General features: G+C 38.9%; 1 pseudogene; it reads left to right on the top strand.

Annotated features, from left to right (window-relative positions):
• The first annotated feature begins 4,575 nt into the window (after positions 1 to 4,575).
• On the top strand, positions 4,576 to 55,111 carry LOC138097643 (interferon-inducible protein AIM2-like; annotated as a pseudogene).
• The last annotated feature ends 16,978 nt before the right edge of the window (positions 55,112 to 72,089 follow it).

Genomic DNA, 72,089 nt, shown 5'->3' on the forward strand with positions numbered 1-72,089 from the left:
ACAACCCACTCCAGTGTTCTTGCCTGGAGAATCCCAGGGACGGCGAGCCTGGTGGGCTGCCATCTATGGGGTCACACAGAGTTGGACACGATTGAAGCGACTTAGCAGCAGCAGCCACAGCAGCAGCAGCAGAGTACATCATGAGAAACGCTGGGCTGGAAGAAGCACAAGCTGGAATCAAGATTGCCCGGAGAAATATCAATAACCTCAGATATGCAGATGACACCACTCTTATGGCAGAAAGTGAAGAGGAACTAAAAAGCTTCTTGATGAACATGAAAGAGGAGAGTGAAAAAGTTGGCTTAAAGCTCAACATTCAGAAAACTAAGATCATGGCATCTGGTCCCATCACTTCATGGGAAATAATTGGGGAAAGTGTGGAAACAGTGTTAGACTTTATTTTTGGGGGCTTCAAAATCACTGCAGATGGTGATTGCAGCCATGTGATTAAAAGATGCTTACTCCTTGGAAGAAATGTTATGACCAACCTAGATAGCATATTCAAAAGCAGAGACATTGTTTTGCCAACAAAGGTTCATCTAGTCAAGGCTATGGTTTTTCCAATGGTCATGTATGGATGTGAGAGTTGGACTGTGAAGAAAGCTGAGCACTGAAGAACTGATGCTTTAGAACTGTGGTTTTGGAGAAGACTCTTGAGAGTCCCTTGGATCCAGCCAGTCCCTTCTCAAGGAGATCAGTCCTGGGTGTTCATTGGAAGGACTAATGCTGAAGCTGAAACTCCAGTACTCTGGCCACCTCATGCGAAGAGTTGACTCATTGGAAAATACTCTGATGCTGGGAGGGGTTGGGGGCAGGAGGAGAAGGGGATGACAGAGGATGAGATGGCCTGATGCTATCACCGACTCGATGGACATGAGTTTGTGTGAACTCCGGGAGTTGGTGATGGACAGGGAGGCCTGATGTGCTGCGATTCATAGGGTCGCAAAGTGTTGAACACGAATGAATGACTGAACTGAACTGAATAGAAAGTGATAATTACAAAGCAAGTAAACCTACAAAAAGATCTCTTGGGCAGGAAAAACTCCCAACAATTACAAATGTCTTTAAAATAGGAATGCTCCTGGAAGCTTGAGGAATTGTGAGGAGGCCAGTGTGGCTGCAGTCAAATGAGGGTGCAATGCTGGAAGATAAGGTCAATGCAGCAATAATTTTCTTGTATGACTACACTGGCCATTTACAGCAGGATTTGTTCTACTTGGTCACTCCTTGTGCCATGCCGTGCTTCAACAGCACTCATGTTTATAGGAGATAAAGTGTGGAAGCTAGCTAGGGTCCGGAAGATGGTAAACTGAATGAATTGCCAGGAGACAGCAAGGAGGTATTTCTGGAAAATAAATTTTAACTTAAAGTCAGGAGTAGAATATTATGGTGGGTAGGAAAGAAGTTAGATAAAGAATTCAGGAAAAAAAATAAAATGCAGTGACAAGCAGTTATGTGAAAATTTAGGATGAAAGTTATATCTGAGCTGGGCGAGGGTTGCAATGGTTACACATGAAAGCCAAGCTGGAACCCTCGCACAAAACTGGAAATTCAATTAAATTATAAGTTGGAATTCTTTTTTCTCCAACTTGAAGGTTTCTTCCATTGTGTCTTTCTTCTCTCCCATTCTGCAAACTGCACCTCAAATTTATCTTCTTTTACCTTTTCTTTTTCCCAAACTAATATTATCAATCCCGGACAATTCTGGCATCAGAAAATGCATCTGTGACTTAACAATAACCTCCCTGTTTTAAGTGGAATAAAGAGACCCAGTGTTGGAGCGGGAAAGGAGAGCAAACCTCTTTGAAAACATCCAGTTTGATATAGCTAACTTCTGTACACAACTGGAAATGGCACCATTAAGCTCATCTGCTTAGCACAGCACAGGGAAAGTCCATGCATTGATGCCATTACTGATCATCGTAACTATTGTTCTCTGAACCTCACAATAGTGGACAACACATATTTTCCCACTTCTCAGCTTTAATATCTGATATTTTCATTCTGTATTTGATCATTTCATCTGAGACAGATCATTCTCCAGGTGAGCTTCTCTGATGATGCATCCTAGAATAAGATTCCTTTACTCTGCTTTATTTCAGGATTTCCTCTTTTTACTCTCAAGATTTTCTCAGATATTATTTTACTCTAAACTTGGAGATGAGATGCTTTGCTCTTGAAAAACACTGATCTCCCCACCTTAAATGTCTAACTTAGAGATTCTTCCATTATTAAAATGTATTATTTTCTAAGATTTACTCAGCCAAAGGGCAGAGTGAATTGGAATTTAAATTTCACTTTTTTTTTTGACATATTTTTTTTTCCTTGATATATATTGACTTATTGAGTTGAGGGAAATTTAAAGTATTGGAGTAATGGTGTTTGGATCGAGAATTTCCTTTTCTTTGAGTTTCAAATTGGACCTTATGAATTTTGGGCCCATGGGAAGAAGCTCTTATGCACACAAATTAATGTTCTTGCTTTCTTAAAATGTTTAAGCTACACCTCATGAGTGTCAGAAAGAAAAAAGACAGGGATTATTTACATGCAAGTGGTAGAAAGTTGGTGGAGGAATTGCTTACTCACTTACTGGCCATGACAAAGGAAGACCGCTTTTCAGGTTTCTAAAGCCAAAAACAAATGTAAGCCCTTCACTCTAGTCTTAGGATCACCAACTACTATAGTAAAGAATAGGATCACTTTGGGAACAGAGATATAGCTCCTCCAGGGGATCAAAATATGGCAAGTTATTGCTTCCTAGTGTTAGGATAGTGATTTAGGGCTTGTATGATGTTGTAGTTTCAGAATGCATTGATATATCCAGAATAAAAATACAACCATGGTGTAATTTATTATTGTATTCTCCAGTGTAAACATTTTTATAGTTAAAAATGACTATTAGCAGAAATGCATTCAAATAAATTTCATAACTGATTTTGCTACGACTTACTTTACAATTTATACAAATGGAATTAGTTTAAATTCCCCTATATTTTATCATAGTTTACTTCTCAGGAAGCTGGATCATTTTCTTTGGAGATAAAAATATTTAAGTTTCTTAACTTGAATATATTTTGTAAATAAAACTTCTCAACATTTCTTCTTTTTCAAATCATCTTATGAGATATCTGAGTTGACCACATGATTTTTTCTTGGCTTTCATCTATGCTATTCCAGGCTTAGAAAGCCCAGTTAGAGAATACACATTGAAAAGATAAGTGTAAATGATGAATATAAATGATGGCATAAGTACATGATGCTACAATGATAGGGACTGATTATGTCTTGCATTGTAGTTTTCTCTGCTCTCTGAAGTTAGAAGACGTAGGTTTTAGAGATGGCCTCAAGGTGGCAGTGATTACATGTAATTGTTCCAAGTAACCCAAAGCCCTGTGATTTTTTTGCGTGAGCCAGGAATCTAAAGGTGTTGGTGAACATAGGTTGAAAATATTTAGGAATGTCTTTTATTTTTTCTGTCAACTGAATAATTTATTCCTCTCTGTCCAGGATAGCACCAAATTTCCCCTACTGCAATCATTTTTCCATTTGCTATTGTAATGATACTAGAATTTTATTATCCTGACTAGGCAAAAATGATCCAATAAGGAATAAAATTTCAGAAAAATTACCAGTACAGAATGACTGGTAGCTCTGAGCTCCTTGTAAGAAGTCAGTTAGGTTCCTGTTTTATTTTAAATTCCATCCTAGATTATTCTTAGGTATATTTTGTATGTAGCAAATTTGTTTGTGCTCCATGCCACCCCTAGCTATTCTGGTGGGAAACCAGTTTTTGTTTTGTTTCCTTGTAGGTTTCATCTTTCATCTTTTGTTGAAGGTTCTTTCTGTGTAACCAGAAATGTCTGCACATTTACTACTGTGTAATGTTCTTCTCACAACCCCTTCTCATTTGAAGTAGAACAGAGTAGATGGAACTATACTCAATATCTTGTAATAACCTACCATGGAAAAGAATCTGAAGTACATATATATATTTGAATCAATTTGCTGTACACTTGAAAGTAACAGGATATTGTAAATTAAATATACTTCAATAATAAAAACAAAAACAAAGAATGCCTGTTCTTTCCTTCCTCTCTTCCCCAAATAATTGAAAAAGAACATCTTAAGAAATGATATTTTAGAAATCAAGACTAGAAGTTGACTTTTCATGATGAAATATAATTTGGCCTTTGACCTGGGGCATCCAAGCCAGATGGTACAGCTGCACTGTGGTGGCGTTCTTGAGGGCCAGGTTGTCATCCACCCATCCATCCCCTTATCTATTCAGCAAACATCTCTTGAGTTCCTAATAGGTAATAGGAACTGTTTTAGGTTCTGGTGATAAAACAGGGAGTTAAAAACAAATCCAAGTTCTATAGAGATTTTATGCTAATGAGAGAGGTGCATCTTTTTTTTTGACCACAAATTAATGAATTAATAATCTGAGGTAAAACGTCCAGCTGAAAGGAAGATAGTCTTTGGAGAGCATGTGTCAAGGAAGCCTAACAACAGCCAGGGGTTAGAGTGGGAGCTGTGGCTTCTCTTGAGATATGACTTTTGTGCTAAACTCTGAAAATGAACAGGAATGGAATGTGTCTTCAGTCAGAGGAAACACAGTGTGAAAAACACCTGTGGCCGGAGTTTGACTTTCTTAAGGGTTTGAGAGACAGTGGGGGTGGCTGTGGCACAGAGAATCTCCGAAGGTTGGTATGATGCCTTGTAAGGCCTGTAGAACATGATTAGAATACTTTGTTTCCTGAAAAATCAGAAGTGATTGAACAAAAGGTTTTGAACCATAGAGTGATAACAGAGCTCATTTTAAACTTATCCTTCTAGGTATTGTTTGGCAAAAAATGAGTAACCAATTTGACTTTGGGGAGAACAACTATTGCCATAAGCCTGGAAGAGATACTAGTAACTTTGATTTGGAAATGTAGGAAGATATACTGAATTGAGAGAGATTTGATAAGTATTAAGACTTGGTGATAATTAGAAATGAAATGTTGGTGAGTAGGCTTTGTCAGGGAGTATATTTTAGTTTTATCCAAATAAGTTACCAGGTGAAATATACATATATATATAAGTATATATATATACATATATATATACAGATGGTAACAAATACATATATATATATATATACCTTATACATTAAATATATATAGGTATATATATGTATATATTATATTAATTTTTATTGTAGTATATAAAAAATAAAGAAGGTACACAGATTTAAGACTACAATTCAACAAATTATCAAAAAAGTAAATGTAACATGATATACTGTCTTATTTATTTATTTATTTTAACTTATTTAATTTATTTTTTTTACTTTACAATATTGTATTGGTTTTGCCATACATCAACATGAATCCACCACGGGTGTACATGTGTTCCCCATCCTGCACCTCTGAAGTCCCTTTTTTGCTCCAAGGCACACTTAAAGATTGCCATTATCTTGAATTCTAACAGCAGAGACTAATTGTACCTGTTTTTCAATATAAAAATAATTTTACAGTTTAATCTATTTTGTGTCTTTTTTCAAATGACGTTAGTAGCTTGTAGCAGTTGTTTGTTCATTTTAATTTCTGTACAACATTTCGTGTTTTAGTTTTATACATATAATATATGAGAGAGTCTACTGCTGATTGTTATTTGGGGACATTATGAATACTGCTGCTATAATCGCATGTTCATTACAAATATAATAAACATTATATACATGTCTTTTCATTTATATGTATGTAAACATATGGGCTTCCCTGGTATCTCAGCTGGTAAAGAATCTATCTGCAATACAGGAGACCCCAATTCGATTCCTGGGTTGGGACGATCTCCTGGAGAAGGGATAGGCTTCCTAGTCCAGTATTCTTGGGCTTCCCTGGATGGTAACAAATCTGACTGTAATGTGGGAGACCTGGTCCAGTCCCTGGGTTGGGAAGATCCTCTGGAGGAGGACATGGCAACCCACTCCGGTATTCTTGCCTGGAGATCTCCATGGACAGAGGAGCCTGGAGGGATACAATCCTTGGGGCTGTAAAGAGTTGGACTCAGCTGAGAGAATAAGCACAGCACAACATATGCAATCATAGATGTGTGTGTATATATATATATATATATATATATATATATATATATATATATATATATATATATATATATATATATAATACTGTATATGTGTGTAAATCTTTCACTTAACTGTATACCTATGAATGGAATTAATGGAAATAAGTTTAGTATATATTGAATTTTAGCAAACAGTGCCCAACTATTTTCCACAGTGATGTAGTAGTTTGAAATTTTTACTTAGATCACAGTTTTTAAAAAATCTTCTTATAAAATATTTGTCATTTTAAAGAGTATTTTAATATGAATTTCTCTGACAAATTTTGAGGTTGAGCACAATTTATATTTATATGGTTACTAACCATTTGTATATCTTATTTGTCAAGTGACAATTCATTATTTGCCTACTTATCTTGTGGTGTGTCTACCTTTTAAATACGTGTGTATGAGAGTGATTTATATTCTGGACACCAGTACTTTATTTTATATATACATATATATATATATATATATATATACACACATACACACACATATAAAATATTAAAAAGTGAACCCCTTGGATACACTATTATCTCAGTCAATACATGGAAATCCATCTGTTTTCTTACTTTGTGGCTTGCTTTTCACACTCTTAATATTCCCTTTTGGGGAACTGGATGAATTGATGCCATGGTATGTTGTAAACACAGCTATCACACCTTGCATTGCAACCATGCAGATGCTCATCAGGTGGTGGAAATTGTTTCTTAACCTCTGAAACTGTATGTCGGCATGCGATTTGCTTTAGCCAATAGGGCATTAGGAAACATGAAAGGAGTGAAAACCACTTGTACACTGGAGCTTGCCTTGTCTTATTCCTGGGAACCCTTTTGTCTTCATGTGAACAAACCTTGCTTACCCTTTAGGTGATGAGACACCACAAGGGCTGAGGCCCCAGTTATCATAGTCTTCTCAGTCTTTCAGTTGAGGTCCCATACGAGTGTGAGATGTCATATGATCATCGAACTTCTCTGAGCCAATCACGATTGCAGAAATTGCTTGGACAATCTACAGTATTATAAGAGATAATAAATGTTTGTTGTTCTAAGCTAAGTATGGAGTGGTTTATTGTACAGCAAAAATTAACTGATACACTTCCAGCCTTTTGTGGTATTATTCAATTCAGTTCAGTTGCTCAATCGTGTCTTGACTGCAATTCCATGACTGCAGAGTGCCAGGCCTCCCTTATCCATCACCAACACCCAGAGCTTGCTCAAACTCATGCCCATCGAGCTGGTGATGCCATCTAACCATCTCATTGTCTGTCGCCCCCTTCTCCTCCTGCCTTCAATCTTTCCCAGCATCAGGGTCTTTTCCAATGAGTCAGTTCTTTGCATCAGGTGGCCAAAGTATCAGGGCTTCAGCTTCAATATCAGTTCTTCCAATGACTGCTATTATTATTATTATTATTATTATTATTATTATTATATATTTTACCTCTACATGTTGTAATCACATAAAATGTCATCAATATCATCATCAGTGTCACTCTCCTCATCACTGTTGTGATATTAAACTGCCAGTACTCTTCATATTTACACATGTATTTGACTTTTTAAGTGTTCTTCATTATTTCATTAATTTTTTGCTTCTGTGTGATGTTTCTTTCTTATAGTCTGAATAATTCCCTTTGTTATATCCTACAGTAGGTTTCTGATTAATGTATTCTTGTAGATAAACATTTATATCTGACTTCCATTTTTGAAAATACTTTATATTGCTTTCTTATTCTTTCAGTACTTCAAAGATGTCCTTATAATACCTTCTAGAACATAATTTCTAATGAAACGTCAGCTATTGGGTTTATTACATTTCCTTTCAATGCAATGTGTTTTTTTTTGTTCTTAGATCTTTTAAGATTTTTCTCTTTGTTTTGTTTTCCATTAGTTTTTCTGTGATGTACTAAGTTTATGCTTTCTTTGTATATTTTCTGCTGATGGTTTACTAAGCTTCTTAAATCTATGCATTGATTCCCTTTAAGCTGTTGGCCAACTCTCAGCTACCATCTCCTCAAATTTCCTCTGCTCTGTTCTCTTCCACCTTGGAATTCCACAAACAGGACATGTTGAACACTTTCTACATATTTCTTTATGCTCTCTTCTGTTTTTTCATTCTATTTTTTTCTTCGTTTGATTGTGTTTTTGTGATTTCCATTGACCAGTTTTCTAGATAATCTTGTCATCTGCTGTATTCAGTCTTCTCTTCAATCTTTCCAACGTGTTGTTAAAAGCAGATATTGTATTTTCGTCTTTATAAGATACATTGGCTGCATGTACATACATCTTTATAACATACATTACCATCTTTTATAGATGGTGATTCTTTGTTGAAATGATCTATTGACATTTTCATCAGTATTATGTGCATCATTTCCTTTCTTTAGCATGACAATCTTAGTTATTTTTTTAATTTATTTTTTCCTAGTCATTTTATTTATTTATTTTTTACTTTACAATATTGTATTGGTTTTGCCATACATCAACATGAATCTGCCATGGGTATACGCATGTTCCCCATCCTGAACCTCCCTCCCACCTCCCTGCCCATATCTAATTCCCTAATCTTGTTGTAGGTGATTTTGCTTGTATTGCCTTCCTTGTACTTGATTATGACTCTTTAGGTTCTTGGTTCATTTTTTTTTTTTCTTGATGTTTTCTCATGCTTTTGAGTCCTATTCTTCTAAGTAAAATTTTCTAATTTTTGTATTTATTTTCTGTGACAGGATTTGTTCCTAATAAGTAAGCCCATCATTGTCAGAGGTAGAATGTATTCATGTGTCATTATATTCCTATACCTCTATATCTGAAGGATTTACTTACTGCTACAATATACTGATGCAGTTGTAGGATGTCTGTGTGTGTGTGTGTATAATCCCAGGGCAGGTTTTGACTGAAGATAATTTTACTTTATTCCTGAGGGGAAGTAATATTTATATGTTCAATCTTTTTGGGTTAATATGTGTTTGTTTACTTTTAACTAGTTGATAAGAAATACAAACAGATAAAAGGAACAAATCTAGTGAAAGAGAGAAGTCAAGCTGAAGTGATGCCTGATGTTTCTGCAGTTCCCAGAAGTCTCTCCTCACATTAGGTGTGATGGGCAAGTGGAGGAGCCTCAGCCCTTGTCAGAGAATCCTCCAGTCCCTGTCCTTGTCATGTCCCACACTGGAGTCTTCTGTTCTCTATCACACAACATGCAAGTAAAGAGAGCAAGGCTATAATATGAATGGTACATCTGGGTAACAAAAAGAGAAATTGCTTCAGATTCATTGGATTAAACATCTATTGAGCTCCTAATCTCTGCCAGGCTCTGGGCATCTTAACACATTGTTATAGGGTAGATTCTATAAGAAGAAAACTGAGATAGTGGTTTTCAGGCAATAACTGTGAGAGTGCTTTCAGGATTAGTACTTGTGAAGGAATGATGTAGGAAAAGAGCAAGAATTTCAGTTCCATTGCATCATGACAAAGACCCCAGCTACTCCACAGGGAGCTCAGAAGCTGGGAATGCCTTTCAGAGTTGTCATGATTTAGGTGCAGAAAGGAAGATCTTTAGGCACCTGTGTTAAGATGATGTAACCCTCCTCAGGCAAGAGTGATGAATGAAGAAGGTCTTGGCTTCTGGAATGATTATCTTTTCTATAAAGGAGCAGGCTTCTCAGGTGACTCAATAGTACAGTATTTCTCTCAGTTTACAAGGAGATAAGATTCATATGCAAGTGGTGCCTTCCAGTCATCAGTAATGAAAATACACATTATCCAACTATGGGTGAGTGGTATCAAAGAGAAATCTTTGAGTAGACTTGAGTGAATCTAACTGGCCACCTGATGTGAAGAACTGACTCATTGGAAAAGACCCTGATGCTGGAAAAGATTGAGGGCAGGAGGAGAAGGGGATGACAGAGAATGAGATGGTTGGATAGCAACACTGACTTGATGAATATGAGTTTGAGTAAGCTCCGGGAATTGGTGATGGACAGGGAAGCCTGGCATGCTGCAGTCCATGGGGTTGCAGATTTGGACCAACTGAGTAACTGAACTGACTGACTGAATCCGACATTTTCCTGAATTGGTTGGTTCAAATAGTCTGTGTTGCTGTCCATCAGTGTCCTCTAGTGAGTAGACATGTCCTGCACTCCAGGTCCTAGTAGAGATCCCATTCAGAAGTGCCTACAGTTTTCCTTGTATGCATCATTTTTTTTCCTCTATTTTTCTTTGACTCTAGACAACAAATACCTTTTCAAAAGCAGCATTGCTTCTAAAACAACCCACCTCCTCATATCTTATCTCAGTTAATTTGGAGAAGAACAACAAAAAAAAATTAGTATTACTCTTATCACCTAGAGAAAACCTAGTTGATATTGGTAACTATCTAATGTGTTTGTATGTGTGACTTGTTTCCCCAATAAGGAAAACATTGTATATTCTTTTTGGGGCCTTTACCTTTTTTGAATCAATTGTAACAGTTGACCTCACTATTCCTCTGAGGCAGTTTTAATATTTATATAGTGCTCTATTGTTTGACTATAACACATTTTACTTAATTAAATCTCTATCCATCTGAATGCAGAGTTCCAAAGAATAGCAAGGAGGATAAGAAAACCTTCCTCAGCGATTAATGCAAAGAAATAGAGGAAAACAATAGAATAGGAAAGACTAGAGATCTCTTCAAGAAAATTCGGGATACCAAGAGAACATTTCATTCAATGATGGGTAAAATACAGAACAGAAACTGGACCTAACAGAAGCAGAAGGTATTAAGAAGAGTGGCAAGAATAAACAGATGAACTGCAAAGAAAAAAAAATGGTCTTAATGATCCAGGTAACCACGATGGTGTGATCACTCACCTAGTGCCAGACATCCTGAAGTGTGAAGTCAAGTGGGCCTTAGGAGACATTACTATGAACAAAGCTAGTAGAGGTGATGGAATTCCAGCTGAGTCCTAAAATAAGATGCTATTAAAGTGCTGCACTTAGTATGGCAGCAAATTTGGAAAACTAAGCAGTGCAACAGGACTGGGAAAGGTGATTTTTCATGTCAATCCCAAAGAAGGGCAATGTTAAAGAATGTTCAAACTACCACACAATCACACTCATTTCACAAGCTAGCAAGGTAATGCTCAAAATCTTTGAAGCTAGGCTACAACAGTACATGAACTGAGAGCTTCCAGAAGTACAAGTTAGATTTAGAAAAGGCAGAGGAACCAAGAAATCAAACTGCCAACATTGTTTGGATCATAGAAGAAGCAAGAGAACTCCAGGAAAGCACCTGCTTCATTGACTACACTAAAGCCCTTGACTGTGTGGATCACAGCAAACTGGAAAATTCTAAAAGAGATAGGAATACCAGACTACCTTACCTGCTTTCTGAGAAACCTATATGCAAGTCAAGAAGCAACAATTAGAATCAGACAAAAGCAATGGGCTGATTCAAAATTTGGAAAGGAGAACATCAAGGCTATATATTGTCACTCTATTATTTAACTTATATGCAGAGTAAATCCTTCAAAATTCTGGGCTTCATGACTCACAGCTGGAATCACGATTGCTAGGAGAAATATCAATAACCTCAGATATGCATATGGTACTAGCTTAATGGCAGAAAATGAGGAGAAATTAAACAGCCTCTTGATGAAAGTGAAAGAGGAGCATGAAAAACTGGCTTAAAAACTCAGCACTCAAAAAACTAAAATCATGGCATCAGGTCCCATCACTTCATGCCAAATAGATGGGGAAATGATGGAAACAGTGACAGATTTTATTTTCTTCAGCTCCAAAATCACTATGGACAGACTGCAGCCATGCAATTAAAAGATGCTTGCTCCCAGGAAGAAAGGCTATGACAAACCTAGACAGCATATTAAAAAGCAGAGACATCACTTTGTCAACAAAGGTCCATATAGCCAAATCTATGGTTTTTCCAGTAGTCATGTACGGATGTGAAAGTTGGACCATAAAGAAGGCTGAGCATTGAAGAATTGATGCTGTTGAACTGTGGTGTTGGAGAAGACTCTTGAGACTCCCTTGGACAGGGAGGAGATCGACCAGTCCATCCTAAAGGAAATCAGTCCTGAATATTCATTGGAAGAACTGATGCTAAAGCTGAAGGTCCAATACTTTGCCCACATGATGTGAAGAACTGACTCACTGGAAAAGACCTTGATGTTGGGAAAGATTGAGGGCAAGAGAAGGGAATGACCGAGGATGAGACTGTTGGATGGCATCATCGATTCATTCAATGGACATGAGTTTGAGCGAACTGCAGGAGATAATGAAGGACAGGGAAGCCTGGTGTGCTGCAGTCCACGGAGTCACAAAGAGTCAGACACGACTGAGCGACTAAACAACAACAAGAAATTATTTCAATTTTTGTAATTATAAATAGCAAGATGTAATGCTTTTCTATAAACCTTAGTGGATAGCTTGTTATTTCTAAGGGCAAATTTATAAACATACGATTGATTCTTCTTTTTAATTCTCCCTATAACTCACTTATAGAATCTCTGACTTAGGTCATTCCCTTTGCTCATATTTAGCTTAATCTCTCATTTTATCAAGCAGAGGATCGTTTCTAAAAATTTGGGAAGGTCATGCAGATAATTGAGCTCCTCCACTTAACGACCATTCAGTTTAGTTCAATTGCTCAGCTGTGTCTGACTTTTTGTGACCCCATGGACTGCAGCATGCCAGGCTTGCCTGTCCACCACCAAATTCCAGAGCTTGCTCAAACTCATGTCCATTGAGTCAGTGATGCCATCCAATCATCTCATCCTCTGTCATCCCCTTTTCCTCCTGTCTTCAATCTTTCCCAGCATCAGGGTCTTTTCCAATGAGTCAGTTCTTTGCATCAGGTGGCCAAAGTATTGGAGTTTCAGCTTCAACATCAGTCCTTCCAGTGAACACCCAGGACTGATTTGCTTTGTTGTCCCAGGGAATCTCAAGAGACTTTTCCAACACCAACATGATTCTAGCTTGTGCTTCATTCAGTCCAGCATTTCACATGATAGAAATGCTGCATATAAGTTAAATGGAAATTCATATAAGTTAAATAAGCAAGGTGACAATATACAGCCTTGACGTACTCCTTCCCAATTTGAAACCAGTCCATTGTTCCATGTCCAGTTCTAACTGTTGCTTCTTGACCTGCATACAGATTTCTCAGAAGGCAGAAGGTGGTCTGGTATTCCCATCTCTTTAAGAATTTTTCACAGTTTGTTGTGATCCACTCAGTCAAAGTCTTTGGCATAGTTAATGAAGCAGAAGAAGATATTTTTCTGGAACCCTCTTGCTTTTTTGATGATAGAAGATGTTTTTCTGGAACTCTCTTGCTTTTATGATGATCCAACGGATTTTGGCAATTTGACCTCTGGTTAATCCAGCTTGAACATCTGGAAGTTCTTGGTTCACGTACTGTTGAAACCTAGCTTGGAGAATTTTGAGCATTACTTTGCTAGTGTGTGAGATGAGTGCAATCATGTGGTAATCTGAACATTCTTTGGCATTGCCTTTCTTTGGGATTGGAATGAAAACTGACCTTTTCCAGTCCTGTTGCCACTCTGAGTTTTCCAAATTTGCTGGCATTTGAGTGCAGCTCTTTAACAGCATCATATTTTAGGATTTGAAATGGCTCAGCTGGAATTCTATCACCTCCATTAGCTTTGCTCATAGTGATGCTTCCTAAGGCCCACTTGACTTTGCACTCCAGGATGTCTGGCTCTAGGTGAGTGATCACACCATTGTGCTTATCTGGGTCAATAAGATCTTTTTGGCATAGTTCTTCTGTGTATTCCTGCCACCTCTTCTTAATATTTTTTGCTTCTGTTAGGTCCATACCATTTCTGTCCTTTATTTTGCCCATCTTCGAATGAAATATTCCTGGTATCTCTATTTTTCTTGAAGAGATCTGTAGTCATTACCATTCTATTGTTTCTTATATTTCTTTGATCACTTAGGAAGGCTTTTTACCTCTCCTTGCTATTCTTTGGAACTCTGCATCCAGATGTGTATATCTTTCCTTTTCTCCTTTGCCTTTTGCTTATCTACCAGTGTAAAATGAATATTCAGAACAATATTTGGCAGAGGATTGAGAACATCTTGTGCTCTAATGGAGTCAGAAGAAGGAGATATGAGAGTCACTGTTTTGCCTTAATTTGTAATGTCTCAGAGGTCTGATGTGCTCTTTAAATACAGTAGAAAAATAAGGATGCAGATCAGGGAGTCGGCCTGCAAAGGGGATTATGCTATCTCTTCTGAACACAGGACATGAAATCTTCCCTAAAATGGCTCTTGTCAGTCTAGATCTCATATCTCTTTCTAACTCCTCTATGTCTCTTCCTTTGACTCCACCTATCTCTGGCTGGCTTTCTGAGGTTTATCATAAAGACTGAAGAAAAGTCTCCTTAACTGTATCTTTTTCACTCAATCTAATATCTTTCGTCTGTTTCCTTCAACCTTAGCAGAAATAGATGGTGGTGCATCAGGAATTCATCAGGCAAGAGTATTTCAGAAGGGCCCTATGGCAGTCATGGTACTGGAAGCAATGAAGGCCCAAGAAAGGGAAGCAGGAGATGCGTCATGCTGCAATGTCTACTGAGAGTGAATTCTTTTTTGTAAGAGTTTTCAATAAGAAGCTCAAGGATAAATTCACTCCAAGCAAAATAATTATGATATCAAAATATTATTGGCACAGTTGTTTCCTGGAAATGATGCTGAATTTCCCTGGTGTGTGACACTGAATTTGACCAGATCAGTGTCTCAAAGCATATTATCAGAAAAGATGGTAATATCCGAAAGGTCAGTAAACTTCAATTTCAGCCCCAGAGAACAACTTGTGAATGGGCTGTTTGTAGACTAGGTAGTTTTCTACATGTAATCTAAAATTGATTAGTAAGAATAACTTATTCTCAGCTATGAGCTTGGAGAGATTTTAGAAATTATTCATTTAAAATATTTTTAAATAGAAAAAATATACAAATGAACCCCCAAAACTAAAAGAGCTGTAGAGTGAACGTACTAAAACTGAAATACATTAGGAGTGTTTTTATTTTCAAGAAGATGTCATAATCCTGTTTTGAATTTCTTTTCTTTTTGTAGCTTCTGAAAAAGCACTTGCCTGAGTGCTAATTTGCTGCAGTCGTGTCTGACTCTTTGTGACCCCATGGACTGTAGCCCGCCAGGCTCCTCTGTCCATGGGATTCTCCAGGCAAGAATACTGGGGTGGGTTGCCATGCCCTCCTCCAGGGGATCTTCCTGACTCAGGGATCAAACCCACGCCTCTTATGTCTCCTGCATTGGCAGGTGGGTTCTTTATGACTAGCACCATCTGGGAAGCTCCCCAAAGTACTTCATACATAAATAATGTTTGCCTTCTAGGTAATTTCATATTTATATGTATGGTATGTATTCTAAATGAATATTGCTATAAATATAGAATTACTATAGTTGGTGAAAAATTGATTTGAAAGTAAGGCTAGATTAAGGAATATGAATAGAAGAAGAAAACAGATGACAGAGTTAGTATGAGGAGACTTATTAGAAGTGAGAAATAATAATGTATTTTGACTCTCAGCCTCAGGGAACTAGCCTTGTGTGACTGCTTCTGGTTGAGACTAACACCAAAAGCCCCAGAGAGAGAACCTGCTTACTCTGCTTCCAGGAGTTTAAGGCTAAGCATTACTGTTCTGAGTTTAGTGAAGAGGAACTGATAGTGAGAATCTGTCCTTCTGAAAAAGCTAAAATTAATCTTGGATAAGAAGGCCATGGTCTTTATCCTTGTTTTGAGCTTTCGATTTGGCCAACCATGCACATATGTATTTATTGAACTCATTAAATTAAACTTAAAATCCTATCAATCTTCTAGGTAATTGATCAGCGCTCTGCTTACTTTTTACTTGGACTTGACTGTGAATGATTTCTTGTCCTTTATTCCTGTAAGGGAAGATACATTTCTTTTCTTTCTTTCTAGATTTTTTTGGTTGCTTTAATAATTCACTTGACATAAAAAAGGTTAACAAGAGAAAAAAAAAAAATGTAATTCCGTATATATGGGAGCCTCCTGAAAAACATGGGACTCAAAGACAGCCAGGCAATTGAAGCTTATAGACCATCCTGAACTAAGGAGAAGGGGGTAGGGACCTGGGGCCTCAAAGTGGAGGAAAACAATTCATAGGAAGAAGACAAGAACAGATGTTTAGGAAACAGATGTTTGACTTGCCATGCAGATAAAGAAAAACCTTTCTGGAGAGGGTGGGGTGATTTGAGACAATAGCATTGAAACATACAAATTACCATATGTAAAATAGATAACAAGCAAGAGTTTGATGTATGGCACAGGGAACTAAAAGCCTGGGCTCTGTGACAACCTGGAAGGATGGGCTGGGGAGGCAGCTGGGCGGGGGGTGGGGAAGTCCAAGAGGAAGGAGATGCAGGTATTCCTGTGACCTATTCATGTTGATGTATGACAGAAACCATCAAAATATTGTAATTATCCTCCAATTAAAATAAATAAATTTAAACTGATAAACCTTTCTGACATAAACGTTTATATCTGGTAATAGCCCGCTTTCTGGTATAGGTCCCCTCAGTTCAGTTCAGTTCAGTTCAGTTGCTCAGTCGTGTTTGACTCTTTGCGACCCCATGAATCACAGCACGCCAGGCCTCCCTGTCCATCTCCAACTCACGGAGTTCACTCAGATGCACGTCCATCGAACCCGTGATGCCATCCAGACATCTCATCCTCTGTAGTCCCCTTCTCCTCCTGCCCCCAATCCCTCCCAGCATCAAAGTCTTTTCCAATGAATCAACTCTTCACATGAGGTGGCCAAAGTACTGGAGTTTCAGCTTTAGCATCATTCCCTCCAAAGAAATCCCAGGGCTGATCTCCTTCAGAATGGACTGGTTGGATCTCCTTGCAGTCCATGGGACTCTCAAGAGTCTTCACCAACATCACAGTTCAAAAGCATCAATTCTTCGGCTCTCAGCCTTCTTCACAGTCCAACTCTCACATCCATACATGACCACAGGAAAAACCATAGCCTTGACCAGACGGACCTTAGTCGACAAAGTAATGTTTTTGAATATACTATCTAGGCTGGTCATACTTTTCTTCCAAGGAGTAAGAGTCTTTTAATTTCCTGGCTGCAGTCACCATCTGCGGTGATTTTGGAGCCCCCAAAAAATAAAGTCTGACACTGTTTCCACTGTTTCCCCATCTATTTTCCATGAAGTGATGGGACTGGATGCCATGATCTTCGTTTTCTGAATGTTGAGCTTTAAGCCAACTTTTTCACTCTACTCTTTCACTTTCATCAAGAGGCTTTTGAGTTCCTCTTCACTTTCTGCCATAAGAGTGGTGTCATCTGCATATCTGAGATTATTGATATTTCTCCCGGCAATCTTGATTCCAATTTGTGTTTCTTCCAGTCCAGCATTTCTCATGATGTACTCTGCATAGAAGTTAAATAAGCATGGTGACAATATACAGCCTTGATACACTCCTTTTCTTATTTGGAACCAGTCTGTTGTTCCATGTCCAGTTCTAACTGTTGCTCCTGACTTGCATATAGGTTTCTCAAAAGGCAGGTCAGGTGGTCTGGTGTTCCCATCTCTTTCAGAATTTTCCACAGTTTAATATGATTCACACAGTCAAAGGCTTTGGCATAGTCAATAAAGCAGAAATAGATGTTTTTCTGGAACTCTCTTGCTTTTCCCATGATCCATCAGATGTTGGCAATTTGATCTCTGGTTCCTCTGCCTTTTCTAAAACCAGTTTGAACATCTGGAAGTTCACAGTTCACGTATTGCTGAAGCCTGGCTTGGAGAATTTTGAGCATTACTTTACTAGCATGTGAGATGAGTGTAATTGTGTGGTAGTCTGAGTATTCTTCGGCATTGCCTTTCTTTCCCGTCCTGTGGCCACTGCTGGGTTTTCCAAATTTGCTGGCATATTGGGTGTAGCACTTTCACAGCATCATCTTTCAGGATTTGAAACAGCCCAACTTGAATTCCACCACCTCCACTAGCTTTGTTCGTAGTAATGCTTTCTAAGGCCCACTTGACTTCACATTCCAGGATGTCTGGCTCTAGGTGAGTGATCATACCATCGTGATTATCTGGATCATAAAGATTTTTTTTGTACAGTTCTTCTGTGTATTCTTGCCATCTCTTCTTAATATCTTCTGCCTATGTTAGGTCCCCTACCTAAATATTATTTTGGTACTGTAAGGAAAGGTAAGAAATTTTTTGTGAGTCTGCTGAGCCTCAGTAGCCTTCAGTTCAAAATCCACAGGTCAAAGTTGAATATTTGGGGGTGACTTATTCTGCTTCCCATCACTCCTAACACTTATTTAGACTCTTTATGATTTGGTCTCATTTGCTCACGTCTCTCCTAGATTTGTTCCTTTAAGTGGTTGTCCTCCAACACTGGGATATATTTCCCTTGTCTATTCTGACTACTGGCCCTACTAATTACTGTTTCACAGGGCCAACCTACCGTCCTAAGGGAGGGGAGTTTGGCACTGCAAAGATGCATAAAAGAGGCAATAGGATTTAAGTAAAAACTGTCTTCTCTATCTGAATTTATGCTTTGCTGGAGCAGCCGTGAAGAGATACTCCACGTCCAAGGTAAGAGAAACCCAAGTAAGACTGTAGGTGTTGCGAGAGAGCATCAGAGGGCAGACACACTGAAACCATAATCACAGAAAACTAGCAAATTTGATCATATGGATCACAGCTTTGTTTAACGCAATGAAACTAAGCCATGGCATGTGGGGCCACCCAAGATGGAGAGGTCATGGTGGAGAGCTCTGACAGAATGTGGTCCACTGGAGAAGGGAGTGGCAAGCCACTTCAGTATTCTTGCCTTGAGAACCCATGAACAGTATGAAAAGGTAAAGAGATAGGACACTGAAAGAGGAACTCCCCAGGTCAGTAGGTGCTCAATATGCTACTGGAGATCAGTGGAGAAATAACTCCAGAAAGAATGAACGGATGGAGACAAAGAAAAAGCAATACCCAGCTGTGGATGTGACTGGTGATAGAAGCAAGGTCCAATGCTGTAAAGAGCAATATTGCATAGGAACCTGGAATGTTAAGTCCATGAATCAAGGCAAATTGGAAGTGGTCAAACAGGAGATGGCAAGAGTGAATGTCGACATTCTAGAAATCAGCAAACTAAAATGGACTGGAATGGGTGAATTTAATTCAGATGACCATTATATCTACTACTGTGGGCAGGAATCCCTTAGAAGATATGGAGTAGCCATCATGGTCTACAAAAGAGTCCAAAATGCAGTACTTGGATAAAATCCCAAAAATGACAGAATGATCTCTGTTCATTTCCAAGGCAAATCATTCAATATCACAATAATCCAAGCCTATGCCACAACCAATAACACTGAAGAAGCTGAAGTTGAATGGTTCTATGAAGACCTACAAGACCTTTTAGAATTAACACCGAAAAAAGATGTCTGGGACTGGGAGCTGACTGTGGCTCAGATCATGAACTCCTTATTGCCATATTCAGACTTAAATTGAACAAAGTAGGGAAAACCACTAGACCATTCAAGTATGACCTAAATCAAACTCCTTATTATTATACAGTGGAAGTGAGAAATAGATTTAAGGGACTAGATCTGATAGACAGAGTGCCTGATGAACTATGGATGGAGATTCATGACATTGTACAGGAGACAGGGATCAAGACCATCCCCATGAAAAAGAAATGCAAAAAAGCAAAATGGCTGTCTGGGGAGGCCTTACAAATAGCTGTGAAAAGAAGAGAAGTGAAAATCAAAGGCAAAAAGGAAAGATATAAGCATCTGAATGCAGAGTTCCAAAGAATAGCAAGGAGAGATAAGAAAGCCTTCCTCAGTGATCAATGCAAAGAAGTAGAGGAAAACAACATAATGGGAAAGACTAGAGATCACTTCAAGAAAATTAGAGATACCACGGGAACATTTCAGGCAAAGATGGGCTCAGTAAAGGACAGAAATGGTATGGACCTAACAGAAGCATAAGATATTAAGAAGAGTTGGCAAGAATACACAGAAGAACTGTACAAAAAAGATCTTCATGACCCAGATAATCACAATGGTGTGATCACTCACCTAGAGCCAGACATCCTGGAATATGAAGTCAAATGGGCCTTAGAAAGCATCACTATGAACAAAGCTAGTGGAGGTGATGGAATTTCAGTGGAGCTATTTCAAATCCTGAAAGATGATGCTGTGAAAGTGCTGCACTCAATATGCCAGCAAATTTGGAAAATTCAGCAGTGGCCACAGGACTGGAAAAGGTTTTTCATTTCAATCCAAAGAAAGGCAATGCCAGAGAATGCTCAGACTACCACACGATTGCATTCATCTCACACGCTAGTAAAGTAATGCTCAAAATTTTCTAAGTTAGGCTTCAGCAATACGTGAACTGTGAACGTTCAGATGTTCAAATTGGTTTTAGAAAAGGCAGAGGAATCAGAGATCAAATTGTCAACATCTGGATCATGGGAAAAGCAAGAGAGTTCCAGAAAAACATCTATTTCTGCTTTATTGACTATGCCAAGGCCTTTGACTGTGTGGATCATAATAAACTGTGGAAAATTCTGAAAGAGATGGGAATACCAGACCACCTGACCTGCCTCTTGAGAAACCTATATGCAGGTCAGGAAGCAACAGTTAGAACTGGACATGGAACAACAGACTGGTTCCTAATAGGAAAAGGAGTATGTCAAGGCTATATATTGCCACCCTGCTTATTGAACTTCTATGCAGAGTACACCATGAAAAACACTGGGCTGGAAGAAGCACAAACTGGAATCAAGATTGCCGGGAGAAATATAAATAACCTCACATATGCAGATGACACCACCCTTATGGCAGAAAGTGAAGAGGAACTAAAGAGCCTAAGGAACTAAGTGAAAGAGGAGAGTGAAAAAGTTGGCTTAAAGCTCAACATTTAGAAAACTAAGATCATGGCATCTGGTCCCATCACTTCATGGGAAATAGATGGGGAAACAGTGGTAACAGCGTCTGACTTTATTTATTTATTTGGCTCCAAAATCACTGCAGATGGTGATTGCAGCCATGAAATTAAAAGGCGCTTACTCCTTGGAAGGAAAGTTATGACCAACCTAGATAGCATATTGAAAAGCAGAGACATTACTTTGCCAACTAAGGCCCGTCTAGTCGAGGCTATGGTTTTTCCAGTGGTCATGTATGGATGTGAGAATTGGACTGTGAAGAAAGCTGAGAGCAGAAGAATTGATGCTTTTGAACTGTGGTGTTGGAGAAGATTCTTGAGAGTCCCTAGGGCTACAAAGAGATCCAAGCAGTCCATCCTAAAGGAGATCAGTACTGGATATTCATTGGAAGGACTGATGCTGAAGCTGAAACTCCAATACTTTGGCCACCTCATGTGAAGAGTTGACTCTGAAGAGTCAAGAGAAAGACCCTGTGAAGAGAAAAGACCCTGATGCTGGGAGGGATTGGGGGTTGAAGGATAAGGGGACAACAGAGCATCCTCTGTTGGGTGGATGGCATCACTGACTCGATGGACATGAGTTTGGGTAAACTCTGAGGGTTGGTAATGGACAGGGAGGCATGGTGTGCTGAGATTCATGGGGTTGAAAAGAGTTGGACACGAGTGAACAACTGAACTGAACTGAACTGAACTGAACATCTATTAACTATATATCTGCCCGTTTCAAGCCTGTTTTTTTTTTTTTTTTGGCCTTATATCTCTTTCTGGAGGCTGTTACTGACTTCTGATGTCTGATTGATGTGGCATTCCTTAATCAGATTACCAAAAGTTTCGTGTTGATTTTATCTTTGCACAGAGCAGAACAGAAGGATCATATGTTATGTGACCTAAATGACAGCACAAGAACGATAGAAGTATTGATGCTTGAAAAGAGAAGAAAATTCAGTGCAAGGAACGGGATAAACTTCAACTTACATTCTTAGAGCTATCAAAGACTGGAGAAAAACTATACCTGAAATCTAGAGTTCATAGTTTCACTAACAGAGAAGGCAATGGCATACCCCGCTCCAGTACTCTTGCCTGGAAAATCCCATGGACAGAGGAGCCTGGTAGGCTGCAGTCCATGGGGTCGCTAAAAGTCGGACACAACTGAGTGACTTCACTTTCACTTTTCACTTTCATGCATTGCAAAAGGAAATGACAACCCACTCCAGTGTTCTTGCCTGGAGAATCCCAGAGATGGAGGAGCCTGATGGGCTGCCGTCTATTGGGTCGCACAGAGTCGGACACAACTGAAGCGACTTAGCAGCAGCAGCAGCAGCAGCAGCAGTTTCGTTAAGGTGGGAACTTCAGGAACACAAGTCAACTCTCCAAAGTGGTAATGTTTCGTGTTTGTTTTCAGCAAAATGGACAGGTATTATTGTACAAATGTGGAAGACCCTGATATGTAGTACACCTACAGTTCAGAGAACTTAGGAGCCTCCTTGTTAGAAAATACACATCCTAGGCAGACAATTAAGAGGACATGGGCTTCATAAGGTTGAGACACATGCTGTGGTACCCATACAGCCCTACAAACAGTTCATTGGTAACACTGTAAGTCTAAAATAGGTGGTTTCCTCAAAGCTAGACAAATTCTTCTGAAAGACATATTTACAAGTAGACACAGCCCAGCTGTATCTTTAGGACATGATATATTGAGGATATCTCTCAGAGTCAATTTGGCCATTTTTGCATCCTGAATAGTCCAGGAAAATTGAATCAGGATAAACATGGAGGGCTGGAATCACTGATGACTTACAACCTTGTTTACTGATATGGCAGGAAATACTTCATTTCTCAATACCTTTAAAACATGAAAATGCAAGTCATAGATTGAGACATAATATTTGCTAGACACATAGCTAGTAAAGATTCTGTACCCAGAATTTATAAAGAATTTTCAGAACTCACTATTATGAGAAAAAAACAGCTGAGTTTTTAAGATAAGAAAAAAAAAAAATAGATACACAGGCAGTAAATATGCACATAAAACAATACTCAACCTGACTTATCTTTGAAAGTGAAAGTGAAGTCACTCAGTCGTGCCTGACTCTTTGTGACCCCATGGATAGTAGCCTGCCCCAAGCTCCTCCGTCCATGAGATTTTCAAAGCAAGAGTACTGGAGTGGGTTGCCATTTCCTTCTCCAGGGAATCTTCCCAACCCAGGGATCGAACCCAGGTCTCTCACGTTGTAGACAGACGCTTTACCATCTGAGCCACCAGGGAAGTCCAGTAAGGGAATGCAAATTAAAACTACAGTGAGATACCACTATGCACCAATTAGAATGACAAAAATTTAAAAAGACTGACCATATCAATGGTTAGTGAGGATGAGGAGGAATTAGAATTCTCATACGATGTTGGAATGCTAAATGGCACACTTCTTTGTAAAAGAGTTAGACTGTTTTTTAAAATTAACATGCACCTACAATCCTAAACTCTGAGGAGGATACAGAGCAACTGAAATTCTCACAGATTGCTCTAAGGAATGAAAATTGCTACACTCACTTTAGAAAACTGATTGGCAATTTCTTATATATTTGAAATACATTTGCCGTATGACCAACAATCTCACTCCAAGGGTTTCACTCATTGAAATGATATCACAGGTTACCACACAAAAATTTGGATGTGAATATTTGCAGCAGTTTTATTTTTAGCTATGCAAAAGCATCAGCAATCCAATTGTTTCTCTCTTGGGGGATGGAAAAACAAATATTAGTGGGTCCACACACTGAATTCTACACAGCAATAAAAAGGAATAAACCAATACACACAACTTATAGATGAATCCTAAACTCACTATGTTAAATGAAAGCAACTGGATTCAAAATGCTACATATATAATAATTTCCATTTTAGGAAATTATGGAAATGAGTAAAGTTTATAAAAGTTTTCTTATAAAAAAAAAACACAAAAAACTATGTTGTTAGTGGTTGCCAGGAGCTTGGATTGAAGGAAGCACTGACAATAAAGTAACATGGAGGAAATTCTTGTTATGAAGGAACTTTTCTAATCATTAGAAATATGATTTTACCTTCTGTTCCACACTTTTCTTATGAAAGAAAAACAGTATCAACCTTCTAGAGCTAGTTTAAAATTAAGTGATACAAAATAATTGCAAAATATCAGGTATCAAGTGTGTGATCAATAAATACACTGTAAGGAAGATACATTTAATGTCCTATAACCATCATGGAGTCGGACACGACTGAGCAACTTCACTTCTTCTTCACTTCTTCAACAAACCATCATGGAAAATAATACAAAAATAGAACATTAAAATATACAGCTGAATCAGTTTACCGTGTAGCAGAAACTAACAGATTGTAAATCAACTGTACTTCAATAAAATAAAAGTTAAAAGCGCATTACAAGTTTAAATGTTAGAAATCCACTTTCTGTCACTGTATTTCAAAGCAAATTATTCAGTGTCTGCCTAATGTAAATCTCTGCCTGGAGCAGCTTCTTCATAGGATTCATACACTGAGGACCAGAAAGCATAGCTGGAAAGCTACTGACCTATTGCACCTGAATAAATAAGTGGAAACAGTTATTTCACATCAGACAGGGCTAGAGTTACTTCCAACATATAGTACTGACTTCATGTAAAACATCAGAAGCTGTCTTATGTGGTTCCTGAACTACCTAATTATGGTCCTTCCATGAGTCCAATTCTAAAATGTACACCCGCTATATTTAAAATAGATAACAAGCAAGGACCTACTGTATAGTGCATGGAACTCTGGTCAATGTTATGTAACACAGTGTTAGGTAGCCTGAATGGGGAGGTTAGGGGGGAGTTTGGGGAAGAATGGAAACATGTATGTGTATGGCTGAGTTCCCTTCGCTCTTCACCTGAAACTATCACAACATTGTTAGTTGCCTATACGCCAACATAAAATTAAAAGTTTTAAATAAATAAATAAAATATCCTTGTTTTGGACTAAAGCAATCCAGTCTAGGACAGGGGTTGGCAATTGAAGCACAGACTGGATTGCATTTGGTGTGCAGAAACCCTTTGGGTTTCTCTGATGAGAGCACATCTTAGTCAGTCTGTTCATACTTGATCTGAGTTATATCCTGTAAAGACCATACTAAAAGTATAAATCCAAATGGTGCTTTGGGACTTAGTGTCCCTCTCTGGTTTTCAGGCCAGAGTATTTGTTTTTAAACAACAAACCAATGAATTAGACTTCTAAGGAGGCATGCCTTTAGGGAAAAACATGATGTCTATTATTTTTCCAAATTATAAAAGTTATAGATGCAAAATTGGCATTGAAATAGACAGATAAGTACAAAAAAGAATGAAAAGCACCATAATATCCCATTCTTAGGAATTAATAGGTAGTTGTATGTTGCTGTATTGTGTATGTATATGCATATATGATAAGTCACTTTTGTCATATACAAGCCATATGTCATCCATGTATAAAGATACTGGGAATGTTAAAAAACAAAAGTAGTAAAATCAGCTATACCTGCAGTAAGTTATTAGGGGATACACAAAACAAAAGTATGTGAACTATAATGGCAAACCTCTTCATGGATCATTGCCTAGTCATGGCGAGAGGGGCTTGCGCAACTCAGGGAAGCTATGAGCCATGGTGTGCCAGGTCACCCAAGATGGATAGGTCCAGATGTACAAGCTGGGTTTAGAAAAAGAAGAGGAACTTGTATAAGCTAGTTTTAGAAAAGACAGAGGAACCAGAAATCAAATTGCCAACATTTCCTGGATCATAGAGAAAGCAAAGGAATTCCAGAAAATATCTTATTTTACTTCATTGGTTACATGAAAGCCTTTGACTGTGTGGGTCACAACAAGTTGTGGAAAATTCTTAAACAGATGAAAATACCAGACCATCTTACCTGGCTCCTGAGAAACCTGTATGCAGGTCAAGAAGCAATACTTAGAACCTTACATGGAACAACTGACTGGTTTGAAATTAGGAAAGAGTATGACAAGGCTGTATATTATCACTCTGTTATTTAACTTCTATGCAGAGTACATCCTGTGAGATGTAGGGCTGAACGAGTTATAAACTGAAATCAAGACTTCCAGGAGAAGCAATGTCAGATATGCAGCTGATACCACTCTAATGGCAGAAAGCGAAGAAGAACTAAGAGCCTCTTGATGAGGGTAAAAGAGAAGAGTGAAAAAGCTGGCTTAAAACTCAATATTAAAAAAAAAAAAAAACAACAACCCAAAGATCATGGCATCTGGTCTCATCACTTCATGGCAAATAGAAGGCAAAAAAGTGGATGCAGTGACAGACTTTCTCTTCTTGGGCTCCAAAATCACTGTGGATGGTGACCGCAGCCATGAAATTAGAACACACTTGCTTCTTGGAAAGAAAGCTATGACAGACTTGGATGGTATATTAAAAAGCGGAGGCATCAATTTGTCAACAAAGGTCCATCTAGTCAAAGCTATGGTCTTTCGACTAGTCATGTACAGATGGAAGAGTTGGACCATAAAGAACGCTGAGTGCTGAAGAACTGATCCTTTTGAATGGTGGTGCTCAAGAAGACTCTTGAGAACCCCTTGGGCAGTAAAAAGATCAAACAGGTCAATCCTAAAGGAAATCAGTCCTGCATATTCATTGGAAGGACTGATGCAGAAGCTGAAGTTCCAATACTTTCACCACCTGATGCAAAGGGTTAACATTTGGAAAGACTCTGATGCTGGGAAAAATTGAAGGCAAAGGAGAAGGGGGTGACAGAGAATGAGATGGTTGGATCGCATCACCAACTCAATGGACATGAACTTGGGCAAACTTCGGGAGATAGCGAGAGACAGGGAAGCCTGCTGTGCTGCAGTCCCTGGGATTGAAAAAAATTGGACACGACTTAGTGATTGGACAACAACAACGAATGATGGCAAAAACATTAAACATAGGGATGAGGAAATGCAGTGATGATGATGAAGATGATGATAATGATGGTGAAGATTTTAGCTCAGGAAAGTTTTCTTCTGTGTATTTTCCCTTATTCCTTCTTTTGTTTTTGTCTTTTTATTCTGAAGGCTATTTGTCTAAAATTGGCTTCTGTTCAGTTCAGTTCAGATTAGTTCAGTTCAGTTGCTCAGTCTTGTCTGATTCTGTCACCCCATGGACTGAGGCATGGCAGGCTTCCCTGTCCTTCACCAATTCCCAGAGCTTACTCAAACTCACGTCCATAGAGTTGGTGATGCCATCCAGCCATCTCATCCTCTGTCATCCCCTTCTCCTCCTGCCTTCAATCTTTCCCAGCATCAGGGTCTTTTCCAAGGAATCAGTTCTTCACATCAGGTGGCCAAAGTATTGGAGTTTCAGCTTCAGCATCAGTCCTTCCAATGAATATTCAGGACTTATTTCCTTTAGGATGTAATGGTTGGATCTCCTTGCAGTCCAAGGGACTCTCAAGAGTCTTCTCCAACACAACAGTTCAAATGCATCAATTCTTCAGTGCTCAGCTTTCTTTATGGTCCAACTTTCACATCCATACCTGACTACTGCAAAAACCATAGCTGTGACTAGACACACCTTTGTTGGCAAAGTAATGTCTCTGCTTTTTAATAAGCTGTCTAGTTTGGTCATAACTTTTCTTTCAAGGAACAAGTGTCTTTTAATTTCATGGCTGCAATCACCATCTGTAGTGATTTTGGAGCAAAAAAAAAAAAAAACAAACAAAAAACAAAAACTGTCAACTGTCTTAAGGGAGGTAAAAAAGCCATGTTTTGCATATGTGTGTTTGTGGGATTGAAAATTGCTCTGCTCTGTGAGTGTATGTTTTCTAAAATTAGAATAATGCCATACAGTACAGTTTTATATCCAGTTGCATTTTTTAATTGAATATTATTTTCTGAATTTTTTATCATGCCCGTATTGGACTTTTACCCAGGCCTCCTCCCAAGTTTCCTGTGCATCTTCCAGTGAAGGAAACCAAACTCTGTTTCTTAATATAACTCACACTGATAGTTGCCTGGGGAATACATGTTAATATCTTCTATTATCAAAATGCATGTCCCTTTGTTCAGGCTTCAGGTGCAGTGGAATAAAATATCTATTATTTGTCCAGGCAGTAAAAGTTTAGAATCAAGCTACTTCTGTTTTCACTTTCCTGAATGTACTTGATACCAAACTTTTCCCCCCAAATTCTTCATGACTAAAACTCCCCTTGTCATCTTGAGATCACCAACCTGGTACCCACAGTTCTCTACAGAAATCCCTACTGGTCTTACCTCAGTGGAAATATTTGCAAGAGTAGTCCGGATCTTGAGGTTTTCCTTAGAAATGCAGGAATCACTGCTCATTTTGTTTAAGCAGGATGATAAATTGATAAAGCTCTCAGAAACTAATTTGTAGGATTTTGTAATCTCCTGAAGGGGGGAGGAAAAAGAATTTTGAAAAATAACAAAAAAACCGACATTGGCTAGTTTTAAAAAAATGAGATTCAGTGCTGGTTACCTCATACTATTCTTTCCCAGAGAGAAAGAAGTTATGAAACAACTTTGAGATTCCTCATACCAATGTTCTTCGATTTTGATTTCCTTAGAGAAAATAGACAGTTTATTTTCTATGAATATCTTAATCAAAATGAAAAATTATGGCAAGGTTACACTCAAAGATTTTTATTATAAATATCAGTAGATGAAAAGTTTCAACATTAGAACTTTCTTATCCAGCAGACTTACATGAGGGTCATTAAAAATCTATATTCATTTGAATGTCTCTCAAATACAAGAGAGGTGAGGTGAGTCTCCTGGCTACTTATCCTTTATTTCCTGTTTTCAGAGTAGCAGTGGCAAGAAGAGAAGCTGGAAGAGCCATCTATCTCTACTGTTTTTTTTGACTGAAACTTCTGGTTTCCCTGTTAGATTAGATGGCAAAGCATCTGACTACAATGCGGGAAACCTGGATTCGATCCCTCGGTCAGGAAGATCCTCTGGAGAAGGAAATGGCAACCCACTCCAGTACTCTTGCCTGGAAAAATCCCATGGATGGAGGAACCTAGTAGGCTACAGTCCATGGGGTTGCAGAGTGTCAGACCCGACTGAGGAACTTCACTTTCTTTTCTGGAAAAGGGTGATTTTTCTGTAAATTAGCTATTAGTTTAAATAGGACCTAAAACACTCACCCAGTTAATTATTGACACACCTGCAGGTTGACAGAAGAAGAAGATCATTACAAATATGTGGATTCTTCCTCAGATGCTAGAAAGAAATGAGGCGCTAATTGCCCTGTTGACTCTATCTACTTAACCTCATTAATTATATTCACAATTACTTATTATGGTTTCTGCATTAGTCGTGGATAAACAGAGGTGGGCAGTGTGTTCATATCATGACAACATTAAAACCTTAAAAATTCTGGACGAACACTCAAACTCTGGAATGAGAATAAACCTTTGGGTGTTACTTCTGTGAAGGACAGTAGATGACTTCCAGAGTACCATAAGCCATGAGACATCAAATAAATGACACCAGCCAGCAGACATTATAGTAGTTACTCACCAGATGACCTGCAAATAGAATCAGATCATGACTATAAATGGTTCCTACAAGACAGGCAATGTTCGTAGATGACCCACGGTCTTCTAAAGAAACTAAAACCTATCAGTTTCATCCAAACTAAAGTCATGAGGGGATATTGAAGTCTGGGTTTGAAACCATCTGAATAACCTTTCTAAAGTAGGGATAATTCAGGAAAAAAGCAAGGAGGATCTAGAGTGATGTCCAGAGAAATCTGTAAGTGTTCACTGTTTTCTTTACTTGTTGTAAGCTGCTGTATGATGCATGGAGCTGGTGTTAAGGTAATGGATAAAAAAGGAATTCAGGGAAGTCAGGAAAGCCCATTCCAGAGATCAGAGGTTAGAGGACATGGGAGAAATCGTCACAATTCAGAACATTTTCCTCCCCCTTTTCTTGAAATCAGTTCACGCAGAATAAAGTTCTCAATTGAGACTTCAGTGTACAACACACAGTATTGTTATCAATAAACACAATTCAGAACAATGTTTTGTAATTCTCATTGTGCAGTTGGCATTTTAATAGATGATGCAAAGGAATGCTAAAAAAATGTGCATTTTTCCTCACTGGTGAGCAGTGGCAAACCATGGGTGATTTGTGCTACCACATGGAAAGCTGACTAGTAGAATGTACAAGAATCCTGATTCTGGGGAAAATGTCTGGATAAGCTTGAATGACTTTATCATCTGAAGTATTAATTCACAGGGTCATTCAAAATTCTCAGGAAAAATCCCTACCAGACTGATGTCATAACTAAGATATAGCCAACTTATAGGCTGTGGGAGAAATTAAAACACTGTGTTTAGAAAAGATGTGCCTTTTGCAAAGAAAGTTTTATTGGAACACCTATAGCTCACTCATTTATGTATTGTCTATGTCTGCTTTAAGGTGTAACCACGTGGCAACAGAGTCCCTCTGACTGCTGAGCCAAAAGATTTTAACTATTTAACTTTATAAGAAAAAGTTTGTCAACCTGCACCCTAAATCATTAGTCTAGATAGCAGAGAGGATCTCGATTAAGGAGGAGATATTCAACACTTTGGAAACATGATATTCTTTAATAAAAGAAATACATTTTTTTATATTATGTATATTTTGTGTGCAAAATGATTTTTTTTATTTCTAACTCTTCACATATTTATTGCTGGATGGGGTGCAGCAGAAGACACATTTTACTTTCTAGTCTATATATTTCTGTTTTATTCATTTCTTTAAAAATAAGATTCTATAGAATGTAGTGTTTTCATAAAATACAAAAGAGCATTTAAAAAAATACAGAAGAGTATAAAGAACAAAAGTTAAAAAAGAAAGCAACTCAAGCCATGACTCAAATATGAAACTCTTCATATGCTGGGATATTTCTCCTGCATCTCTTATTTACCCGAGTCTCAACTTTTATAAAATCATTGGGCATATCATGTAATTTTTTTGATAGGAGGTTCTTTACTTCAGCTTCCAGATTTAAATTGAAATTTATTTCTCCTTCTTTCTTTTCTACTCTTGATTATCCTGAAAGAGAGATAAGAAAGCCACAGTTTCTGTCATCCACACAGTTTCTCCTCCCCATAGAGCACACCTTTTCTCTGGTTCTCTCAAAGGCAGTTCATTCTCTCTTACCTATTTCCTTTAATATTCTCTTTAATCTCTCTCTCTCTCTCTCTCTCTCTCTTTTAAATCTCCTCACTTTTCTTTAGACACCAAAAAGGGATAGTCATATCCAGTATGGACATATTTGGACAGGGCAGTTGTCCCAGAAAGGAGATAAGGGAAAACCACAGAAGAGAGGAAATGGTTGCTTCAACCACAGCATGGCATTGCAAGGAGGTCCTAATTGGAGCAGCGAAGAGAGAGGTGGAGCCCTAGAATAAGGATGTTCTGGGTGCAAATGATGTGACTTCGAGATAGAATGAAGGGATTCTTGAATTAAGGGATCTGAGAAGTGGAACAACTAACGCGCATGTACCTGTCTGTGTGCTTGACTATGTCAGTATTTCTACCTGAATTATTCACATTGAAACTTTAGCTTTGATTAGTGTAACCAACTATCCCATGGAGGATCTTTGTGGGTGTGTATGTTTCTGTGTTTATGCAACTGAGAGAGTGATGCCATGTTGGTCCAATCACATCTTTATAAGTGTGCAAAAATGTGTATTTTAATAAAGACAGGTACCGTTTGTACTAAGATGCAGTTATTCTAGACTCAGGGACCACCAACTGGTTTCTCAGTTATCTTGGCCCTAAAGTCCTATAGGCATCTCCCATGCATATCTCTTATGCTAATCTTCTTCCATGCATATTTCCTCAGTTCAGTTCAGTCGCTCAGTCGTGTCTGACTTTTTGCAACCCCATGAATTGCAGCATGCCAGGACTCCCTGTCCATCACCAACTCCCAGAGTTCACTCAAACTCACATCTGTCGAGTCGGTGATGCCATCCAGCCATCTCATCCTCTGTCGTCCCCTTCTCCTCCTGCCCCCAATCCCTCCCAGCATCAGAGTCTTTTCCAATGAGTCAACTCTTCGCATGAGGTGGCCAAAGTACTGGAGTTTCAGCTTTAGCATCATTCCTTCTAAAGAACATCCAGGGCTGATCTCCTTTAGAATGAACTGGTTGAATCTCCTTGCAGTCCAAGGGACTCTCAAGAGTCTTCTCCAACAGCTTTCTTCACAGTCCAACTCTCACATCCATACATGACTACTGGAAAAACCATAGCCTTGACTAGACAGACCTTTGTTGGCAAAATAATGTCTCTGCTTTTGAATATGCTATCTAGGTTGATTATAACTTTTCTTCCAAGGAGTAAGCTTCTTTTAATTTCATGGCTGCAATCACCATCTGCAGTGATTTTGGAGCCCCCCACCAAAAATAAATAAATAAATAAATAAATAAAACCATAAAATTCTTAGATTTTAACAAACCTTCACAATCTTTCTTCTTTTTGAAATCATCCTATGAGAAATATGAATTGACCACAGAGATGCTTTTCTGGCTTTCATCTACACTTGCTTCCCTGGTGGCTCAGACGGTAAAGCGTCTGCCTGTACTGCAGGAGACCCGGTTTCAGTCCCTGGGTTGGGAAGATCCCCTGGAAAAGGGAATGGCAACCCACTCCAGTACTCTTGCCTGGAAAATTCCATGGACTGAGGAGCCTGGTAGGCTACAGTCCATGGGGTCGCAAAGAGTCGGACATGACTGAGAGACTTCACTTTCATTCCAGGCTTAGAAAGCCCAGTTAGAAAATATGTATCGAGGGGAAAAAAGTAAATGATGACTATAAACTATGGTGTAAGCACATGGTTCTGCACTAATGTAAGTTGTTATCTAGTTTCTAAGGCACTTTACAGAGGAACTGATTGTGTCTTGCATTTTCCTTCACTCTGTGAAGTTAGGAGATGTAGATTGTAGAGATGGCCTCAAGGTGGCAGTGATTACACGTAATAGCTCCAAGTAAGCCAAAGCCCTGTGATTTTCTGAGTGTGAGTGTTGGTGAACATTGGCTGAAAATACTTAGGAATATCTTTTAGTTTTTCTCTCAACGGAAGAATTCATTTCTCTCTACCAGGACAGCACCAAATTTCCCACACTACAATCTTTCTTCCTTTTGCTGTTGCAATGATCCTAGAATTTTATTATCCTGACTAGGTAAAAATGATCCAATATGAAATGAAGTGGTAATTTCAGTGAGAGAAATTACCAGTACAGAATTACTTGTAGCTCTATCACTCATATAAGAAGTCAATTAGGTTCCTGTTTTATTTTAAATTCCATCCTAGATTATTCTTAGGCATACTTTGTATGAAGCAAATTTGTGCTCCATACCAACCCTAAGTATTCTTGTAGGAATCCAGTTTTTGTTTTGTTTTCTGTAGGTTTCATCTTTCATCTTTTGTTGCTGGTTCTTTCTGTGTAACCAGGCATGTCTGCACACTTATTACTGTATAATGGTTTTCACAACCTGTCATGTGAAGTAGAGGAGATCTGGAACCCAGGGATTTATACTCATTATTTTGTAATAACCTATAATGGAAATGAATCTTAAAAAAATCATATATGTGTATATATATATATCACTGATCCTGTTTGTGATGTCAGTTGTCTTGCTGTTCACACTGTTGAACCCAGGGTAGGCAAAGCACAAGCTAAAAGGCTGAAGGAAGACTCAAGGAGCTGTAGGAATGCAGACACATTTATTCTTTCCTGGGTGGCATAGCAGCCGTAACACAGCCTCTCTCCTGGCTGACACAGCAGTCAGAGCATAACCATAGTGTAGCAATAACTAGCCATGACATACCTCATATAACATAACCATGATGCCACTCCAGTGTAGTCCAAGTGTCATAGCGGCCAGGGCTTTTGTGGTGAAGCTCTTAGAGGCATACGGCACAAAGCAGCTCATAACCAAGGGAATATTTTTGCACATGTGCCATGCTATAAGTGATCTCAGCTGTTACAAAAACATTATTTACAAAATGTGGAGCAAGCAAGAGTGAGAGACTGTGGGGTGAGAGAGTCTGACCGCATCATCTTGGCTAATTTGCTCTCTCCCCAATATATATATATATAATAGAATCACTTTGCTGTATGCTCAAAAGTAACAAAATGTTGTAAATTAACTGAACTATAATACAAAAACAAAGAATGCTCTTCCATACCCCTTACCCCCAAATAATTAGAAAAGAACATGTTGAAATATGGTATTTTAAAAATCAAGACTGGAAGTTGGCTTTTCATGATGAAATAAAACTTGGCCCTGGACCTGGGGCACCCAAGCCAGATGATCCAGCCACACTGTGGTGGTGTTCTTGAGGGGCCAGGTTGTCATGCACCCATCCATTCACTTATCCATTCAGTAAGTTTACCTTGAGTTTCTAATAGGTAAAGGAACTCTTTTAGGTTCTGGTGATGAAACAGGGAGTTAAATCCAAGTTTTACAGCGCTTACATTCTAATGAGAGAAGTTTCTTTTTCTTGACCACAAATTAATAAATTAATAACCTGAGGTAAGAGTTCCAAATGAATGGAAGATAGTCTTTGGAGAGCATGTGTCAAGGAAATCTAACAATAGCCAGGGATTAGAGTGGGAGCCAGTCAACCGAGGATTCTCTTGAGAAGTGACTTTGGGCTAAACTCTGAAAATGAACAGGGATGAAATGTATCTTCAGTCAGAGGGAACACAGTGTGAAGAAGGCCTGTGGCAGGAGTTTGACTTGCTTAAGGGTATGAAAGACAACCAGCGAGGCTGCATTTCAGAAAATTTCCAAAGACATGATATGATGCCACTTAAAAGACGACCTTGTAGGCCTTGTAGAACATGATTAGAATTCTTTGTTTCCAGAAAAATGAGAAGTGATTGGTGAAAATGTTTTGAGCTATAGAGTATTACTAGATTTCATTTTAAAGTGATCCTTCTGGAAATTATTTGGGAAAAAAATGAGTAGCCAGTTTACTTTGGGGAGAATAACTTATCATAGGTCTGGAAGAGATAATAGTAACTTTGATTTGGTTATAAAATGGAATAGAGGAAAATATACTGAATTGAGACAGATTTGAGAAGTGTTATGATTTGGTGATAGATTGGAAAAGAAAGGTTAGTGAATAGACATTAAGGGAGGATACTCTAGTTTTAATAATGTAAGTTTCCAGGTGAAATATACATAAGTATATATACACCTTATATATGTAAATATATACATATACATTTATGAATAGGTCTATGTATTTACTTACTACATTTTACTGTAGCATGGGCTTCCCCTGTGGTTCAGCGGTAAAGAATCTGCCTACGATGTAGGAGACCTAGGTTTGATCCCTGGGTCTGGAAGATCCCCTAGACAAGGACACAGCAAGCCATCCCAGTATTCTTGCCTGGAGAATGCCATGGACAGGAGCCTGGTGGGTTACAGTCCGTAAGGTTGCAGAGAGTCAGACATGATTGAAGTGACTGACCACACATACACACTGTAGTGTATATCACAAACACAGAAGATACACAGATTTTAAGAATACAGCTCAACAGATTATAAAAAAAATAACTGGAAGATAGCATACCATCTTGGGCAGTAAATTTTACTAGCACAACTGAAGTCCTTTTTGTGCTCCCTCTAAGACTTACACTTAAAGATAACCATTATTTTGAATTCTAATCCCAGATATTAGTTTTGCCTGTTTTTGAATATAAAAGGACTTTTACAGTGCAAATTATTTTGTCCTTTTAAAAAATATTGTTAGCAAAATTTAATCAATGATGTAGTTTGTAGCAGTAGTTTATTCACTTTAATGCTCTATAGCATTTCATGTTTTGTGTAATATATAGCTGTATTCAGTTGCTTCAGTTGGGTCCAGTTCTTTGCAACCCTATGGACCATAGCCCCCAAGCGCCTCTCTCCATGGGATTTTCCCAGCAAAAATACTGGAGTAGGTTATCACTTCCTCCTCCAGGGGATCTTTCTGACCGAGGGACTGAACTCCTGTCTTCTGCTTCTCCTGCATTGCAGGCAGATTCTTTATTGCTGAGCCACCAGGGAAGCCCCATATACATATACATGAAGAAAATGAAAGAAAGTGAAATCACTCGGTCGTGTCCTAGTCTTTGCGACTCCATGAACTGTAGCCTACCAGGCTTCTCCGCCCATGGGGTTTTCCAGGCAAGAATACTGGAGTGGGTTGCCATTTCCTTCCCCAGGGGATCTTCCTGACCCAGGGATTGAACCCGGGTCTCCTGCATTGTACATATACATATGTATATGGATATATATGTATGTACAAAATTATATATATAGGTTTGTACACACACATACATATATATATATATATACACGAGAGAGTCTACTGTTGGTTTTTGTTTGAGGCCATTATGAATAATGTTGCTATAATCATTTATGCCCATTTTAAATATTATGAGTATTATGTACATGTCTTCATTTATACATATGCATACATGAGTAGTTATATAAGTATATATATAATACTGTGTGTGTGAATCTTTTCTTGCCTGTACACCTGTGAATAGTTATTGTACAATAAGGTTAGTATATATTGAAGTTTAGCAAGCAGCCCAACAGAAAATAGCCTGACTATTTTCTGAAGTACTGTAGCAGTTTGAGAATTCATGGTTCACATTTTTTTTAAAAAATCTTATTTACTTAAAAACTATTCACCATTTTTAAGAGGGTATTTAATATATATTTCTCTGGCAACTTCTGAAGCTGAGCACTGTTTATGTTCATATGATTTATGCTTATGATCATATGATTATATGCCATTTGTATATCTTATTTAGCAAATGACAATTCCTTTTTTTTTTTTGCCTACTTATCTGGTGATATGTCTGCCTTTTAAACGTGTGTATGAGAATTATATATATTCTGGATACACTTCTTTCTTCTTCACTTTCTTTCATTTTCTTCTGCATTTTGTTTTATACATATACACATAAAATATCAAAAAGTGATTAAGCAAATACCTGAATGTAGGCATGTGACTTGCATTAGCCAAAGGGGCATTAGAAAACATGATGACAAAACAGGTATGAAAGCAGCTTTAGCATTGTCTTCTCATTTCTGGAAACCTTTTTGCCTTCATGTGCACAAACCTTGCTTAGCCCTTAGATGAAGAAACACCACAAGGGATAAGGCCCCATTTATAAAGTTTTCCCAGCACCTACACTGAGGTTCCAGACATGTGTAAGAGACATCATTTAATCATTCAGCTTTACTGAATCAGTCAAGTTTGGAGGAACTGTTCAGACAATCTACAGAATTATAAGAGATAATAAATGTTTATTATTCTAAGACACTAAATTTGGAGTGGTTTATTCCACACTTAAGGCAAATATATTGGTGGCCAACCAGTCAGTGTACCAAAGAACGTTATCAGAAAAGCTGCTGAAACCCCAAAGATCATGGGCATCAAATTCAGCCCATTGGAACAATTATGAATAAGTTGTTTGTTGTCCAGAAGGTAATTATATATAATTTTATATTGATTAGCAGAAAGTTCTCCACTATAATCTTGGAGAGACTTTAGAAATTATCCATTTCAAAATAATTTCATACATAAAAAACTAAAACAAATGAATCCCTCCCAACCTAAAAAAACTATAAAATGCATGTTTTAAAACTGAAATGCATTAAAAGTGTTTTTATTTTCAAGATGCTGTCACAATCTTGCTTTGATTTCCCTTTGTCATTGTAGTTTCTGAAAAAAGGGATGATTACATATGCAAAAAATGTTTGCTTCCTAGGTTATTTTCATATTTATATACATGATTTTATTCCGACTGACTATTGTTATAAATACAGAATTACTATAGTTGAGTGATAAACTAGATTAATTGACTCAGATGGCCAACATGTAGGGCAAGATTACAGAACTGTGGTTAAAAAAAGAAAATAGAACACAGAGTTAGTATAAGGAAATTTATTAGAAGTGAGAAATAATAGCATATTCTGACTCTAAGCCTCAGGGAACTAGCCTTGTGTGACTGCTTTCAGTATAGGCTGGCACCAAGAGCCCCAGAGAGGGAACCTGCTGATTCTGCCTCCAGGAGCTTAAGGCTAAACTCTACTGTTTCGGGTTTAGTGAAGAGGAACTGATAGGAAGAATATATCTTCCTGAAAAATTCAAGCTAAAATTAACCTTGGGTAAGAAGGCCATGGTCTTTACCCTAGTTCTGAGCTTTCAATTTAGCCCAGCATATATATTCATTGAGCCCAGCAAATTAAGCCTAAAAGAAAATCAATCTCCTAGGCAACTGAACAGTTAACTAAAAGTGTAAAAAATCCAATTGTTCCTCACTTGAGGGATGGATAAGCAAACTTTGATGGGTCCACACATTGAATTCTCAGTTCAGTTCAGTTCAGTCGCTCACTCCTGTCCGACTCTTTGCGACCCCATGAATTGCAGCACGCCAGGCCTCCCTGTCCATCACCAACTCCCAGAGTTCACTCAGACTCACGTCCATCGAGTCGGTGATGGCATCCAGCCATCTCATCCTCTGTCGTCCCCTTCTCCTCCTGCCCCCAATCCCTGCCAGCAGCAGAGTCTTTTCCAATGAGTCAGCTCTTCGCATGAGGTGGCCAAAGTACTGGAGTTTCAGCTTTAGCATCATTCCTTCCAAAGAAATCCCAGGGCTGATCTCCTTCAGAATGGACTGGTTGTATCTCCTTGCAGTCCAAGGGACTCTCAAGAGTCTTCTCCAACACCACAGTTCAAAGGCATCAGTTCTTCGGCGCTCTGCCTTCTTCACAGTCCTACACAGCAATAAAAAAGGATAAAGTGATACACAACTGTATGAATCCTAAATGCACTATACTAAGTGACAGAAGTTAGACAAAATATCATACACATTTAAATTTCCTAGAAAATGCTGGAAAAGTGAAAAGTTGAGAAATTTAAGTTAAAAAAAAAAGAGAAACTACATCAATGACTTTCAGAAGCTTGGATTGGAAGAAGCATTGACAGTGAAGTAGCATGGAAGAAATTCTTATTATGATGACAGTGAACATGAAAATGTGAGTTGCTCAGTCATGTCTGACTCTTTGCAACCCCACAGACTGTAGCCCACTAGGCTCCTCTGTCCATGGAATTATCCAGGCAAGAATACTGGCATGGTCAGCCTTTTCCTTCTTCACGGGATCTTCCCGATCCAGGGATGGAATCCAGGTCTCCTGCATTGCAGGCAGATTCCTTACCATCTGAGTCACCAGAAAAGTCCATAGTATAAGATTAAGTGACACAGAATAAATGCGAACACCAAGTACCAATTTTGTGATCAAGAAATACACTGTAGGGCAACTATATTCAGTATCCTATAATAAACCAAAATGGAAAAGAATATGAAAAAGCACATATATATTTTTTGTTTTACTGAAACACTTTGCTATACAGCAGAAACAGTACATTATGATGTTACAAGATTGTATATCAACCATACTTTAATAAAAAACACATTGTAAATTTCAGTGTCAGATATCTACTTTCTGTCATTACGTTCTAAGGTAAATTAATTATTCCTCAGTGTTATTCTTCAGAGTTTGCCTAATGCAAGTCTTTGCCTGGAGCAATTTCCTCATAGGACCACACGTGTGAGCACCAGAAGTTTAGCCAGAGAACTACTGAGCTGTTGGTATCTGAATAAATAAGTGGAACCAGTTATTTCACATCAGAAATGGCTAGAATTACTTCCAACATATACTAGTGACTTCATGCATATCACCAGAAGCTGCCTTAGTTTGTACACAAATTATGTCCCTCCAGGAAACCAGTTCCAAAAAGATAGACTTATTTTGGGCTAAAGCAACTCCACTGTAGAACAGGGGTTGGCAATTGAAGCAAAACCCAGATTTCAGCCTGTCTGCTGCCCTCCTGAGTTTCTTTGAGTGGAGCATAGCTTGTTCAAACTATTCATTGTTTTTTCTTTATCTTTCTTTCTTTCTTTTTTTTTTTTTTTGATAAAAGACAATTTTATCTTCTTTAAACAACTTCACAGAAAAGATGAGAACATTGGTCTAAATAAGACTCATTTGATATCAATAGCATACATTATGTAAAACTTGGAATCTTAAAGGAATTAAACATTCCACTGAGATTTTGCTTACACAAGTTCACCTAACAAATGCTCTTCCTTCACCATGAAGTTAGACAGTGACTCAGTCCCAATGTTTGGTTTATTTTGACTCAGTCAAAATAGATGGAAATCTGGGTATGGGCTCCAGACTCTGTCCTGTTCCATCATGAGATAAACTGGAAGTGACTATGAACACTGCCATCTACTTTGGAAAGCCTCAACTTGTGTTAGCTTTATAAAGCACCAGTTCTGTTGAAGCATCAATCTGTTCATTCTTGACCACAATTATATCCTGGAAAGTTCATACCCAAAGTATAAATCCAAATATTGCTTGGGGCTTAGGTGTCCCTATATGATTTGAAAACCACAGACTATTTATTTTTAGGCAACAAACATGTGAATTAAACTCCTAGGGAGGCACACATTTAAGGGAAAGCAAATGATGCTTAATTTTTCCAAATTATAAAAGTTACAAATTTAAAATATGATAGTGAGATGATACAGAAAAGTATATTAAAAAAGAAATTGAAAAGTACCCTTAACACCCCATTCCTAAGAATTAATAGCTAGTGTATATATATTGCTGTATTTCAAACATATGTATGTATATATATTTTTTTCTGTACTTAAATTTATCACAATAAATATCAATATAATGATATCCAGGTCTTATCTGAACATGGATATGAAAATAGAAGAGGAGCTTCCATATAGAAGAAGACCTCTAATTAAGTTTCCATATATGAATCAAGATTGAATGGTTGTTCCTTCCTTTCCTTGTACTTGGTGACCTTGAAGAAGAAAGAGACAGAGATCAACAATGAAATGACCCTGATTATATATCTCTTCCTTCATTCACACTGTGTCAGCTTGCTATAGGCCACATCCCCTTTTCTCTTTCAGTCTAGAAGGCTCTTCTCCCACTCTCACCTAGCTTCTTTAGTGAATTCCTCTTTTGAGTCACCACCTCCAATTCTTAGTTTGGACTCTCAAATGAGATAGGCATTCATATCCAGCATGAGTGCATGTGGGCAGGTAGGAGTTGTTGGAGAACAAGAGAGAGGAAGAAAAAATTATACTCAAGGTTAAGAGTTGAAGGAAAAGTTCTTACTGGGAGGAAAGGTCGAAGAAAGGGGCAAAGGATGTTCCTGGTGCCATGCTGTGAAGGAAGGATTGGGATGTCTCATTGAGAGCCTGAAAACTGGCAAGACAAAAGAGCATGTGCATTTCTGAGTGCTTGGATATGCCAGCCTTTGTATCTGATCTGTTTGCATTCCAGTACAGACGCACCTCAGAGATAGTATGGGTTCAGTTCCAGATCACTGTGATAAGACAAATATGGCAAAAAAGTGACACCTAATTTTTTGCTTTCTCAGTACATTAAAAAAAAAAATGTTTTCACTATCCTGTAGCCTACTGTGGGAAGAGTATTAACGTATATACTTTAATCAAAAAATACATTAATGCTAAAAACTGCTAAACCTCATCTGTCTCTCAGCCTTCATAGAATTGAAGAGTGTCAGGGCCTTATCCTGGGAATACTGTGGCTGGGTTTAACCTTCTATTGAGACTACTAAAACTTTTTCCATATCAACAGTAAGACTGTTTTTCTTTCTTATCATTCCTGTGTTCACTGAGATAGAATTTTTAATTTCCTTTAAAAATTTATTCTGAGCATTCACAACTTGTCTATTTAGTACAAGAGGCCTAGTTTCTGACCTCTTTTCTTCCTTCCTTACTAAGCTTAACCATTTCTTGTATTTGATATAATGTAAGAGATATTTTTCTGAGCTCCAAAATAACTGCAGATGGTGATTGCAGCCATGAAATTAAAAGATGCTTGCTCCTTGGAAGGAGAGTTATGACCAACCTAGATAGCATATTCAAAAGCAGAGACATTACTTTGCCAACAAAGGTTCGTTTAGTCAAGGCTATGGTTTTTCCAGTGGTCATGTATGATTGTGAGAGTTGGACTATAAAAAAAGCTGAGTGCGGAAGAGTTGATGCTTTTGAACTGTGGTGTTGGAGAAGACTCTTGAGAGTCCCTTGGACTGCAAGGAGATCCGACCAGTCCATTTTAAATGTGATCAGGCCTGGGTGTTCATTGGAGGGACTGATGTTGAAGCTGAAACTCCAATACTTTGGCCACCTGATGCAAACAGCTGACTCATTTAAAAAGACCCTGATGATGGGAAAGATTGGGGGCAGGAGGAGAAGGGGATGACAGAGGATGAGATGGTTGGATGGCATCACAGACACAATGGACAAGGGTTTGGGTGGACTCCGGGAATTGGTGATGGACAGGGAGGCCTGGCATGCTGTGGTTCATGGGGTCGCAAAGAGTTGGACACAACTGAGCTACTAAACTGAACTGAACTGAAGAGATATGTGACTCTTCCTTTCACTTGAACATTTAGCGGCTTCTGTAGGGTTACTAACTGGCCTAATTTCAATATTTCTTTGTTTCAGGGAATAGGGAGTCCCAAGGAGAGAAAGAGAGATAGGGGAATGGTCCACCAGTGAAGCAGTCAGAACACCCATAACATTTATCAAGGAAATTATCCAACTTAGGAGGGTGTGTAGTTCACAGCACCCCAAAATGATTTCAGTAGTAACATCAGACTCACTGATCACAGATCACCATGACAAATATAACAATAACAAAAAAGCTTGAAATATTATGAGAATTACCAAATATGAAAAGAAGACAAATGTTTTGGAAAAATTGTGCCAATAGACTTGTTCTACACAGGATTGCTACAAACTCCCAATTTGTAAAAACAACAGAGTACCTATGAAGCACAATAAAGTGCAGTAAAGCAAGGTGTGCCTCTATTAGCCTTTGTTAGTGCTCCAGGAGTCCATCATACATGCATGCATGCTTGTGAGTGTGACAAAGACCGTGGAGCTTGTCCTGCAGGATCAACCGCTTCTGTTGTAGACCAGCATGTGTATCTCACTAAAGGCAGGTAACTTTGTGTTCTGAAAGGCTCAGGGGCATCCTTGGTCATTTAAGTGTGAAGTGAGCTCTGATAACTTTCCTCTGGGTAAAAGGTATTCCTTCCATTCTATAGATGATGGATCAGAGGTTTGTAGCATTTAAATTAGTCATCTAGCAAATCACAGAGCAAATATTTGAAATAAATCTTGAAGCACAGGTTTACTGAGTAATCTACCTGGTCTGAAGAGTCAAACAATTCTATAATATTTAGCTTTGATTTCATATCCTATAACAGCTTTTCTGAAATTTCTTTCTTCAATATGATTAAAAATATCCTTTATGAAAGTTATAAGACACAGATGAAAGAAATCAAAGACAATGCAAACAGATCAAAACATCTAACTTGTTCTTGGATTGGAAGAATCAATACTGTTAAGATGACTATACCACTCAAAGCCATAAATAGATTTAATGCAATTCCTAATGACATTTTTTACAGAACTGGAAGTAATATTTTTAAATCTATATGGAAACACAAACGATCCCAAATAGTTAAAATAATCTTGAAAAGTAAGAATGGAGCTGGAGGAATCATGATCTCTGACTTCAAGCTACTTCAAAACTATAGTAATCAAAACAGCATGTATATTTCTCCATCTATTAGTGTCCTCTTTGATTTCTTTCATCAGTGTTTTATAGTTTTCTATATATAGGTCTTTAGTTTCTTTAGGTAGATATATTCCTAAGTATTTTATTCTTTCAATTGCAATGGTGAATGGAATTGTTTCCTTAATTTCTTTTTCTACTTTCTCATTATTAGTGTATAGGAATGCAAGGGATTTCTGTGTGTTGATTTTATATCCTGCAACTTTACTATATTCATTGATGAGCTCTAGTAATTTTCTGGTGGAGTCTTTAGGGTTTTCCATGTAGAGGATCATGTCATCTGCAAACAGTGAGAGTTTTACTTCTTCTTTTCCAATTTGGATTCCTTTTATTTCTTTTTCTGCTCTGATTGCTGTGGCCAAAACTTCCAGAACTATGTTGAATAGTAGCGGTGAAAGTGGACACCCTTGTCTTGTTCCTGACTTTAGGGGAAATGCTCTCAATTTTTCACCATTGAGGATAATGTTTGCTGTGGGTTTGTCATATATAGCTTTTATTATGTTGAGGTATGTTCCTTCTATTTCTGCTTTCTGGAGAGTTTTTATCATAAATGGATGTTAAATTTTGTCAGAGGCCTTCTCTGCATCTATTGAGATAATCATATGGCTTTTATTTTTCAATTTGTTAATTTGGTGAATTACATTGATTGATTTGCGGATATTGAAGAATCCTTGCATCCCTGGGATAAAGCCCACTTGGTCATGGTGTATGATCTTTTTAATGTGTTGTTGGATTCTGATTGCTAGAATTTTGTTGAGGATTTTTGCATCTATGTTCATCAGTGATATTGGCCTGCAGTTTTCTTTTTTTGTGACATCTTTGTCAGGTTTTGGTATTAGGGTGATGGTGGCCTCATAGAATGAGTTTGGAAGTTTACCTTCCTCTGCAATTTTCTGGAAGAGTTTGAGTAGGATAGGTGTTAGCTCTTCTCGAAATTTTTGGTAGAATTAAACTGTGAAGCCGTCTGGACCTGGGCTTTTGTTTGCTGGAAGATTTCTGATTACAGTTTCAATTTCCGTGCTTGTGATGGGTCTGTTAAGATTTTCTATTTCTTCCTGGTTCAGTTTTGGAAAATTGTACTTTTCTAAGAATTTGTCCATTTCTTTCACGTTGTCCATTTTATTGGCATACAACTGCTGATAGTAGTCTCTTATGATCCTTTGTATTTCTGTGTTGTCTGTTGTGATCTCTCCATTTTCATTTCTAATTTTATTGATTTGATTTTTCTCTCTTTGCTTCTTGATGAGTCTGGCTAGTGGTTTGTCAATTTTATTTATCCTTTCAAAGAACCAGCTTTTGGCCTTGTTGATTTTTGCTATGGTCTCTTTTGTTTCTTTTGCATTTATTTCTGCCCTAATTTTTAAGATTTCTTTCCTTCTACTAACTCGGGTTCTCCAATTCTTCCTTCAGCAGATGAATGGATAAGAAAGCTGTGGTACATATACACAATGGAGTATTACTCAGCCGTTAAAAAGAATTCATTTGAATCAGTTCTGATGAGATGGATGAAACTGGAGCCGATTATACAGAGTGAAGTAAGCAGAAAGAGAAACACCAATACAGTATACTAACACATATATATGGAATTTAGAAAGATGGCAATGACGACCCAGAAAGACACAGATGTGTATAACGGACTTTTGGACTCAGAGGGAGAGGGAGAGGGTGGGATGATTTGGGAAAATGGCATTCTAACATGTATACTATCATGTAAGAATTGAATTGCCAGTCTATGTCTGACGCAGGATACAGCATGTTTGGGGCTGGTGCATGGGGATGACCCACAGAGATGTTATGGGGAGGGAGGTGGGAGGGGGTTTCATGTTTGGGAACGTATGTAAGAATTAAAGATTTTAAAATTAAAAAAAAAAAAAAAGCATGTACTGCTATGTAAACTCAAGGATTTGTCTTAAAAGCTTTTGCACAGCAAACTAAAAAAAAAAAAAAAAAAGGAAAAATTGAAAAGACAACCTACTAAATTGGAGAAAATAATTGCAAATGATGCTACAAAGGATTGATTTCCAAAATACACAACTCACACAGCTTAATATCAAAACAAACAATTAAAAAATGGGCAGAGGACCTAAATAGACATTTCTTCAAAAAAGACATGTAGATGGCAAATAGACCCATGAAAAGATGCACAATGGGTATAATTACTGGAGAAACACAAATCAAAACTAAGATGAAGTGTCACCTCACACTAGTCAGATTGGCAATCATTAAAAAGTGAACATACTGTTTACACCTCTTTCAACAACACAAGAGAAGACTCTAAACATGAACATCACCAGATGGTCAACACCGAAATCAGACTGATTATATTCTTTGCAGCCAAAGATGGAGAAGTTCTATACAGTCAGCAAAAACAACACCAGGAGCTGACTGTGGCTCAGATCATGAAGTTCTTATTGCAAATTCAGACTTAAATTGAATAAAGTGCAGAAAACCACTAGACCATTCAGGTATGACCTAAATCAAATCCCTTATGATTATACAGTGGAAGTGAGAAATAGATTTAAGGGACTAGATCTGATAGAGTGCCTGATGAACTATGGATGGAGGTTCATGAAATTTTACAGGAGACAGGGATCAAGACCATCCCCATGGAAAAGAATTGCAAAAAAGCAAAATGGCTGTCTGAGGGGGCCTTACAAATAGCTGTGAAAAGAAGAGAAGTGAAAAGCAAAGGAGAAAAGGAAAGATATAAGCATCTGAATGCAGAGTTCCAAAGAACAGCAAGGAGAGATAAGAAAGCCTTCTTCAGTGATCAATGCAAAGAAATAGAGGAAAACAATAGAATGGGAAAGACTAGAGATCTCTTCATGAAAATTAGAGATACCAAGGGAATATTTCATGCAAAGATGGGCTTGATAGAGGACAGAAATTGTATGGACCTAACAGAAGCAGAAAATATTAAGAAGAGGTGGCAAGAATATACAGAAGAACTGTACAGAAAATATCTTCATGACCCAGATAATCACGATGGTGTGATCACTCACACTCACCTAGAGCCAGAAATCCTGGAATGTGAAGTCCAGTGGGCCTTAGAAAGCATCACTATGAACAAAGCTAGTGGAGGTGATGGAATTCCAGTTGAGCTATTTCAAATCCTGAAAGATGATGCTGTGAAAGTGCTGCACTCAATCTGTCAGCAAATTTGTAAAACTCAGCAGTGGCCACAGGACTGGAAAAGGTTTTCATCCCAATCCCAAAGAAAGGCAATGCAAGAATGCTCAAACTACCGCACAATGCAATCATCTCACACGCTAGTAAAGTAATGCTTAAAATTCTCCAAGCCAGGCTTCAGCAATATGTGAACTATGAACTTCCAGATATTCAAGCTGGTTTTAGAGAAGGCAGAGGAACCAGAGATCAAATTGCCAACATCTGCTGGATCATCAAAAAAAGCAAGAGAGTTCCAGAAAAACAACTATTTCTGCTTTATTGTCTATGCCAAAGACTTTGACTGTGTGGACCACAATAAACTGTGGAAAATTCTTCAAGAGATGGGAATACCAGACCACCTGACCGGCCTCTTGAGAAACCTATATGCAGGTAAGGAAACAACAGTTAAAACTGGACATGGAACAACAGATTGGTTCTAAATAGGAAAAGGAGTACGTCAAGGCTGTATATTGTCACCCTGCTTATTTAACTTCAATGCAGAGTACGTCATGAGAAACGCTGGGCTGGAGGAAGCACAAACTGGAATCAAGATTGCTGGGAGAAATATCAATAACCTCAGATATGCAGATGACACCATCCTCATGGCAGAAAGTGAAGGAGAACTAAAGAGCCTCTTGATGGAAAGGAAAGGGGAGAGTGAAAATGTTGGCCTAAAGCTCAACATTCAGAAAAGTAAGACCATGGTATCTGGTCCTATCACTTCATCTATTTAGATGGGGAAACAGTGGGAACAGTGGCTGACTTTATTTTTTTGGGCTTCAAAATCACTGCAGATGGTGATTGCAGCCATGAAATTAAAAGATGCTTACCCCTTGGAAGAAAAGTTATGACCAACCTAGATAGCATATTGAAAAGCAGAGACATTACTTTGTCAAAAAGGTCTGTCTAGTCAAGGCTATGGTTTTGCCAGTAATCATGTATGGATGTGAGAGTTGACTATAAAGAAAGTTGAGCACAGAAGAATTGATGCTTTTGAGTTGTGGTGTTGGAGAAGACTCTTGAGAGTCCCTTGGACTGCAAGGAGATCAACCCGTCCATCTTAAAGGTGATCAAGCCTGGGTGTTCATTGGAAGGAACAATGTTGAAGCTGCACCTACAATACTTTGGCCACCTGATGTGAAGAGCTGACTCATTTGAAAAGACCCAGATGCTGGGAAAGATTGAGGACAGGAGGAGCAGGGGATGACAAAGGATGAGATGGTTGGATGGTGTCACTGACTCAATGGACATGGGTTTGGGTGAACTCCAGGAGTTGGTGATGGACAGGGAGGGCTTGCATGCTACTGTTCATGGTGTTGCAAGAGTCGGACATGACTGAGCGACTCAACTGAACTGAACTGAAAAAGTCTACAAGTAATAAATGCTGGAGAGGTTATGGATAAAAAAAAAACAAACCTTCTACACTATGGGTGAGATTGTAAATCATAGTCATAATGGAGAAGAGGATGGAGTTTCCTTTGATAACTAAACATAGATTTACTATATGGTCCTAGAATATGTAAGATCTGGAGAAAACTCTAATTTGAAAAATACATGCACCACTCTGTTCACAGCAGCCCTATTTACAACTGCTATGGTGTCCAAGTAGATTATGCCCTTTGACAGTTGAATGGGAAAAGAAGACGTGGTGTATATATACAAGGGAACAGTGCTCAGCCATAAAAGGTATAAGACAATGCTATTTGCAGCAACATGGATGGACCTAGAGATTATTATACAAAGCAAAATAATCAGACAGAGAAAGAAATATCATATGATAGTACTTACATGTGGAATCTAGAAAAATGATACAAATGAACTTATTGATAAAACAGAGTTAGACTGATAGACATAGAAAACAAACTTATGGTTACCAAAGTGGATAGCAGTGGGGAGAAGCGAAATACATTAGGAGTTTGGGATTAATATAACACATTATAACATATGAAATAAGTGAACAACAAGGACCTACCGTATAGCACAGGTATATATTGTGTGTATAAGATATACACAATATCTTATAATAGACTATAATGGAAATTAGTCAAAACAGAATATGTGTATGTATGTGTGTGTGTGTATGTCTGTGTCTGTGTAACTGAATCCCTTTGTTGTGCACTTAAAACTAAGATAACATTGTAAATTCACGATGTGCTGTGCTCAGTCATGTTCAATCCTTTGTGACCCTATGGAGTGTAGTCCACCAGGCTTCTCTGTCCATGGGATTTTCTTGGCAAAAATACTGGAGTGGGTTGCCATTTCCTCCTCCAAAATTAACTCTGCTGTGCTATGCTTAGTTACTCAGTCGTGTCCGACACTTTTGTGACCCCATATACTGTAGCTTGCCAGGCTCCCCTGTTCATGAGGATCTTCCGGGAGAGAATACTGGAGTGGGTTGCCATGCACTCCTCCACGGATCTTCCCAACCCAGGCATAGAACTCAGGTTTTCTGCACTGCAGGTAGATTCTTTACCATCTGAATCACCAGAGATGCCCAAGAATACTAGAGTGGAGAGCCTGTCTCTTCTCTATGGGATCTTCCCTGACCAAGGAATCAAACCAGGGTCTCCTGCATTGCAGCTGAATTCTTTACCAACTGAGCTACCAGGGAAGCCCCAAATTAACAATACTTCAATATAAAAAATTAAATTTAAAAATATTCTTTTAAAAATGAATGATTATTTACACCCACTAAGTGGCAAGGATTAGTTATTCCACCCGCTGTGTTCTCTGTGTAATAGCAGCAGTCTAGTTTCTTTAAAGACTTCTACTTTGGAGCAATGATAACCCACCAGATGATCTTACCTTGATGAAACTATGACTTATGGATCTCAGCTGCCTCTTATCCCTGCTGCTGCTGCTGCTAAGTCACTTCAGTCGTGTCCGACTCTGTGCGACCCCACAGATGGAAGCCCACCAGGCACCACCCTCCCTGGGATTCTCCAGGCAAGAACACTGGAGTGGCTTGCCATTTCCTTCTTCAATGCATGAAAGTGAAAAGTGAAAGGGAAGTCGCTCAGTCGTGTCTGATTATTCATGACCCCATGGACTGCAGCCTACCAGGCTCCTCTGCCCATGGGATTTTCCAGGCAAGAGTACTGGAGTGGGGTGCCATTGCCTTCTCTGCTCTTATCCCTAACTGATGCCAATTCAAAGCAGACGAGTGCAAGCCTATCATCTTCCTCACAGTTGATACTGGTCAGTCACCATCCATAAATGAGGACTTCCATCACTCTTGTATTATCTTGTATTTCACAATATATGCTTTTATTACATACCAATTTCTTCAAAAGAAAATTAGCACACATCTTCTGATAACTGGATCATAAATTTCCACAGCTTTGAAAATATAGGGTATTAGTGGAAACTTTTGCCTCATACAAGTTGCTATGAGCCTGGAGGTCCAGAATTACAGGTACCAAAAATAGTGTTAGATATCTTGTTCAGTTTATCCTCCCATTAAAACTCTCTATCTTTCCTTCCTTTAGGTGTTTCTGTGCTGGGTTCTTCTAGAAAAAGGGATTACTTTCCTAATTTTTTCTGCTTCCATTTCAGAATAGCTGAGATTTCCTAAGGAAATTGGAAGTTGTGTGGTCTGACAAGCTTAACAGGTTTCTCTGGGTCCCCCCTAGAACCGAGTAGAAAGGCTATTCATATCTTATTGTGGGTCTCAAAAGATTGTGCCAAATCTTCCTTAAGTGGATTGCTATTTCAACATTTGCTCTATCTTTCCTATTAATTCTTTCTTCACTAATCTGCCCAAATTTTGAATCTAGATCACCTGATTTCATTGTTGTAGTTCCTATGTCACTTACTTTATTCATTAATTCTACAAATACACTTGTGTGCAGTTACTTAGAGTGTACAGAAAACAACAGTGGGTAAGTAGGGTCACACTAGAATACATGCATAATGGAATATGAAACATACTTCATACAAAAGTTAGGTCAGCTGAGTTTAGTATTTCTATGATGTGTTGGCACTGAAATACCTACCCTGATTCTAAGACTTTTACCAAAAGTTGCATTTTATTGTCCATATTAATTCCTTAAGCAATGAAACAACTAATTTTTCTAGTCTTTTTAATACCCATATTTCTCTTTGAAGTTAATGCCAGAATTTGTTGCTGAACAATTTTTGATGAAAGAATGTGAAAAGGTGAGAGACTTTAGAGTTTAAATGATCAGAATCTTAGCTAATTGTTGATAAAAGCTGATTCTAGGGCAAAGTAGTCAATTGATTTCTTATCTTGGTTTTCACAGCTGGAATCCAAGCTTGGAAGGGCAGTTTTTTATTCTCAAATGTTAAGCTGTTACTGAAACAGGTGAGGCAGAACCCAAAAGACAAAATCATGAGGAGTGTTCTTTCTCTATCTATATATCTATGTTAACATGTTAATAATATGTTAATAGATATATATATAAACTCTGCACAGGGTGGCTCTGAATGGATTAGCACAGCTGATAAAAGGCCATGACTTTTGGTGGATCACTTTTTAAAGAACTTGCAAGCTGTTACCTTGGGAAGAAGGTAAGAGATTATCTGTCTTATATTCTGAAGTGGGAAGATTATACCAACTATCCTTGGTCAGGGGGCTTTGAGTTCCTGTGTTTATGAAGTTACATAAACTTACATAACTTTTATATTCTGGGATTTCAGAAGAAATACTGCAAAACAATAATGTGGGCTTATCTTATGCACTAAAAATACCCCATTCCCAAATATTCTTAGAGCTTGCAAGTAAAGATGACTGATTTTAGGAGTTGCCTTTGCTTTTTTAATGAGGCTTTTAGAGATCTCCACCTTTCAGTAGGGGTTAACATCAGACATGGATGAGGCACTGAACACCTCCAGGAACCCATGGCAGCCAAAATAATCTGAATATGGCAATGGTTTTATTTGTGATGAACTTCTCCTTCACGGCCACATGATAAACCTTCACTTGGAAGAACTGGCTCTCAGTAGCCACTGTGGCATGAAATACCTTCCTCTTGCCTTCTCTTACATAATATGTAAATTGTTCCATTGCTTTCAGCACTATTACTTCTTTGGGACCCCTGTGGAAGCCCTCCTCTCTGGAAGCTTCTTTAGCTTCTTTATCTTGGTTTCTACTTAGAATTACACACCAAAAACAGGCACAATTAAGAAAAGGAATGTAGGTTCACTCCCTAATGAGAATCATCTATGGCTTAATTTTGAGCCTCAGTGAAGAATATAATTGAGAAGAGTTGGGGGAAAAAGAAAAATAACTAGATGAAAATCATTGACATGATATAGATAATCTAATGGAATAAATGGAGAAGATTTAAACAGTTATTTTTCTTCTTTTTCTCTGTTTTATGAATCTTGTAGGGAGGATATCTTTCTTTAAAAAAGTGTTAACTCAAATGAAAATGTATTTCTGGCAGGAAGAACTATGTAGAGAAGGGAGGCAATGGGCAGTAGCAATGCTGTTGTGGAGTGGTTTCTAGTAGAGATGAGGATGAAAATGGTAAAAAAGTAATCTTAAATCATCCATCAACTCATTTCCATGTGCAAAATAAGACACAAATAAAGGTGGAAGTAAATCACCCTTGACAACACTGAGAGTAAGGAATGACTCCTAACAGAAACAGTTGATTTCATCCCAGGAGACGAGCCAGTTTAAAGTTCCAAATTAGCAAGCCCCTTTTCAGGAATGTGTTGTAATTAAAAAGTAAGACAGTATTGAAGGAATTTCATGAATTTATGGAATTTGGAAATGACCTGAAAAAAGGACTAAGGTCTGGCTAGTCAAGGCTATGGTTTTTCCTGTGGTCATGTACGGATGTGAGAGTCCGATTGTGAAGAAAGCTGGGTGCCGAAGAATTGATGCTTTTGAACTGTGGTGTTGGAGAAGACTCTTGAGAGTCCCTTGGACTGCAAGGAGATCCAACCAGTCCATTCTGAGGGAGATCAACCCTGGGATTTCTTTGGAAGTAATGATGCTAAAGCTGAAGCTCCAGCACTTTGGCCACCTCATGAGAAGAGTTGATTCATTGGAAAAGACTCTGCTGTTGGGAGGGATTGGGGGCAGGAAGAGAAGGGGACGACCGAGGATGAGATGGCCGGATGGCATCACGGACTGGATAGACATGAGTCTGAATGAAATCCGGGAGATGGTGATGAACAGGGAGGCCTGGCGTGCTGTGATTCTTAGGGTTGCAAAGAGTTGGACACGACTGAGCAACTGAACTGAACTGAACTGAACTGAACTAGCAGAATTAGCCACCCCAAAATATGTTTCCCTGTAATAAGATGACCATAAGCTGATTATTCTGAAAAACAGTACACATGGAGGAAGATTTAAAACCAGAGAGGAAGATGACATTTTGTAAGGGGAATTTGTATTTATAAATTAAACCTCCATTTTAAGGGTGTTTGCCCCTTAAATGAGGGAAGAAGAAAGAGAAGGAGGACTGTAAATCTCATGAGAATATTATCACCAGAGAAAAAACTGATGTCAACCTGCATAACCAACATTTCCCTCATTGTTCCTGGTAACTTCCCCATAACTGGCCTTCCCACACTTTTCTTTTTTCTGTCTTTCACTAAAGATGGTATTTAACCTGATGGCTTAGGCACCTCAGGGAGTTACTTATTTTTCCTGGGTATGCTCTATCTGTAGATTAGAAAAAAACTGTTATTAATAGTAAACTTCTGCTTGTTTTTTCCCTGCTACTCTTTGTTTTAAAACAGGGATCTCAGTTAAGACCTCAGAAGGAGAGAGGGGAAAGTGTTTTTCCTTCTCTAAGCACTCCTGATAGAATAATGGCAGGACCCTGAGGAGAAGAGTGCCAAAGGAGAAGTCAGGTGTCAGGCGGCTTTTCTATGGCCTCCTGTCTGCCCAATGGCTGCTCCATTTCAGTATGAGTTGGAAGGGAGGCCACTGATCTGTAAGAGAAAGTAAGAAGGAAACGGTGGGCCATGGGAGTGGTAAGGATCAGTTCATGGAGACAGGCGAGCTGCCTCCAGAGACCAGCAGTGCTCCTTGTGGTCTGACCTGTACCACTTAACAACTCTGTTAAGCTTCTCATCACTGTGGCCATTTCTCCCTATAGCCGGATGTTCATTTCAAGGACAGGTAAATCAGTAACAGCGAATCTCTTACAAGTAACCACAGCAGCACCTTGAGAAGATGTGCACAGGACTTAAGAAAAAATAATGTTCTATAGGCAGTATCATGAAAGGAGACCTGATGAACAACTATTCATTGTGTGTAAAGGGAGTACTGAAACAGCCTGAGGTTAAATAATAAAGATTATTTTTTAACTTATAAAACAATCATGCAATTACTCTTTAATGTTAAAATAATAATTTATATCTGTATTTCCTGTATCAAATAACACTGGCAAACATAGCAGGTAAAAGAAAAAACATAAATTATAGGAGTCAACTTGAGCCAAATTGATATTTTTTGGAGTACACAAAACAAAATTTTAAACCAGAAAGACTATTTAACAAAATACAGCATTTGTTAGAGGGGAAATTTCAGACAGATAAAATTAACTATTTTTGTCTATGTATCTGCATTTCCTAAAATTTAACAATAATGTTATTTCCGTAATAAGAAAGAGAAAGAATTGGTGATAGTGCTTTGTTTGTTTCTGTATTTCTCCACTTTATTGCACCCTAAGCTCACTCTTTCACAAGGTATTGAAGGAAACACAACAACATTAAACAAACAAGTTACTAATTATACCTACTGCTGAAGAGGAATAATATAGGTGCACACTAGGTCATAGGTTATCCTCATGCAAAGGGCAGCATAATAATAGTAGGAATTTGAAAGTCAGTAGGATCTTTAAATACACATCCAGTAACAACATGTATGATCTTATTAATAGAGGATTGTATATAGCAGAGGATTAGTGAGAAGTTCTTTTATGGTTCTATTGACCTCTGTCATTGTATTGTAGGGAGGGGGAAATGCTGAAACCAGGAATCTGGTACTTTGGTTGAGGACCTGCTGGATGAGGTTCGTGGCAGCTTCTGAGGAGTCTGGGGGCAGTCTTCAGTTGGGCACATGCTGGATGTCAGAAGTTCTGGAAGCTGACCCTGCTTCAGAGTTTGTCTTGGAGTCAACAGCTTTAGTGGTGGTGTATTCTGTTTTCTGAACCTCTATTTGCTTCCTGGCAAATGATTTTCATCATCAAATGAACCAAAACATTTCTCTCCTACTTTCTGTCTGTCTGTCTCTCTCTCTTACACACATACACACATTACAGTATTCCCACTATGCCAATTTTCTACAGAATAATAGAATATGTCATGATAGTCCCAAGACTTCTCCAGCTTGGACCCCCTTCCCTCCCACAACACCACAATTGCAAACTTCTCTCTGAAAACATTAAAACTTTGTTTAATCCAGGGACCTAAAGAAGATAGAATTGCATGGTATGTTTAGGTAGGCATATGAGACCTAGGAGGCAGATTGGCCTCCTTGGAATTCCCTTGCTCCAAGGAGGATTTGGAGCAATGGAATGATCTTATGGGAGTAGGAATTACAGTGTCAGAAGTTTAGGCAGATGGGACCTTAGAAATGTCAATCATAAGACTTTATGCATGGAAAAGTAGAGTTGACTTATGGTGTACATATATGTCATTGTCATAGCAGAGAGACAATGGCCTAGGTTTTCTCTGATTAGACCATAGCCACTTGGACCTGGTTCAAAATTGTGAAAGGAGTCCATTATGGCTGTATATTGTCACTCCATTTATTTAATTTATATGTAGAGTACATTATGTGAAATGCCGGGCTGGGTGAGGCTCATGCTGGTCTCAAGATTGCCAAGAGAAATATCAATAACTTCAGATATGCAGATGACATCATCCTAATGGCAGAAAATGAAGAGGAACTAAAGAGCCTCTTGATGAAGATGAAAGATGAGAGTGAAAAAGTTGGCTTAAACTCAACATTCAAAAAACGAAGATCATGGCATCTGGTCCCATCATTTCATGGTAAATAGATGGGAAAACAATGGAAATGGTGAGACTTTATTTTCTTGGGCTACAAAATCACTGTGGAGAGGCTGCAGCCAGGAAATTAAAAGACACTTGCTCCTTGGAAGAAAAGCTATGACAAACCTAGACAGCATATTAAAAAGCAGAGACATCACTTTGCCAACAAGCATCTATATAGTCAAAGCTATGATTTTTCCAGTAGTCATGTATGAATGTGAGAGTTAGACCATAAAGAAGGCTGAGTGCCAAAGAACTGATGCTTTCAAACTGTGGATTTGAAGAAGACTCTTGAGAGTCCCTTGGGCAGCAAGGAGATCAAACAGTAAGGAGTCAATCCTAAAGGAAATCAGTCCTGAATATTCATTGGAAGGACTGATGCTGAAGTTGAAACTCCAATTCTTTGACCACCTGATGCAAAGAGCTGACATTTAAAAAGACCCTGATGCTGGAAAAGATAGTTGGACGGCATGATTGAGTCAATGGTCATGAGTTTGAGCAAACTCCAGGAGATAGTGAAGGACAGGGAAGTCTCATTTGCTTCAGTTGGTGGGGTTGCAAAGAGTTGGACACAATTGAGTGACTGAACAACAGCAAAACCACTCTAATGCAGAAAATGAAGAAAAACTAAAGAGCCTCTTGATGAAGGTAAAAGAGGAAAGTGAAAAAGCTGGCTTAAGACTCAACACTAAAAAAACTAAGATCATGGTATCCAGCCCCATCACTTCATAGCAAATAAAAGGGGAAAATATGAAAACGGTAACAGTTTTTATTTTCTTTGGCTCCAAAATCACTGCAGATAGTGATTGCAGCCATGAAATTAGAAGACACTTGTTGTTTGAGAAGAAGTCACCTGGCAAGTCCTGATAGTTCAGTGGAAAAGAATCTGCCTGCCAATGCAGAAGACACAGGAGACACGGGTTTGATCTAAGGGTTGGGAAGATCCTCTGGAGGAGGAAATGGCAACCCACTCTAGTGATTTTTCCTGAAAAATTCCATGGACAGAGGAGCCTGGTAGGTTACAGTCCATGGGGTCACAAAGAGTTAGACATGACTTAGTGACCACGCATGCCCATGCTTCTTGGAAGGAAAGCTATGACAAACCTAGACAGCATATTAAAAAGCAGAGACATCAATTTGCCAACAAAGTTTCATACAATAAAAGCTGTAGTTTTTCTAAAAGTCATTCATGGTTGGGAGAGTTGGACCATACATGAGGTTGAGAACTGAAGAACTGATGCTTTTGAATTGTGGTGCTGGAGAATAATCTTGAGAATCACTTGGACTGCAAGGATATCAAACCAGTCAGTCCTAAAGGAAATCAACCCTGAATATTCATTGGAAGGACTGTTACTAAAGCTGAAGCTCCAATATTTTGGCCATCTGATGTGAACAGCTGACTCTTTGGAGAAAACCCTGATGGTGGGAAAGACTGAGGCAAAAGGAGAAGGGGAGAGCTGAAGATGAGATCATTAGATAGCATCACCAACTCAATGGAGATGAATTTGAGCAAACTCTGAGAGAGAGTGAAGGACAGAGGAGACTGGTGTGCTGCCATCCACGAGGTCACAAAAATTTGACATGACTTAGCAACTGAAAAACAACAACAACATCCCAGAAAGTAAATAAGGAGAGCCACAGGAAGGTGAAAGGGCTGGTTTGACTACTGCATGGCATTGCAGAGAGGTCCTAAATGGAGCAAGAAAGGAGAGAGAAGGAGCCCTAGGGTAAGGACACACTGGGTGCAAATGCTGTGACTTTGAGATAGAATGCAGGAATTCTTGAATTAAGGGGTCTAAGAAGTGGATCAACTAATGTTTACGTACAAATCTGTGTGCATTATGACAGTATTTCTACTTGAATTATTTCCATTGAAATTTCTGCTTTGATTAGTGTAATCAACAATCCAATGGAGGATCTTTGTGTGTATGTGTGCATGAGTGTGTCCCTAAGTGTATAATCTGAGATGCCATTCATGCCATGTAGATACTACCACATTTTTATCATGTGTGTAAGGATTAAGACAGGTACCTTTTGCTCTAAGATGTAGTTATTCTAGATTCAGGGACACCTTCCCCCCATGTTTTCATTTGTGCTTGGTTAGAACGCTGTTGTTATGCCTCCTCCTCCATAAACATTTTTTAAAAATTATTCTTATTATATATCATTTCTGGATTTCCTTGTATTCTCTTTTAAACTTTTCTTATTTTAACTATATTATCTTCTACTTTGGTTCACACATTTTTATTCTTGAAACATGATATTCTCTCGCATTCTCAGTCTTAGTAAATAACATAATTTATCCGATTGCCTATGGTAGCAATCTAGAATAATATTTGAACTTCTCACCTCTCTCACCACCTACACTCAAAAACAAGTGAGGTTCTACTTTGAAAGAAGCTTTTTTTTTTTTTTTTAATATTTCAAGTCTCCTTATTTTCCCATTCTTATCTGGACTTTTGAAATTGCTTCCTGAGAGTGTGCTCATAGACTAACTCTTTGAATTAAAAGCATTTTCCAATTTCAGTGGTGTAAATACTACTACTACTCAGGTTGCTTTCATCATACTCATTGTTTAGCCAGCAGCACAAAATTCCTGAATTTTTCACGGTCAGTTCTTCATAGTTGTGGAATGAGTGGGATCCAGCACAGACTAATCCTTACTATTTATCTTCCTGTCTCCAAACATGATCTCTCTCTCTCTGTAAAGAGTCCCTCAAGATCATTGCCAAAATATTTTACTACTAAAGTGTAACAATAATTAGGCATTCTTCTACATGCTACACTGTGCTAAGTCACTTCAGGCATGTCTGACTCTTTGTGACCTTGTAGACCACAGCCCTCCAGGCTCCTCTGTCCATGGAATTCTCTAGGCAAGAACACTGGAGTGGGTTGCCATTACCTTCTCCAATTCTTCTACATAAAACCTCTCAATTATTTACCTTTTCTTTTTTTTTTTTTTAACAAAGAAGATTCAATTTCTCTCTTTTTTACATAAGGCAAAGCCTTTGACTGTGTGGATCACAGTAAACTTCAAAAAATTCTGAAAGAGATGGGAATACCAGACCACTTGACCTGCCTCTTGAGAAATCTGCATGCAGGTCAGGAAGCAACAGTTAGAACTGGACATGGAACAGACTAGTTTTAAATAGGAAAAGGAGTACGTCAAGGCTGTATATTGTCACCCTGCTTATTTAACTTCTATGCAGCGTACATCATGAGAAACGCTGGACTGGAAGAAACACAAGCTGGAATCAAGATTGCCGGGAGAAATATCAATAACCTCAGATATGCAGGTGACACCACCCTTATGGCAGAAAGTGAAGAGGAACTAAAAAGCCTCTTGATGAAAGTGAAAGAAGAGAGCAAAAAGTTGGCTTAAAGCTCAACATTCAGAAAACGAAGATCATGGCATCTGGTCCCATCTCTTCATGGGAAATAGATGGGGAAACAGTTGAAGACTTTATTTTTTGGGGCTCCAAAATCACTGCAGATGGTGACTGCAGCCATGAAATTAAAAGACACTTACTCCTTGGAAGAAAAGTTATGACCAACCTAGATAGCATATTCAAAAACAGAGACATTACTTTGCCGACTAAGGTCCATCTAGTCAAGGCTATGGATTTTCTTGCGGTCATTTATGGATGTGAGAGTTGGACTGTGAAGAAGGCTGAGTGCTGAAGAATTGATGCTTTTGAACTGTGGTGTTGGAGAAGACTCTTGAGAGTCCCTTGGACTGCAAGGAGATACAACCAATCCATTCTGAAGATCAGCCCTGAGATTTCTTTGGAATGAATGATGCTAAAGCTGAAGCTCAGTACTTTCGCCACCTCATGTGAAGAGTTGACTCATTGGAAAAGACTCTGATGCTGGGAATGACTGGGAGCAGGAGGAGAAGGGGACGATAGAGGATGAGATGGCTGGATGGCATCACGGACTCGATGGACATGAGTCTGAGTGAACTCTGGGAGTTGGTGTTGGACAGCGAGGCCTAGCGGTCTGCGATTCATGGAGTTGCAAAGAACATGACTGAGCGACTGAACTAAACTGAACTGAACTGAAGGAGATCCAACCAGTCCATTCTAAAGGAGATCAGGCCTGGGTGTTGTTCATTGGAAGGACTGATGTTGAAGCTGAAACTCCAATACTTTGGCCACCTGATGCGAAGAGCTGACTCATTTGAAAAGACCCTGATTCTGGGAAAGATTGAGGGCAGGAGGAGAAGGGGACCACAGAGGATGAAATGGTTGGATGGCATCACTGACTCAATGGACATGGGTTTGAGTGGACTCTGGGAGTTGGTGATGGACAGGGAGGCCTGGCATGCTGTGGTTCATGGGGTGCAAACAGTCAGACATGACTGAGTGGCTGAATTGAACTGAACTGAACTTATTGTCAAGGGCTTTTCAGGTAGCTTAGTGATAAAGAATTTGCCTGCCAATGCAGGAGATACGAGTTCAATCCCTGGGTCTGGAAGATCCTCTGGAGGAGCAAATGGGAACCCACTCCAATATTATTTTTGGGAAAATCCCATGGACAGAGGAGCTGGGTGGGCTACAATTCATGGGGTCACAAAAAGTCAGACACGACTGAGCACACACACACACTGCTATATCCCTTTTTACGTCTCTAGCCTAATTTTCTCATGCCCTTTCACATATACCAAAGTTTCCATTGTACAGAATTACCTGTCATTTCATGCCATTTTTGAGTAAGTTATGTGACATTTCTTTCACCTATCCAATTTATCTACATTGTTAAGAACAATACTAATACTGATTATGATTTCTGAGGATCTACTAGGAGTGTAATAAGAAATGCATATGTATTATTTTACTTAGCTTTTGATTTCTCCATTTTAGACAAGTCTAGTTAATTCCCCAAAGTCATGTGACTAGTGATTGGGGGTCTTTCCTATCCCAAAGCCCTTGCTCTTGATCACTTGAGAAATGATCTCTACACTGTTCATGTTTACAAATCTTGTATTCTTTAGCACAATTTTCACATCCCTTTGAAGCCTCTGTGAATGTCATTTTCTTAATCTCTCTTAAAAATATTTTTTAATGGAGTATAGTTTATTTACTGTAACTGCTGGCGCAGACAGTAAATATTATGCCTTCAATGCAGGAGACCCGGGTTCAACCCCGGGGTCAGAAAGATCCCCTGGGAAAGGGAATGGCTACCCATTTCAATATTCTTGCCTGGAGAATTCCATGGACAAAGGAGCCTGGTGGGCTACAGTCCAGGGGGTCACAGAGAGTCAGACATGACTGAGCTGCTAACACTAAATGTTGTCTTAGTCTCAGGTATGCATTAAAGTGAATTAGTTATACATAAACCGGGTTGGCCAAAAATTAGTTTGGAGTTTTTCTGTAACATCTTATGGAAAAACCCAAGAAAGTTTTCGAACAACCCAATACATATATCCACGTTTTGTAAAATTCTTTTCCAATATAGGTCATTACAGAGTATTGAGGAGAGTTCCCTGGGCTGTACAGTAGGTCTTTGTTATTATTTCATATATAACAGTGTGTCTATGTCGATCCTGGTTTGACATAGACAATTCATCCCTCCCTGCCTTCTCCCCTGAGAGCCATAGTTTATTTTCTACATCTCTTAATGAAATTCTCTATTTATATTAATACATTTGTGTCATATTTTAGATTCCACATATAAATGACATATTATATTGTCTTTCTCTTTCTGACTTACTTCACTTAGTATGATAATCTCTAGGTTCATCCATGCTACTGCAGATGATTTTATTTCATTTTTTTATAACTGAATAGTATTCCATTGTATGTGTGTGCCTCATCTTCTTTACTGATTCATAGGTTGATATACATTCAGGTTGCATACATTGGCTATTATAAATATGATGCAATGAACATTAGGGTGCATGTATATTTTCAAATTAGAGTTTTTTCTGGATATATGCCTAGGAGTGGGATTGCATGATCGTTTGGCAGTTCTAGTCTAAATTTTTGGAGGGACTTCCATACTGTTTTCCACAGCGGCTGCACCAATGTACATTCTTACCAACAGTGTAAGGCTATTCTCTTTCCTCCATAATCTCTTCAGGATCTATTTGTAGACCTTTTAATGATGGCTATTCTGACTGGTGTGAGGTGATGCTCTGCACTTGTCTAATAATTAGTGATGGCTAACGTCCTTTCATGTGTCTATTGACCATCTGTATGTCTTTTTTGGGAAAGTGTTATTTAGGTCTTCTGCCCATGTTTCAATTGGGTTGTTTGTTTCTTAGTTATTGGATTATATGTGCTATTTGTATATTTTGAAATTTAAGCCCTCATAAGTCACATCATTTGCAAATATTTTCCCCCAGCCCATAGCTTGTCTTTTTGTTTTTCTTTTGGTTTCCTTGATCAATCTAATTTATTTTTGTTTTCATTTATATTGCCTTGGGTGGCTGACTAAGAAAACATTGATAAAATTTATGTTAGAAAATGTTTTGCTTATATTCTCTTCTATGTTGTTATGTCATATATAAGTCTTTATATGTTGTTATGTCAAATATAAGTCTTTAAGCCAGTTTGAGTTTATTTATGTGCATGGTATGAAGGTGTGTTTAACTTTATTGATTTACACGCAGCTGTTCAGCTTTCCCAACACCACCTGTTGAAGAGACTATATTTTCTCCATTGCATATTTTTTCCTCCTATGTTGAAGACTAATTGACTGTAGGTATAACAGTTTTTAAGATCCTGTGTTTAACTCTAGATAACAGCAAAAATTATGACAGCTTTTATATAGTGGTGCATGTCTGTCTATGTGTATGTGTGTGTTATACAGCATAAATAGCATCATTTCTCTAGGAATGATGTCAGCATCAGGATGCAATAATATCCTCCCTTTTTTCTCTTCCCTTCAATCTACTACCAGTAAACCATCCACAGTTCAACAGAGTACCTATGAAGCACAATAAAGTGCAGTAAGCAAGGTGTGCCTGTATTAGCCTTTGTTAGTGCTTCAGGAGTCCATCATACATGGATATATGCATGTGAGTGTGACAAAGACCGTGGGGTTTGTCCTGCAGGATCAGCCGCTTCTTTATAGACCAGCATGTGTATCTCACTAAAGGGAGGTATCTTTGTGTTCTGAAAGGCTCAGAGGCATCCTTGGTCATTTAAGTCTGTTTGTCTTATAAGAGGAAAAACATGAATAAGCAAAAATCTCTGGAGACTAAAATGCAGAATGCTGTAATCTTGTAAAAGATTGAGAAAAAAATGTGAAGGATTACAATGAAAAATGGTACAAGTTTGGATCATTTAAAAAACTTACTAGTGCTGGCTATGTCTTGTTGAGCCATGATATAGTTTCCTCCCTCATTTGCTTTCTTCTCAGGGAGAGAGGTTTTGAAGCTATAAGGTGATTTTGAAATTCCATCCGTCAATGTTTGTAGCTTTTGTGCAGTCAGGAAACTGCACAATTTCCTCCTGTGAATATTTTAGTTAAAATGAAGAATGATAGCAGTCATACCTTCTTTTAGTTTTTTATAACAAATTCACAGTGAAAGAAGTTCCAAAATTAAATCTTCTTTATAGAGTGAACTTAAATGTGGTTAAGTAGAAAGCAAAGTTCCTTTAATTAGGTTCAGGAAAAGGCAATGGCACCCCACTCCAGTACTCTTGCCTGGAAAATCCCATGGACAGAGGAGCCTGGTAGGCTGCAGTCCATGGGGTCGTAAAGAGTCGGACATGACTGAGCGACTTCACTTTCACTTTTCACTTTCATGCATTGGAGAAGGAAATGGCAACCCACTCCAGTGTTCTTGCCTGGAGAATCCCAGGGACAGGGGCGCCTGGTGGGCTGCCGTCTATGGGGTCGCACAGGGTCGGACACGACTGAAGTGACTAAGCAGTAGCAGCAGCATCAAAAAGGTGAGTCAGCTCTCCACTTCTTCCTCCTTCCTTGTTCTCAGAGGGGCAGTGGCAAGAGGAGATTTTGTAAGACCATGGGAAGAAAGGCTGCAAATGACAAACTTTCATTCTTTTTATGGTTGAGTAGTATTTTCTTTTATATTAAACACATGTACTGCATCTTCTTTATCCATTCACCTGTTGATGGACACTTAGGTTGCTTCCATAGCTTGGCAATTTAATAATACTGCTATGAACATTGTGATATATATACTTTTTAATGTTATTGTTTTTGTTTTTTTAAGATATATAACCAGGATTGGAATTGATGGGCCAATATTCAGAAAACGAAGATCATGGAATCCGGTCCCATCACTTCATGGGAAATAGATGGGGAAACAGTGGAAACAGTGTCAGACTTTATTTTTTGGGGGGGCTCCAAAATCACTGCAGATGGTGACTGCAGCCATGAAATTAAAAGACGCTTACTCCTTGGAAGAAAAGTTATGACCAATCTAGATAGCATATTTAAAATCAGAGACATTACTTTGCCGACTAAGGTCCGTCTAGTCAAGGCTATGGTTTTTCCTGTGGTCATGTATGGATGTGAGAGTTGGACTTTGAAGAAGGCTGAGCGCCGAAGAATTGATGCTTTTGAAGTGTGGTGTTGGAGAAGACTCTTGAGAGTCCCTTGGACTGCAAGGAGACCAACCAGTCCTTTCTGAAGGAGACCAGCCTTGGGATTTCTTTGGAAGGAATGATGCTAAAACTAAAACTCCAGTACTTTGGCCACCTCATGCGAAGAGTTGACTCATTGGAAAAGACTCTGATGCTGGGAGGGATTGGGGGCAGGAGAAGAAGGGGATGACAGAGGATGAGATGGCTGGCTGGCATCCCTGACTCGATGGACGTGAGTCTGAGTGAACTCCAGGAGCTGGTGATGGACAGGGAGGCCTGGCGTGCTGCAATTCATGGGATCGCAAAGAGTTGGACATGACTGAGCAACTGAACTGAACTGAACTGAACACACACACACATACATGTACCTTAGACTAAGTCTTATTACACAGCACTCCTTTTAGGAGACCATTTTTAAGCTTGTGCTGAGTCTCTTTTCCTCTGTAATACCAGTGTCAAGGGTGGCTGCTGCTGTGTAGAGGGTCTGCATTCTACCATGAACTACTACCACATGACTATGACAAGACCCTTGGGACCCTCCACTACCTCATTGCTTTCAAGAAGAGATTCACCTAGAATCCAGACTCCAGGTAATTCACAGACTGGGAAGGATCCTTTACAGATGTGACTGAATCAGTTAGTATGGAGGGGTGCAGAGTCCCATATAGGAGGATTCTCAAGATAGTGAAGTAGAAGGACGTGTGCTCATCTTCTCCTGTGAGCACTCCAAAATTGTAACTCACTGATGAACAACCATTGACAGGAGAATGTTGGACCTCACCAAAAAAAGATAACCCATGTCTAAGGTCTCAGGAGAAGCCCTAAAAAGATTGTAGGAGGGGCAAAATCATGTTTAGAATCAAACCCATACCCACCAGAGGTGCTTGGAGGGCTCAAACAAAACCTTGTGCATGCTAGGTCCCAGAGACGCCACAAGAGACTGAGCCAGACCTGCCTTTGTGTAAATGAGTGCCTCCTGTGGAGGCACAGATCAGCAGTGTCCTGCTGTGGGGACAGGGGCTCTGGGTGCAGCAGACCTGGGAGGGGCAGCCTGTGGCATAAATCCTCTTTGAGGAGGTCGCCATTAACCCCATCATAAAGCCACTGAGTAGATGACCCACAAGCTATAGAAAAATTATATAAAAGTAGTTTTCACACTGTTACAAAGTTCTAGGGCCCACAACAGATTTCCCAACCTGAGGATCCAGCAAAGGGACTGAGAACTCCCAGGATATTTGACTTTGAAGACCAGTAGATTTGATTACAGCACTTCCACAGGACTGTGGAAACAGAATTTTGGAAGGCACAGACAAAATGTTGTGTGCACCAGGACTCAGGAGAAAGCAGCTGTGAGCCAGAAGAGACTAAGCCAGGCATGCCTGTGAGTCTCCAGCAGAGGCATGCGTAGACAGTGTCCTCCCCCTGGGTCAGAGGCACTGAACAAAAGAGTCCTGGGAGCCCCAGCATGCTAGCATAAACCTTGGCAAAGGAGGTCATCATTACTCCTACCATAGTTTCAATCAGGCCAAACTACAGGGAGGGAACACAGCCCAACCCATCAACAGAAAATGGGACTAAAGATTTACTGAGCAAGGCCCAGTAAATCAGAGCAAGACCCAGATTCCCCCAAGGCCAGTTCCACCCACCAGGAATCTTCCGCAAGACTTTAATCCTTATCTATCAGAAGACAGACAGAATAAAAACTACAATCACAGGAAACTAACCAAACAAAAACATCTACTTCTGCTTTATTGACTACACCAAAGCCTTTGACTATGTGGATCACAGCAAACTGTGGAAAATTCTTCAAGAAATGGGAACACCAGACCACCTGATTTGCCTCTTGAGAAATCTATATGCAGGTCAGGAAGCGACAGTTAGAACTGGATATGGAAAAACAGATTGGTTCCAAATAGGGGAAGGAGTATTTCAAGGCTGTATATTGTCACTCTGCTTATTCATTTTATATGCAGAGTTCAGTTCAGTTCAATTCAGTCACTCAGTCATGTCCGACTATTTGCAACCACATGAATAGCAGCACGCCAGGCCTCCTTGTCCATTATCAACCCCCAGAGTCCACCCAGACTCATGTCCATCGAGTCAGTGATGCCACCCAGCCATCTCATCTTCTGTCGACCCCTTCTCCTCCTGCCCCCAATCCCTCCCAGCATCAGAGTCTTTTCCAATGAGTCAACTCTTCACATGAGGTGGCCAAAGTACTGGAGTTTCAGCTTTAGCATCATTCCTTCCAAAGAAATCTCAGGGCTGATCTTCAGAATGGACTGGTTGGATCTCCTTGCAGTCCAAGGGACTCTCAAGAGTCTTTTCCAATACCACACTTCAAAAGCATCATTCTTCTGTGCTCAGCCTTCTTCACAGCCCAACTCTCACATCCATACATGACCACTGGAAAAACCATAGCCTTGACTAGATGGACCTTAGTCTGCACAGTAATGTCTCTGCTTTTGAATATACTATCTAGGTTGGTCATAACTTTTCTTCCAAGGAGTAAGCGTCTTTTAATTTCATGGCTGCAGTCACCATCTGCAGTGATTTTGGAGCCCCCAAAAATAAAGTCTGACACTGTTTCCACTGTTTCACCATCTATTTTCCATGAAGTGATGGGACCGGATGCCATGATCTTCATTTTCTGAATGTTAAGCTTTAGGCCAACTTTTTCACTCTCCTCTTTCACTTTCATCAAGAGGCTTTTAGGTTCCTCTTCACTTTCTGCCATAAGAGTGGTGTCATCTGCATATCTTAGGTTATTGATATTTCTCCCGGCAATCTTGATTCCAGCTTGTGTTTCTTCCAGTCTGGCGTTTCTCATGATGTACTCTGCATATAAGTTAAATAAGCAGGGCGACAATATACAGCCTTGATGTACTCCTTTTCCTATTTGGAACCAGTCTGTTGTTCCACGTCCAGTTCTAACTGTTGCTTCCTGACCTGCATACAGATTTCTCAAGAGGCAGATTAGGTCGTCTGGTATTGCCATCTCTTTCAGAATTTTCTACAGTTTATTGTGATCCATACAGTCAAAGGCTTTGGCATAGTCAATAAAGCAGAAATAGATGTTTTTTTGGAACTCTCTTGCTTTTTCCATGATCCAGTGGATGTTGGCAATTTTATCTCTGGTTCCTCTGCCTCTTCTAAAACCAACTTGAACATCTGGAAGTTCACGGTTCAAGTATTGCTGAAGCTCAAAATTTTAAGCATTACTTTACTAGCATGTGAGATGAGTGCAATTGTGCGGTAGTTTGAGCATTTTTTGGCATTGCCTTCTTTGGAATTGGAATGAAACCTGACCTTTTCTAGTCCTGTGGCCACTGCTGAGTTTTCCAAATTTGCTGGCATATTGAGTGCAGCACTTTCACAGCATCATCTTTGAGGATTTGAAATAGCTCAACTGGAATTCCATCACCTCCACTAGCTTTGTTCGTAGTGATGCTTTCCAAGGCGCACTTGAATTCACATTCCAGGATGTCTTGCTCTAGATTAGTGATCACGTCATCATGATTATCTAGGTTATGAAGATCTTTTTTGTACAATTCCTCTGTGTATTCTTGCCACCTCCTCTTAATATCTTCTGCTTCTGTTAGGTCCAGAACATTTCTGTCCTTTATTGAGCCCATCTTTGCATGAAATATTCCCTTGGTATCTCTAATTTTCTTGAAGAGATCTCTAGTCTTTCCCATTCTGTTCTTTTCCTCTATTTATTTGCATTGATCAGTGAAGACGGCTTTCTTCTCTCTTCTTGCTATTCTTTGAAATTCTGCATTCAGATGCTTATATCTTTCCTTTTCTCCTTTGCTTTTCCCCTCTCTTCTTTTCACAACTATTTGTAAGGCCTCCCCACACAGCCATTTTGCTCTTTTGCATGTGTTTTCCATGGGGATGATCTTGATCCCTGTCTCCTGTACAATGTCATGAAACTCATTCCATAGTTCATCAGGCACTCTATCTATCAGATCTAGGCTCTTAAATCTATTTCTCACTTCCACTGTATAATCATAAGGGATTTGATTTAGGTCATACCTGAATGGTCTAGTGGTTTTCCCTACTTTCTTCAATTTCAGTCTGAATTTGGCAATAAGGAGTTCATGATCTGAGCCACAGTCAGCTCCTGGTCTTGTTTTTGTTGACTATATAGAGCTTCTCCATTTTTGGCTGCAAAGAATATAATCAATTTGATTTTGGTGTTGACCATCTGATGATGTCCATATGTAGAGTCTTCTCTTGTGTTGTTGGAAGAGGGTGTTTGCTTGACCAGTGCATTTTCTTGGCAAAACTCTATTAGTCTTTGCCCTGCTTCATTCCGGATTCCAAGGCCCAATTTGCCTGTTACTCCAGGTGTTTCTTGGCTTCCTACTTTTGTATTCCAGTGGCCTATAATGAAAAGGACATCTTTTTTAGGTGTTAGTTCTAAAAGGTCTTGTAGATCTTCATAGAACCATTCAACTTCAGTTTCTTCAGCGTTACTGGTTGGGGCATAGACTTGGATGCCTGTGATATTGAATGGTCTGCCTTGGATATAAACAGAGATCATTTTGTCATTTTTGAGTTTGCATCTAAGTACTGCATTTCAGACTCTTTTGTTGACAATGATGGCTACTACATTTCTTCCGAGGAATTCTTGCCTGCAGTAATAGATATAATGGTCATCTGAGTTAAAGTCACCCATTCCAGTCCATTTTAGTTCGCTGATTCCTAGAGGAGTATCAACATTCACTCTTGCCATCTCTTGTTTGACCACTTCCAATTTGCCTTGATTCATGGACCTGACATTCCAGGTTCCTATGCAATATTGCTCTTTACAGCATCAGACTTTGCTTCTATCACCAGTCACATCCACAGCTCGGTATTGTTTTTGCTTTGGCTTCATCCCATCATTCTTTCTGGAGTTATTTCTCCACTGATCTCCAGTAGCATATTGGCCACCTACTGACCTGGGGAGTTCCTCTTTCAGTATCCTATCATTATGCCTTTTCATACTGTTCATGGGGTTCTCAAGACAAGAATACTGAAGTGGTTTACCATTCCCTTCTCCAGTGGACCACATTCCATCAGACCTCTCCACCATTACCTCCCCGTCTTGGGTTGCCCCGTGGGCATGGCTTGGTTTCATTGAGTTGGACAAGGCTGAGGTCCTAGTGTGATTAGATTGACTAGTTTTCTGTGAGTATGGTTTCAGTGTGTCTGCCCTTTGATGCCCTTTGCAACACCTACCATCTTACTTGGGTTTCTCTTACCTTGGGTGTGGGGTATCTCTTCTCGGCTGCTCCAGCAAAGCATAGCCGCTGCTCCTTACCTTGAACAAAGGGCAGAGTACATCATGAGAAATGCTGAGCTGGATGAAGCACAAGCTGGAATTAAGATTGGTGAGAGAAATATCAATAACCTCAGACATGCAGATGACACTACCTGCATGGCAGAAAGTGAAGAAGAACTAAAGAGCCTCTTGATGAAAGTTCAGTTCAGTTCAGTCACTCAGTCATGTCCAAATCTTTGCGACTCCATGAATTGCAGCATGCCAGGCCTCCCTGTGCATCACCAACTCCCAGAGTCCATCCAAATCCATGCCCATTGAGCAGGTGATGCCATCCAGCCATCTCTTCTTCTGTCACCCCATTTTCCTCCTGCCCTCAATCTTTCCCAGACTCAGGTTCTTTTCAAATGAGTCAGGTCTTTGCATCAGGTGGCCAAAGTATTGGAGTTTCAGCTTCAACATCAGTCCTACCAATGAACACCCAGGACCGATCTCCTTTAGGATGGACTTGTTGGATCTCCTTGCAGTCCAAGGGACTCAAGAGTCTTCTCCAACACCACAGTTCAAAAGCATCAATTCTTCTGCTCTCAGCTTTCTTTATAGTCCAGCTTTCACATCCATACATGACTACTGGAAAAAACATAGCCTTGACTAGATGGACCTTTGTTGACAAAATAATGTCTCTGCTTTTGAATATGCTATCTAGGTTGGTCATAACTTTCCTTCCAAGGAGTAAGCGTCTTTTAATTTCATGGCTGCAATCACCACCTGCAGTGATTTTGGAGCCCCCCAAAATAAAGTCTGACACTGTTTCCACTGTTTTCCCATCTGTTTGTCATGAAGTGAGGGGACCAGATGCCATGATCTTAGTTGTCTGGATGTTGAGTTTCAAGGTAACTTTTTCACTCTCCTCTTTTACTTTCATCAAGAGCCTCTTACTTCTTCACTTTCTGTCATAAGGGTGGTGTCATTTGCATATCTGAGGTTATTGATATTCCCCCAACAAACTTGATTCCAGCTTGTGCTTCATCCAGCCCAGCGTTTCTCATGATGTACTCTGCATATAAGTTAAACAAGCAGGGTGACAATATACAGCCTTGACATACTCCTTTACCTATTTAGAACCAGTTTGTTGTTCCAAGTCCAGTTCTAACTGTTGCTTCCTGACCTGCATATATGTTTCTCAAGAGGCATGTCAGGTGGTCTAGTATTACCATCTCTTTCAGAGTTTTCCACAGTTTATTGTTCCACACAGTCAAAGGCTTTGGCATAGTCAATAAAACAGAAATAGATGTTTTTTCTGGACCTCTCTTGCTTTTTTGATGATCCAGCAGTTGTTGGCAATTTGATCTCTGTTTCCTCTGCCTTTTCTAAAACCAGCTGGTCATAGCAAACACCGTCTTTCCCCAACACAAGGACATTACCAGATGGTCTACACATGGACATTACCAGATGGTCAACACTGAAATCAGATTGATTATATTCTTTGCAGCCAAAGATTGAGAAGCTCTATACAGTTAGCAAAAACAAGACTGGGAGGTCACTGTGGCTCAGATCACAAAGTCCTTATTGTCAAAATCAGACTTAAATTGAAGAAAGTGAGGAAAACCACCAGGCCATTCAGGTATGACCTAATTCAAATCCCTTATGACTATACAGTGAAAGTGAGAAATAGATTTAAGGGACTAGATCTGATAGACAGAGTGCCTGATGAACTATGGACGGTGGTACATGACGTTGTACTGGAGACAGGAATTCAGACCATCTCCACGAAAAAGAAATGCAAAAAAGCAAAATGGTCTTTCAAATAGCTGTGAAAAGAAAAGGGAAAATCAAAGGAGAAAAGGAAAGATATACCGATTTGAATGCAGAGTTCCAAAGAATAGCAAGGAGAAATAAGAAAGCCTTCCTCAGTGATCAATGCAAAGAAATAGAGGAAAACAATAGAATGGGAAAGACTAAAGATCTCTTGTAGAAAATTAGAGGTAAGAGGGAACATTTCACCCAAAGATGGGCTTGATAAAGGACAGAAATGGTATGGACCTAACAGAAGCAGAATATATTAAAAGAGGTTGCAAGAATACACAGAAGAACTGTACAAAAAAGATCTTCATGACCAAGAAAATCACAATGGTGTAATCACTCACCTAGAGCCAGACATCCTGGAATGTGAAGTCAAGTGGGCCTTAGAAAGGATCACTATGAACAAAGCTAGTGGAGGTGATGGAATTCCAGTTGAGCTTATTCAAATCCTGGAAGATGATGCTGTGAAAGTTCTGCACTCAATATGCCAGCAAATTTGGAAAA

Source organism: Capricornis sumatraensis, chromosome 2 (assembly GCF_032405125.1).
Source record: "Capricornis sumatraensis isolate serow.1 chromosome 2, serow.2, whole genome shotgun sequence".
Lineage (NCBI taxonomy): Eukaryota > Metazoa > Chordata > Mammalia > Artiodactyla > Bovidae > Capricornis > Capricornis sumatraensis.